Source organism: Lontra canadensis, unplaced genomic scaffold (assembly GCF_010015895.1).
Source record: "Lontra canadensis isolate GAN:19392208 unplaced genomic scaffold, GSC_riverotter_1.0 scaffold26, whole genome shotgun sequence".
Lineage (NCBI taxonomy): Eukaryota > Metazoa > Chordata > Mammalia > Carnivora > Mustelidae > Lontra > Lontra canadensis.
In genome coordinates, this window is record NW_022631020.1 from 14048860 (window position 1) to 14120948 (window position 72089).

Sequence of the window (72089 nt, forward strand, 5' to 3'; positions counted from 1 at the left end):
TTTTATTTCTGATTATATTTACTTTCCTAAAGTTATTTTTTATTTTTTGAATACAATCAATCTGGAATTTTCTTGATTAGCGTCTGAATGACAAATCTTTTCCCCATCCTTTTAAGATCTTTATAACTTTATATTTAAAATGTATTTCTTATAGGTAGCATATAGTAAACAATACATGCCTTTTAATTGGTATGTTTAGACAATTTGTTTCAATGGAATTATTTATATATTTGAGTTTAAATATTTTATTTTACTGGGTTTTTTACTTATACAGTTTATTCTTTGCTCCTTTTGTATTCTTTCCCTACTTTGTTTTGTTTAAATGTATTTATTTCCTGAACCTGGGTTTGTGTGTGTGTACGCACTCATGTGCAAGTATGTATGGAAGTGAATGCTTAGAATTTACAACATGGATCTTTAACTCAGTCTGCTTTTAAATAATATTATTCCCCTTACAATTAATGCAAGAGTTCCATCATTGCACACCAGCATTTTCCACCTCTCAACATCTGTGATTCCTCAAGGACTACTTAATTTAAATAAATGTTCTAAGGAATGTTAATGATTATACATCCTCAGCCATTGAAAAATATAGTTTTGTCATTTTTTGTATTGTTTCTGTTATTACTATTACTAGTAAAATTTGATTCTTTCCCCTCACAGTCCAAACATTTATTAATCTCTGTTAGGAACTGGTAAATGCAGGTATTAAAAACTTAATTCAAAATGAAACAAGATGGGATCGGGAGGGAGACAAACCATAAGAGACTCTTAATCTCACAAAACAAACTGAGGATGGGGGGGGAGTCTGGGGGAGGGTAGGGAGAGCGTGGTTGGGTTATGGACATTGGGGGTAGGTATGTGCTATGGTGAGTGCTGTAAAGTGTAAACTTGGTGATTCACAGACCTGTACCCCTGGGGCTATAATACATTATATGTTAATGAAAAATATAAAAATTAAAACAAAAAAAACTTAGTCCATATCAACTAAAAAAAAGTCATCAAAGAAGTCAAATGCACATCTAGGTCTTTATTTCTCCTGATTTCTTTGACCTTAAAGGCATTATTTTCCTCTTAAATTATTACAAGGTAAAAAGGGTATGTACTCTATGGCAGAAGTATGTTTGAGTTATCTTCTCCAAATCTTTAGAGTTAACGCTGAGTAGCAAGTTAATTAATAAATAAATTTGAGTAATGTCAACCAGTAATTATATACTATTTCATAAAACTCTTCTTTGGCTAATTTCATCAATCACACCTAGACAAAATAATTTTCTCACCTTTAAGGGCTTGACTCTCTCTGTCTACATTAATTTGTTCAATATTACACTATGTTTTAAATTTGCACATAATGTGCATTTCTGAAGACATCAAAATTATCTTTTGGAAGAATTTGCTATACAGTAGATGAAATTTTTTCCTAAAAACTTTTTTATGAGATAGTCCTAAAATTATTATTAAACATTTACTTAAAAACAGCAACATATAACATATAACATAGCACAGAAGTATCATACTGAATGGGAGAAGATATTTGCAAGTGATATATCCAATAAGGAGTTAATATCTAAAATAAGAACTTATACAACTTGATAAGAAAAACAAAAAATAATCTAGCTAAAAAATGGGCAGAGGCCCTGAATAGACATCCTTCCAGATAAAGACATATAGATGGCCAACAGACACATGGGAAGATGCTTAACATTATTAGTCACTAGGGAAATGCAAAGCAAAGCCACCTTACACCTGTCAGAATGGCTAGAATCAAAAAGACATTAAGAATTGTTGGCAAGGATGTGGAGAAAAAGGAACCTTCATATACTGTTGGTGGGAATGTAAACTGATAGAGCCACTGTGGAAAACAGTATGGACTTTCTCAAAAAATTAGAAGTAGAAATACCATATAATCTAGTAATTTCACTATTAAATATTTACCCAAAGAAAACAAAAACACTAATTTGAAGAGATACGTGTGCCTCTATCTTTATTGCAGCATTATTTCAAAAGCCAACATATGGAAGAGGTTCAGGTGCCCACTGATAGATGAAAGTACAAAGAAAATGTGAGTACACACACACAGACATATACGTACGTGTACACACACACACACACACACACATGAATATTACTCAGCCATAAGAAAGATGAGATCTGGCCATTTGTGATCACATGGATGGACCTGAAGTATATTATGCTAAGCAAAATAAGTCAGAGAAAGACAAATACCCTATGTTTTTACTTACATGTGGAATCTAAAAAACAAAAGACAAAACAAAAAAAGCAGAAACACAAAAAAATTAAATATTATCAACATATTATGGGGTTTAGAAAAACAATGACTCTTTCTTGTATTCTTCCTCTTATTTTCACATGGCTGACCTAACTTAACTTGTCTTCATTGAGAATCACACCACTGATTGTGAGAACTTAACTCAGTAAAATCAGTACTCTTGGAGTCAAAAAAGAAAAAACACATTTTTCTCTAAGTGGAATTCATATTTGGAAATTTCGGTGCAGGTGCTGCCAATAAACTCAAAGCGAAGTTTAAAAAAAAAAAAAGCAAAGCAGAAAGGGACCTGTAAGTACAGAGAACAAACTAGAAGTTGCCAGAGAGGAGGGAGATGGGGGGATGGGTGAAAGAGGTGAAGGGGAGTGGGTGGTACTGGCTTCCAGCTGTGGAATGAATAAGTCATGGGGATAAAAGGCACAGCATGGGGATTGTAGTCAGTGGTACTGTGGTACTGTTGTGTGGTGACAGATGGTAGCTGCACTTGTGAGCAGAGCATCTCATATAGAATTGTGGAAACACTGTGTTGTACACCTGAAACCAATATAACATTGTGTGTCAGCTGTACTTCAATTAAAAAAGATAAAAGATAATTCAGGGGAAAAATCACGTCTGCAAGATCCCTTTTGTCACATAAGGTAACATTTATACAGGTTTTAGGGTTTAGATATGGGCATCTTCGAAAGGGCCATTACTCTGCCTATCACAGAAGTCCTTTTACTTTCTATTTGAAGTTCATTTCTTTGGCTGTTTATTTTATTTTCTGAAAGAATTCTTTATCTTACTTTTCCAGATCTCAGAAATCTGCATATATTTTATTTATACAATGATATTTTTAATTTTCAAGAATTCTGATTCATCGTTTTTTTTTTTAACTGCAAGGAGACTCACAATTATTTCTGAAGACACTAATTTTACTTGCTTTAATTTTTTTTTCTGTTTTCTGTATTAACTCATTTTCCCAGGGAATTTGTCTGTTTATTTATCCTATGAATCACTTTCAGACTATTAGTTTTCATTTAATATTAGTGATTAATATTATTCACATTTCCAAATCAGGACCTAGAGGAACAGAATTGATATCCTGAGTTTGGCATTTCCATCACATGCAAAAATCCCTGTTTTTCCAGCAATAGGTACAGATTCTGATGCCAGAAGCCCTGGTTCCACTAGTGGGGGGAGGGGAAACTAGTTATTGGGAGCTTATTTTTAAGGAGGTATGGAGATTTGCCCATTAGTGGCCCACCATGATAACCTAAGTTACTTGAAAGCACAGTGTGGCATCTTTTTGAGCCCCAGTGCCCACTGTGGGGGTCCACCATAGATCATTCACCGTATTCAGGGAGCCACTCCTTCAGCCCTACTCAAATGGGAAATAATGCTGTATCGGCCTTTGGATGGCAACAGTGATTTCAGGGCTCTTCATTCAGTTAAACCTCATTCCTTCCTTGCTTCCTGATCTTGGGGTCCCTCTAGAATTTTGCTGGGAAAATTCATATTTTCTTTGTTCCTTTCTCCATTTTGTGGTGTTTTTTTTTTTTTTTTGAAAGATTTTATTTATTTATGTGACACACAGAGGGAGAAATCACAAGTAGGCAGAGACAGGAAGGGAAGCGGGCTTCCCACTGAGCAGAGAGCCCGATGAAGGACTCGATCCCGGGACCCTGAGATCATGACCTGAGCCAAAGGCAGAGGCTTAACCCACTGAGCCACCCAGGCGCCCTGTTAGTTAGCTTTTAAGTCAATGATATGTGCTACTATCTGCCTTACATTTTTCAGAAAGTCCTAACTATTCCGATCTGCTGATGGCAAGCTCCCTATACTTCCTCAGTGATGTTATCATTTTGTTTATATTTGCATATATAAATAAATAGATTGAAGAAACATAAGTAGATAAGTACTTGTATAGTTGGGAGAACTCTAAATAATAAAGCACAGTGAAAAGTAACTAGTCTAAAAATGGTATGGCTATAATTAATTTTTGAATCCTTGTCAAGGAATACTTAGAAAATTCTAATTAGCAAAAACAAAAATTAGCCAGGCAAACTCTTGATAAAATTATATGTCCTGATAAAGTAAAATTTATCCTATAAAATTATTCAACAGCATAATCCAAAAGTTAAAGCATCACTTTTAAAATAAGTCCTCTGATGAATTAGTCAAACGCATAAGTTTAGAATATTTCATTTAAAATTTAAATATGAGGTTGGCAAATTTAAAAATTATTATTTTTTGCTAGTCTGAAATTCAGCACTTTGTTTTAAATATTTTATATTTCTTGCATGTATATAATTATAAAGAACATTAAGAAGAAATTACATACTGAAAAATCACTGAATTGATTTTAATTCTATCTCATCTTCTAAAAGAAGTCTAATATTTTTTCTAACTTGATTCTAGCATCTGTCAAAAGAAGTTATTTAAAGCTAGAATAAGAAGTAACAATTCTATTTCATGACTGAGTGCTTTTGTGCAATACTTGATGTATACCTCAGTCTCGTACAAAAATGATAACGCATGCTTTTCTCATTAGTCTTTTTGTAGAGCCTGGAACACTGACTTTGTGGAATTGGGTATTTATTTCTAACTAGTAAAAAAAAAATGACAATTTAAATTTATATTTTCTTTGATAACTATTCTAAAATAACCTTCTTGATATAGACATGCAATACTATTTTATTTCTAAATGCACACATGGGATATTAGAATACAATGAGTTCAATTTCACAGTGAAATCTGGTGTCTTTTGGTTCAATAACATATTGGTGCCTAGGGGATAGTAGGTATTCAAAACACATTTACTACTGTTAATTCTTTAATTAATCCTCTAGGACAGTTTGTCTGGTCAAAGTCAAAATTATACTGCAGAATTAAATGAAAAGATGCAGCATAATACTTGTAAAAGAAAAACCACTTCGATTAGTCTGACGTGGTGAAAAAGAAGCCATCTGGACAAAAACTAGAACATATGACACAACCTTTCCTCTAGTAGACCAAGAAGGCCTAGAGAAATGTAATGACTATCTTAAAATAATGTGACCACTTATTGAGAAAATTAGGAGTTCTTAATTAGTTGCCAGATTTTGAAACCGAACCTTCTAAGTTCAAATTTTATTTCTATAGCTGCTAATTTGTGATCATAAATGTATAACTTAACCTCACAATAACTCAGGTTCTTCATTTATAAAACAAAAGTAAACTAATACAGAAGAATGTGGTAAAGATGTGTGTTAGTGTTAAATCATTGTGACAATGTTTGAAACATAGTATTAGGAGTGTTAGTGCTTTCTTTTCAAATTAACATAGGTTTTTTTTTAAGATTTCTTTATTATTTATTTACTTAGCAGAGAGAGAGAGAGAGAGGGAACACAAGCAAGGGGAGTGGGAGAGGGAGAAGCAGGCTTCCTGCTGAGCAGGGAGCCCAATGAGAGATTTGATCCCAGGACCGTGGGATCATGACCTGAGCCTAAGGCAGAAGCTTAACGACTGAGCCACCCAGGTGCCCTATATGCATAGTTTTTGAATGATAAACAGTAGAAATCATTTTTATTGATTAATTGATCATCTATTCATCTGTGGAAAATGCTAGATTATACTTTAAGTTTGTAGTTTAATTTCAGTTAGCTAACATACGGTGTTATATTAGTTTCAGGTATACAATAGAGTGATGCAACAATTCAGTACAACACACAGTGTTCATCACAAGAGCCCTCCTTAATTCCCATCACCCATTTAACCCATCCCAATACCCACCTCCCCTCCAGCAACCCCAAGTCTGTTCTCTGTTAAGAGTCTGTTTCTTGAAACAAATAATGCATATGTTAATTAAAAAAAAAAAAGTCTGTTTCTCGGTTTCCCTCTCTTTCTCTTTTTACCTTTGCTCATTTGTTTCTTAAATTCCACATATGAGTGAAATCATGTACTTCTTTCTCTCACTGACATATTTCCCTTAGCATTATACTCTCTGGATAGACTATACTTTCATTTGAGATGTGTTTGAATATATATTTGGTATTCAAATTGATAAAATTCGTGAAGACATGAAAATTAGTTTATTAAAATGGCTTTATATACAATAATAAAATACATATATTTTGCAAAACTGTGATTCAGAATTTTCAATTTCCGACAGATAGGTATGGTATAAAATGTATGAAAATTTAAGGCAGAGAGAAAATGGAAGAAAAAAGACTAAATGATGACCTACAGTGAATCAGAAAAATACTCCATCCATACATCTGATGTTTGGGGTTAAATTTTAAATTATTCCCACACTGAGACTTTAGCCACAATATTCTTTTCAATGCAATCTACTCTCATACTTAATTTTTGATAATTATGTGCTTTGCAAAGAGATTAAATATTTATTTTAAGCTCTATATTATCTGATATCAGTGTAGCCACTCTGGCTTTCTTATGGTTTCTGTTTGTATGTATCAACCTTAAAAATAAAACTGCCAGTTATTCTACCATAAAAAATGGGCTTATTTAGGAATAGCAGAGAATTGCAAGTCTAGACAAATAAGCTACCACAGAACTATAGAGAAGTCTGAAAAATAAAGAGGACGGACACTCTTAGAAAAAGAAGTTGGAAAGGCAGTTATAAACAGACTCCATTGGAGTAAACTGGGAGTTTAAAGTACTGTGGATTTTCACTGGTCGAATTACGACAGTCCTTGTCGGTTGGGCATCCCTGGGGAGGAAAGCTTTCTTCCTACTACTGGGATGGGAAAGTAGTAGCTGGGTAGTATGGACTTGTAAGGTGCATCTCTTCCTGTTGGGTCGGCAACTGACAATGAGTGGTAGAGTGTGAGAGCTTTCTCTGCTGGTCTCTCTACTCCATTCTAAGTGAGGTTTCCTTTCGTTAGTTTTCACACTTGATACATATTCATATATTTTCACTTTAAACCTAATTGTATATTTGAATTTAAAATTTGTCTCTTGTACACAGCCTATAGTTGGATCTGGTTTGTTTTCTATTAGGTCTGAAAATCTGCCTTTAATTAGAATTTTTCATCCATTCAAAATTTAATTACGATTGATATAGTTGCATTTGTCTGCTATATAGTATAATAGCTATTATTTTATATAATTGTAGGTTAGTTACAAAAGCTCATACAGCAATTACGAGCAGGTACATATTTATGCTTTGTCATATTAACCCACTTATATATAATTTTTGATTCTTTTCATTTGTTTCTGTGGATTCGAGATACCATCTGGTATTATGTCCTCATTCCAATATAGGTTTCCTTCTACCTATGTACTCTGTACTACTGTTGTCAAATATATTATATTCCAGTATATTATAGGTCCAACAATTTAACTATATACAAATTACTGCTTACAATTGCTTTTTAAGTTAGCTAAGAAAAAAAAAAAACAAACATTACGTATTACATTTTATTTTGAATTACTTTTACTGGAGTTCACTGTTTGGTATGGATGTGAATTTCTCTCTGTGCTTATTGTATTCAGCATGAAAAGTTTCCTTTACTGTTTACTCTAAAACACCTCTGGGGCCTTAAAATAATTTGGCTGTTTGCTTGCTCTTTTGTTTAGTGAACTGGCTGAACTATTTTTGTGGTGTCTGTTTCCTCTGTCTTGTAAAGTCTCTGATGCTGCTGCTCAGTGGACACAGGACTGAACATACCCGATGTTCTTTGTGTTGATAGCCCCTCACCTTGCCCCCTGGTTGTGGCATCTCCACCCTATGAATGAGGTGGGTGAGGGCAACTGGAGAAGTATTGTCATCCTTCCTCTCCTGGTGTAGAGTGGAAGGTTTTTGCATTGAGGCAGATTGAAGAAGGAGCCCTCTTCACTGTTCCTGAGCTTTGGCTTAAGCAGCAAGGATGGGAAATGCTGATGAAACACTACCTCAGGGAAGATTATATAACCTTTAATGCAAGTTCAGCATGAAGGAAAGGAACAGACCATGGCTCAAATCCTATGGTGTTCCTTTTTCTTCATGACATTTAGTAAATTTTCTTGAATAATGTTTATTCATTTGCTTTATGCCCTTAGAATAACTTCCAGAGATTTTAATTTTTTAATATAAGTTTCTTCAGTTGTGTTTGTTCTACTGAGATGTGATTCCACAGACCTCCTCATAGAACTATTAAGGAAATGGAATGTAATTTGCATATAACTAATGCCAGCCATCCCATAAAAGCATAACATAAAACAAAGACCAATAAAGAAACGCAGATAATTCTAAGCAAACTCATTATAAAATAAACAGGTAAATAAATAAACTAAAACTTCTTTGTGGCATGCAAGATACATTTCCTGCATAAGTGACAATATAATTTGGAAAATTATTTTTGTGACTCACAATGGCAGTGAGAGGACTGACAGCATCTTCTTCTAAGGTTTTATGCTCTCCATTTTCCCTTATACTACATACAGCATTTAAAATCTTGTTGCCATAGTTACTGATATTAAAGAACACACATACAAAAGAATCAGACCTGGAACTTTGTCTAAGATAAGAAAATATATTATATTCAAAATAAAAGGAAAATCGCTATAATGAAGGACACTTCTATAAAACAGTTTCCCCTTCTGACATTGTACTATACTTCTTCACTGAGAAGATACATCATTGAACTATATAGTGCCCCCAAAAGGTTACAAGAGTTAAAGAAATTTTGAACGTTTTCTTAAAAGAGTCATTTTTAGAAACCAAAAATGTCATGATATTTACAAATGCATTGTGTTTCAGGTAAGTGATGAGGACATGAGAAATATATTGCATGGCAATGAGAAGTTTATTAATCCCAAGAACAAATTATGTTCTTTTTCTCATTAAAATGTAAAGGTAACATTCTGGTGAGCATTTTTATCAGCAATAACATTTATTTGTCCACTCAATGGTATACAATTGACATTTCATCAAAGAAAAATAAAATACAATATATAAACACCATTTTAAAAGCTAGACTACTGTATGTGACTTTGCACAGTATGATAGCCCATTCCATAAGGTCATTTTGAATTAAATGAAAAGGTAATAGCTGACCTGATATGGGATTTGATGCTACTCTTAACAGTACGATGCCACATACTATACGGCAGTAGATGCATCATTTAAAGGGTTTCAAATTGCTTTCTTTTTTTTTTTTTTTTTTGTCAAAAGCGCATAGAGTAAAAATGGTTTTTTAAAAACAACTTGAGTAGGGTATTTTTTTTTTATTACAACCAATTCCGCAGCAATAAGCCACATTGCAGAACACATTAAGACTTTGCAGTTGAAATCAGCCCATTTGATTTTCTTCATTTGAACTCCACACATGAAATATAAAAGCCTTGGGTTTATCATATTTTCTATACACTGGATTCATCAATATCTTTATAAATACAGATACAGATATCCCACACCAACACCCAATACACACAGATATACATAAAAGGGTGGTGCCAAATTTAGGAGACCAGAGAGAATATTTTACCTTTGACTCTCACTCCTCTCTGGTTCCTTTTACACATAACATATATCGTGTGGCTTAAATAAATATTGATTAATTTGTCAAGGGAAATTTGGAAATGTAAGCAATTTAACATGCTTGCATTTAGGACCAAAAATTAATGACTGAAGAAAAAAGAAAAGTGCTTTAAATTTTCAGATTATCTGAAGCTAGCACTGACTTATTTTCTTCAACAATGCTCAGTTTTAGATCTATCCTTCTCTCTCTCTTTTTTTTTAAAGATTTTATTTATTTATTTGACAGAGATCACAAGTAGGCAGAGAGGTAGGCAGAGAGAGAGGGGGAAGCAGGCTCCCTGCTGAGCAGAGAGCTCAATGTGGATCTCATTCCCAAGACCCTGAGATCATGACCTGAGCCAAAAGCAGAGGCTCAACCCATTGAGCCACCCAAGAGCCCTAGATCTATCTTCTTAATCCTTTTCTCAATTCCCTTGGTTATCAGCAGAAATACAAATGCTTCGACTAATTCATGAGACTCCCCTGATTTTCTCTTGCCCATCCTCTGCCACACACACACACACACATACACATATACCTGGAAAATAGTCCAATCTCAGCAAGCATACTCTCCACTCAGGCATTCCTATCAAGAATTTAAGAGTGACATTCTCTTCCTCTCCTCCTCAAAATTAATCACCAAGTGTTTGATCCCATTCTTGAAATATTTCTCAAATCTGCTGTTCATCTAAGGGTCATGACACTAGTAGGAGTCATATTCTCTCACACTTAAACCTCAGCACCATGGAAAACAGTCTGGAGGGTTCTCAAAAAATTAGAACTACCATAAGATCCAGCAATTCCACTTCTAAGTATATACCCAAAGTAAACAGGGTTTCTAAGAGATATCTGCATTCCCATGTTTATTTCAGCTTTATTCACAGTAACCAAAATGCGGAACAACCTTGGTGTCCATCAATGGAAGAATGGATTTAAAAGCTGTGGGATATACACACACACGTATTATATACATACAATATTATCCAGCCATGAGAAAGGACATTCTGCCATTTGTGACAACATGGATGGACCTTGAGGACATTAGGTTCAGTGAGATAATTTAGACAGAAAAAGGCAAATACTGTATGATATCACTTATATGAGAAATGTTAAAAGAAAAAAGGCAAATTCATAAAAACAATAAAGTGGTAGCTACCAGAGGCTGGGGGTGGGGGAACAGAAGAGATGCTGTTGAAGGGTATATTACTTGCTAATAGTAGATGAGTAAGTCCTGCAGATCTAATGAATAGTATAGTGATTATAGATAACAATTTATAAACAAACTTACTAAGGGACTCAATCTTAGTTTTTCCCACCACAAAACAGAATAATTATGTGACCTGAAAGAGGTGCTAGCTAATACTACAACAGCAATCATACTGCAATATAACTGTATCAAATCAACATGCTGCATACCTTCAACTTGTGCCATGGGGGCAGCTGTCTGGCGCAGCTGCGTAAGCATCTGACTCTCGGTTTCAGCTCAGGTCATGATCTCAGGGTTGTGAGATCAAGCCTGGTGTCAGATTCCACATCCAGCGTGAAGTCTACTTGAAATTCTCTCTCTCTGTCCCTCCCATTCATGCTCTCTCTTTAAAATAAATCTAAAAAAATTTAAAAAAAAAAGTTTGTACATGCTGTATATCGATTATATTAAAAAACCACTTCTGCAGTATCCTGGTAACTCATCTGCTCTGTCTGCTCTTGAAACCTTTCATTTCATTCATTGCTAAATACCAGATATGTTTTTTAAAATACTATTTGGATAATGACAATTTCCTGTTTAAAACTTTATAATGGATTTTCTCTTGGACCACAAAACCTTGCATGGACTGGCTTACGGACTTCATCTTCAAATTTATTTCACTGTTCCCACAGCCAGTTACTTTCATTTCCTAACAAATACAGTCTCCCTCACATATGCAGGATTTTGAATATCTGTCAGGCATCCTTTCTCCTCTTCTTTTCATGGGCTAATCCTTCCTACATTTTACTCCTTAAAATCACTTTCCCAGAAAGTTTTCCATTAGCCCCATACTGAAGTATCATCTTGTCATAGCTGAAATCTAATGAAACAACTTCTGACATAAATACTTGTTTGCTTTTTTTATAAGATTTTTTTTTTTTTAATTTATTTGACAGAGAGAGATCACAAGTAGGCAGAGAGGCAGGCAGAGAGAGAGGAGGAAGCAGGTTCCCCACTGAGCAGAAAGCCCAATGCAGGGCTCCATCCCAGGACCCTGAGATCATGACCTGAGCCAAAGGCAGAGGCTTTAACCCACTGAGCCACCCAGGTGCCCCATTGTTTGGCTTTTTTAAAAGACGCCCAGCTTCTGGAAGCCAGGACTAAGTCTCTCCTGTTAATCATTTAATCCCTAGCACTCAAGCTAACTACCTGGCAATGAATAAAATTCAGTAGTGTTTGTAGAATAAATGAGTCAATCAATCAATTAATTAATAGCAAACTAGTCGGAGGTACAAGCGAGATTACAAATGAAATAAAATTTTACATAATGGAAAATATATATAGTTCCTCCAGTGCCCACTCATTAAAGTTATCATTATTTAAAAACTGTATTTTCACTCAATTCTACTCTTGTGAGAGCACTAATGTTGAATACCAGTAACAGGGAACACACAGCTCTTCTGTTTGATTTCACGTGACATGGATGAACCGATAATAGGACAAACAACTTAAAGCAAGGCAAATAACCTTCCTGTCCACCAGTATCAACCTCATTGATATTTCATTCTGAGGAACCTCTAGAGGTTTTGGGATAAAGAAGTAAAAAGCAGTGTTGACAACTTAATTGGAATTTCAAACAGAGCAAATCAATTCAGTGAGCATTTTATTGAACACCTGGATAGGCAAAGCCCTGAGACAGTACGTGTGGAGGTATAAAGGTAAAGAGAGTGCGCACCTGTCAAGGTGGCGATGAGGATGTTCTCTGATTGCATGGAGAGTGCTTCTCAGTGTGGCTCTTTTTTATTGCGTGCTGGTTCTCCGAGAACTTCCTCCATCATTGGTATACTGGACTGTGGCAGTTCATATACACTTCTGAGGGGTCACTATGGAGCGATGGAGGGACTAAACAATAGGAGAGTCCTTTTAGTAGCTAGGACTCTCACATGTAAGGTTTAGGATTTCTAAAATGGATTTTCTTAATGTGCATAATGAAGAATACTACTTACCTTTACGATCACACTCAGCAACTAATCCAAAGTTTTCCAGATGTGGATATTACATACTAAGCCACGTAACAATCTTTGGCTATTCAATCCTAACTACCCTATTCCTAATATTATTCCTAAAATTTAGACAGTTGAGAGAAGAACAGAGTGTAGGCAGCATTGTCTTCTACCCCAAACCCAATTTTCATTAGTACTGAAACTGTGTGGACACTGGAACTATGTGAAGGTCAGATATGACCTCATGAGTAACTGCAAAGGAAATGACATTTTTATTTTAGGAGACATATCTCCATCTTTTTACTTTTTATATTTCACTTTTTTAGAATCTTAAGCAAGGCACATGTTTCACAAGCTTTATTGCCCTGAATAATTCATTTCCAGTTTCCTGTTATACATTCTCATGGTGGCTTTTTGATGAAACTAATTTCAATTAGGTAGCTGAAACAAAATCTTATCTTTTCTATTCTCAAAAATTTTACTATCCTCCTCTCCAAATTTATGGAAATATCTGTGTAGTATATATCTCATCCTTTCAGGTTTTTCTCTAGCTTCCATATTACTTATACTTCATAGTATTTGTCCTATTTTTCTGAGAGGTTGTTTATCCAAGGTTACTTCTCTGATTTTTTTTTTAAAGATTTTATTCATTTATTTGACAGAGAGAGATCACAAGTAGGCAGAGAGGCAGGCAGAGAGAGAGGAGGAAGCAGGCTCCCCACCAAGCAGAGAGCCCAATGTGAGGCTCGATCCCAGGACCCTGAGATCATGACCTGAGCCAAAGGCAGAGGCTTAACCCACTGAGCCCCCAGGCACCCCGCTTCTCTGATTTTTAAAATACTAATAATGCTAACTACGATAGCACCTCCTATTTAAGAAGTGGAGAGAATCTCTCCAGTATAACACTATGTTCTTCACATACATAAACTTGTTGAAAATCACAAATGTTTTTATTAAGTACAAATTCTTATTTTACAAAGGAACAAAATGAGACTCAGGAAAATGAAACAATTTGTCTAAGACTACAGAGCTAGTAAGTTGTAGTGGGTGAAATCCAACAAAATATTATTTCAGGGACTAAGATCTGAATTATGACGCCAGGAGTACATTAGGAACTGTTAGAGAAATTGTTTTTATGATTTTTATACTGACAATACTCTCTTAGATGATGTAGTCAATTAAATTTATGAAGTTTCAGTAATGTGTGTTCAACCAAAATACAATTAAAGTGACTTATTAGCCCTATGAAGTGATTTTGTTAAGAAAACAACAAGCTAAATGATGAGAGCAGACCAAAGGGCAATTACAAATTAAGAAGGCTTGACTAGAACATTTTCCTACCTTCGTTCCAGTGCTCTTCCCCTGACTTCATACAACACAATCTCCCAGGTGCCATAATTGTTTGTTTGTTTTTTCTTCAATATTCACTACTCTCTGCACATAACTAGAGTCTGAAAAACTTCCTCTCTTTTTACTATCCTCATTTTTAAAACTTCCTCTCAGTTCAGAGCCACATTAAAAGATAAAATGATACTAAGGAACATCAGTGTCTTAATGGCAGGCACCGCTTTGTTGTACTACTATATTAATTTTTAACAAAATATGCAATCTTTAAAGGATTAATAATTTCAGGCAATCCTACATATGGTGCAGTCAATAAATTTTTAGTAATTGATTCATTTATGAGAGAATTTCAAGGATTGGCAGTTACAAACACAGATGGATCTTCAACCAAGCCTGACCCCCAAAGCCATCTTGCATCAGTAATTCACACAAGACAATCAACTGCCTTTTTTGGTTATTTCTGTTCATGGTGTCTCTCACATTTCAGGAACACCTGCAAGTAGAGACCCTGACAAATAGAAACACTGACAGCTTTTTAATTTCTTTTTTCCTGGATTACTTTTCAAAAGTGTTGAGTAGTGAATAGCCCTGGAAGACAGCTTCCACAGCTGAAGGCAGAATTGTTTGCTGTTGAGTTTAATAAAGATAAGCTTTCCCTCTGGGGAACAGACTGGCCAGGTATGCTTGCAGTTCATTATAAAAGACTGACGTTTCTTACTCTTGTTGAACTTTCCTCTCCGGGACACAAACCCACCATGTGTACTGCATCCATCTTAACTCACCAGCATGAAGGACTGGGAATGTGCTCTGGGAAATGTGGACAGAAACTGATACGATTGTGAAGTCCGTGCTTCTTGCTGTATCCGAATAAGAGTTGCTTTTCTCTGATACGGTTGTCTCAGACATAAAACCATGGTAGGCTAACTTGTGAGTCTACAACTAGGGCACATCTCAGATACTTCACTATTCTAATTTATTCTATTCATTCATTTATTTTGGAGAGAGACAGAGATAGAGAACACGAGTAGGGGTAGAGGCAGAGAGGGAGAGAATATCCAAGCAGACTCGCCATGGAGCACGGAGCCCAATGCGGGGCTCGATCTCATGACCCATGAGATCAGGACCTGAGCTGAAAACAAGAGTTGTATGCTTAAATAAGTGTGCCCCCCAGGTGCACCTCCTTCACAATTCTTGACATTATTCTGTTTTACCATCAATCTCATCATGATCACAAAGCCTAGAGAATGGCTATACCTATAGCTTCTAACTGCATTTCCTCTAATTCAGTTTTCTGTATATATAAAACTCCAACTAGCATGAAAAGTTACCTATTTTATGACTGTTACATTATGAAGAAATTTAATTAGAAATGGTGGAAAATTAATGAAGTTAATAATTCATTCAATTAAAGAAAACCCTGACAAATTTAAACTGAGAAGTTGATATTACATAATTGATGTATTCCTTTTTTATATTTTGAATGCAGGTGTTTTCCAAATAAATTATCTTAATTTATAGTAATGATTTTCAAATTATCTTCTACATTTGCCAGAACACATCAGTAATACCTACAAGTATATTATTACAAGTATACATTACAGTATAGCCATAATACTTATAGGTACAGATTTTGAAGGTGGAAATCTAAGCAGACTACAGGGGACAAATTAATCTCTACTTATATGCCATTTACTACTATTTTCACAAAAATGGGAGATACATTGGTGGTAGAAATATTTTGCTCCTCTCCATATTCCAAAGGCTTCAAAGCTTCTTCAAATTAGATTCACAAAGGAAGATACTGAAGGAAGAGGAAAACTCTTTGTGCAGTGCATCATAAAAGTAAATGGAGGAGAATGTGGCAGAACCCTATTCCACTCCCGAACCAGGCACAATGGTGATGAAAGCTAATCCAGTGAATGAGTTACTGATTTTTTTTTCTCCTCTTTGAAGAAAAAGCATCTGCAAACACTAATGAATACTAATGCACAGGATTTACTCTTAATCGTGGTGGACACATCACATTCCACTGGTAAAACAAATGCTTCTCTCTGATACAGTGGTTACTTGGAGAGACTGTTAAGAATATCTCTGCCTGACCCTGTGGCCAGTAGCCTGAGACACATGGTCAGACACCACTGCAGCCTCAGTGTGAACATACATTAGACAATACTCTGTCCTCTATTATTTCTAACTCCCTTTTGTTATTTTCATGTATGTGTCTTTCTACTCTCTCGCGCCCCTGTGATTTACTAATGCTCTGAATGCTGACTGTTCTGATAGTGAACCAGTATGATTTTCTGTGGAATATTTCGCTAAAGGTCAAAGACAAGAAATTAATGGGAAAGTTGGGCCTAAAACCCACACATTTTCGTCTTTACAAGTCCATATGTTTAGCAGGTTAAACGTTAGCATAATCCTAACGTTTAAAAAAACGTAATTTGAAATTTGAAAGACTGTTGTCATTCATTTATTCATTCTTTCATGAATTTATTGAAAAGAAACTAAACTGGGCCTGAGGATGAAGAAATACATAAAATGTGAAATACAGAAAAATGTGACTGCTCTCAAGCAGTCTGAGGCTTAAGCCTAAAACAAATACAAATGTGATATGTGAGAGTTAAATAGGGCATTTCTATCAAATCCTTTAAATCCATGTTATAAGTTTGACTTTCACCTGAAGCAGATAGAGGATAAAAAAAAAATAGTAAGCAGATGTTTATTTTTAAAATATTTTCACTGCTATGTCAAAAATGGCTATTCTTCATGCAGCTGGTATAGCAATTCATTTGAAAAGTGACAGCACTTTAAACTCAAGTATAAACAGCAGTTATAAAACAGATTCCAGACATATTTAAAAGTGGAAGAAAATAAATTTAATTTTTAAAAGTCAGATGGTAGATTCATGAGAGAGTAGAAGATGTTCAGAATGACTTAACCTAAAACATTACCATGGGAAACTGGTTTGATTAAAGCGTCATCTCATGAAGCAAGGTTTAAGAGACAGACTGAATTACGGGGGGAAATAATGAGTTCAATTTTGTTTGTATTGGTATTATAGTACCTGAAAGGTGTCAAATGTGGATATAAAATGAAAATTTTGAAATACGGATATGAATTTCAGTAGGCTTCAGTGATGTATAATTTGAATTTTAGTTTATCACTAAATTGATGAGAAATGAATCCATGGGGATGAGTAAGTTAGCCCATAGCCTAAATACGACATATTGATTGCTCTATAACAATTTACCTCAAAGTTTATTGGCTTAAAACATTTACTATTTCACAAGTTTTGTGGATTAGGAATGTGAAGTGGTTTAGCTGATGCATTTGGCTCTGCTTCTCTCACAAACACACATTTTTCTCAAGTCTGCACTGGGAAGGATTGACTTCCTAACTCACTTATGTGGGTGTTGGCAGGATCCAGTTACTTATATGCTGTTGAAACAAATCCTGATTTCTTCAAGAGATACTGACTGTGTCTTTCAGTTGGGTTTTTTTTTTTTTTTTTTTTTTTTTTTTTTATTTGAGAGAGAGAGAGAGAGAGAGAGGGCAAAGGTTGGGGAGAGGGGTAGAGGGAGAGGAAGAAGACTTCCCCTTTGAGGAAGGAACCTGACACAAAGCTCAATCTCAGGACCTAGAGATCATGACCTCAGCTGAAGGCAGACGCTTAACTGACTGAGCCACCTAGGTGCCCCAACGTCTCTCAGTTTTTGACAGATTTTCTTCTATGTGCTGAATCTCACAACAAGGCAGCTTGCTTCATCAGAATTGTCAAATTATGAGAGAGAGAGAATACCAGCAAGAGAGAAAGAGTGCAAGCAAAATGAGAGTCACTGTTATTTATAAACTCATACTAGAAGTGATAACCCATTAATTTATATATTCTGTTCATTAAAACCAAGTCACTAAGTCCAGCTCATAGTAGAAGGAGTTTATACAGTAGTATGAATAGGTATGTGCTATGGTGAGTGCTGTTTGAAGTGTATAAACCTGACAATTCACAGACCTGTACCCCTGGGGCTAATAATACATTATATGTTAATAAAAAATTAAAAATAAAAAAATATAGTATGAATAGTAAGAGGCGTGGTCATTGGGAATGATGTCAGAAGCTGCCTGCCACAGCCCCAAGGAGTGAGAAGGAACAACAGGAGACTCATGGCCGTCTTGAAAAACATATTTAAGGTTACAATTATAAAATTAACTGGTACAAAACTAAAGTAACATCTGAGGAATATAGCAGCATTATTTAACTTCATATTTCAGTTAAGTTATCCCAGATATATGGAAACTGCCAATGTTTTTACCTATAACTTAAATTGAAGATTCCATGTCCTTTATTCAGACCTCATTTTATTGATTAATGTTCAGCAAACATGTGTTTATTAACAGCTTTAAAAAAAATGCTACAATTTATACCCATTCAATTTATATCCAAAATGGGAAATACCACTCTACAACTAACAACAAAAAGTTCTGGTTTTTTTAAGATTTTATTTATTCATTTGACAGACAGAGATCACAAGCAGGCAGAGAGGCAGGCAGAGAGAGAGGAGGAAGCAGGCTCCCTGCTGAGCAGAGAGCCCAATGTGGGGCTCGATCCCAGGACCCTAAGATCATGGTCTGAGCTGAAGGCACAGACTTGTGCCTTAACCCACTGAACCACCCAGGCACCCCAAAAAGTTCTATTTCTGATGACTACTATTAAACCACGCATTTTCTAACTCTTCTCCACCTAAATATTTTGAATACAATTTGATATTTTGATTTTTTGAGTTATTAGCATATAGAGTTATAATATTCCGAAGGCTCTTTCTTTATATTCTATTACATTTTTATTCCAACCTGAACTTGTACAGCTAATACTGATGAATCAAATCCAATGAGATCTAAATCACAAGGCATTGCCAGGTGACTGCCACCATGTTTAAGAAACCTACAAGGGAACCACAGACTAAGAACACAGATTGAAGTGGAAAAAATAACACTTAACTGCAAGAAGTATGTCTAATTATATAAGATGATTTGTGTGATTCACTCAGTCTTATGATTCATTCCTTGTTCATGATTTTGTGGCCTCAAAGCAGCAGCATTCTGCTATAATGTCATGAAATCATAGCAAAAAACTGCCTAGAGCAACACTAATTAACAAATGTTAACAAATCTATTCTTAAGTACACTTAAAACAATTCAGTTTAATTGCTGATTGACTTCTCAGTATTAATGTTATCATATTTTGAAATGATCTCTTAATTTCTTTTTCAGATACTCCATTGTTAGAGAAAAACAAAAGATTTTTTTATGTTGATTTTGGCATCCTGTAACTTTACTGAATTCATTTATGACTACTAACAGTTGTTTTGTGGAAGCTTTTCAGTTTTCTACATATAAAATCATGTCATATGTAAATAGAGAAAAGGTTACTTCTTCCTTTCCAATTTCGATGCATTTATTTCTTTTTCGTGCCTAACTGTTCTAGCTAGTACATCCATTACTACATTGAATAGAATGTTAAGAGTGTGTATTCATGAGTAGCTCTGGATCTCACAGAGAAAAATTTCAGATTTTCGTGGCAGAATATGCTGTTAGCTATGGGCTTATCATATATGGAGGATAATTTTTATTTATTATGTGGAGTTAAATTCCTTCTCCACATGATTTGTTGATAGTTTTTTTTTACCATAAAAGGATGTTGAATTTTCTCAAGTGTCCTTTTCAGCACCCACTGAAACGACCATGTGATTTTTATTATTTCTGTTCATGTGGTGTATCATATTAACTTATTTGCATATATTGAACCATCCCTGCCTCCCAGGAATAAGTCCCACTTAGTCATGGTATATGATCTTTCTTATATGCTGCTAAGTATGATTTGCAAAGATTTTATTAAGGATTTTTGCATCTCTGTTCATTAGGGGCACTGGCCTGTAGTATTCTTTTCTTGTAGCGTCTTTGTCTAGCTTTGGTTTCAAGGTAATGCTGGTATCATAAAATTAAGTTTGGGAGTAGTTCATCTCTGCAGTTTTTTGGAACAGTTGAGAAGTATTGTTATTATTTCTTTAAATGTTTGGTAGAAATCACTCATGAAGCCTTTGAGAAGTGCGAGGTGAATGGTGCACAGACATACCCCTCTTTGCCTTCCTACATGAAGCTCTGCTTGCCCCCAGTGATGATGCCACTGCACTCATGATCGACACCAAGTACATCACCTGGTCTCCAATGTGATGCAATGACATCGCCTGGAACTTGAAGAAGTTTCTGGTGGCCCAGATGATTTGCCTGTATGCAGGTACAGCCACCACTTTCCAACCATTGCCACTGAGCCTGACATTAAAGCCTTGATGTCCCAAGGGCCCACCTCTGCCTAGGGCATCCCTCCCATCCCTGCTGCTTAGCTGTCACAGTAATGTCCTCTGTGAATTTCATCCATGTTGGTGTTTCCTTTCAATGTGCACGGAGGAATGCCTGCTGTCCAGGAAATTCCCCTGAGATGGGCACTTTCTGTCCATCCCAAACCATGGCACCTCTAATAAGGCTAACTAATAAAGTGTTGGAGACAAAAGAAACAAAAAGACACCAAAAGAATATAATACTTAGGAGTAAACATTACCAAGGAGTATTCAAAGAGATGAAAAACCTGTAAATTTAAAACCACAAAGCACCGATTAAAAAAACAAAACAAAAAACCTTAAAAAGACAATAAATGGAAAGATACCCGTATTAATGGATTGGCACATACAATGTTGTTACTATGTCCATATTATCCAAGGCAATATACAGATTCAATTATATGCCTATCAAAATCCCAGTGGCACATTTTTTTACAGAAATAGGAAGACAATCGAAAATTGATACAGAATCACAAAACACCCCAAGGAGCCAAAAAAAAAAAAAAAAAAAAAATCTTGAGGAGATCAGAGCTGGAGACACAACACTCCCTGATTTCAAAATATATTACAAAACTAGAGTAATTTTTTAAAGTGTGGTACTGGCTTAGATAAACATATATACATCAATGGAACAGAACTCAGAGCCCAATAATAACTGACACATATTAAAGAAAGTCACCTGATCTTTGACAAGACTGCCAAAAATACACAACAGTTAACAAGATAGTTTCTTCAACAAATATTCATGGAAAAACTGGACATTCACACACACAAAAAAAATGAAATCAGGCCCTTATTTACACCATAAACAAAAACTAACTCAGACATATAAGATATGAAACTGTAAAACTCCTAGAAGGAAACATAAGGGAAACTCTTCTTGATATTGGTCTCGGCAATGATATCTTGGATATAACACCAAAGTGTCTGATAGAAGCTGGATATGAACAGTGGAAGCAACACCTAAGGGAGATACCCAAGTCCTTGAAGGGTAATGAGATATGAGCTGGAGGCAAGGTTTTTTTTTTTTTTTTTTTTTTTAAGGCTACATATTAGAAGCACAGGAGCTCAACATCCTGACCTTGTGGCTTCCAAAACCTTGGGCCTAACAGATCAAGAGCCAGATACAGAACTTGCACTCTCCTCTTCTACCTCGACTCCAGGGTAATCACTAAATTCATTATAATACAATTACAATGTTGGCACACCCACCCCCATGGGAAAGGCTATCATGATGGTTCCAGTACATCCTCATACGGTCAAAAACTCCTTCTACCAACCTGTAAAAAGAGCTTCTCAAATGATTAGAAGAAGCCTCCATTAGTGACCACCCCACTGTATGACACAGCTCCTCCCAGTCCAGAGAGACCCAATTATATTTATTCCAAAACTATGGTATGGGCACATTCCACCTTGCAGAACCTGTTCCCTCTCCCACCTTGAGTATCCTTTCACTTTAACAAACTGATTTGTGTCTGCTACTCTCCTTCTGATCTGAGAGCAGATCCCCATGTAAATCTTCTTGGGGGAATCCAAGGAAGGACCTCCATTCACAACACAGACATGTCCTTGTTTCTGACTAAAGCACAGGAAACGAAAGCAAAAATAGACAAGTAAAACTACATTGAACTAAAAAGCTTCTGCACCCCAAAGGAAACAATCAACATAATGAAAAAGCATCTTATAGAATGGGAAACAATATTTGTAAACCATACATTGGACTGGGTGCTAATACCCAAAATTTGTATTTAACTTAAATAACTCAATATGAAAAACAAACACATGAACAAAATAAAACCCTTATTGAAAATGGGCAGAGACCTCAATAGATATTTCACCAAAAAAGGCAAACAAGTGGCCAATGGATATATGAGAAGGTGCTCACTTATCATCAGAAAATGTAAATCAAAACCACAATGAGATATGGCCTCACATCTTTCAGGAAGGCTATTATCAAAAAGACAAAAGATAACAAGTGTTGGCAAAGAGGTACAGAAATTGGAACTCTTATGTACTATTGGCAGGAATGTAAACTGGGGCAGCTGCTATGGAAAGCAGTATGGGGTTTCTCAAAAAATTAAAAGTATAACTACCATGTGACCCAGCAATCTCACTTCTGAGTATATATCTAAAGGAAATGAAATCAGGGTTTTGAAGAGATATCTGCACTCCCACTTAAACTGCAGCATTACTCACAATACCAATACAAGGAAACAATCTTAATATCCATCGATAAATGAATGGATTTTAAAAATGTGGTATGTACATACAATGGAATAGTATTCAGTATTGAAAGAGAAGGAATCCTGCCATTTTTGCCAACACAGATGAATCTAGAGGACATTATGCTAAGTAAAACAAGCCAGTTTAAGAAGGAAGGACAAATGCAGCATGATACCACAAATGAGTTCTCTAAATCATCAAATCATCATTATCAAACTCATAAAAGTCAGGGGTGAGAGGAGAGGGAAATGGAGTTGCTGTTCAATGGATACAAAGTTTCAGTTATGGGGCACCTGCCTGGCTCAGTCAGAGAAGCATCTGACTCTTGGTTTCCCCTGGGATTCAGATTTCAGTGCCCTGAGGTCAAGTCCCTGGTTGGGCTCCGCACAAGGCACCCAAGCCTGCTTGAGACTCTTTCTCCCTTTCCCTCTACCCTTTCCCCACTTGTCTGCCCTCTCTAAATAAATAAATAAGTAAAATCTTTAAAAAAATAAAAGTTTCAGTTATGTAAATGGTTAAGTTCTGAAAATCTGCTATAAAGCACAATGCCTATATATAGCTAACAATATTGCATTGTGCACTTAAAAAATGTTGTTAAAAGGGTGGATTTCACAGTGTTTTCAGTACACACTCATATAGAGAATAAAGAAGCACTGGGAAGTAACGGATACATTTATAACCTTTATTACAAAGATTGTCTCAAGGATATATGTGTGTGCTCAGGCTCATTAAATTGTACACATTAAATACATAGAGTTTTTGGTATATCAACGATATCAATTGTAGTACAACAAAACTTTTTTTAAGTAATGATCTCTTAGCAAGTTTTGATGGTATACAGAAAAATTTATAAATTTAAAATACTACTCTAAAATCATGTAGCTCTAAAGATACCAATGACATTTTAAAAACAATCATTACTCATTAAAATTTGTCTTTTTTTTTAAGATCTATTTATTTATTTGAGAGCCAGCTTACATGCGCAAGCGGGGAGGGGCAAAGGGAAAGGGAGAAAGAGAAGCAGACTCCCTGCTGAGCGTGGAGCCAGAGGCCCAGGACTATGAGTTCATGACCTGAGCTGAAATCAAGAAATCAAGAGTTGGACATTTAACCAACTGAGCCACCCAGGTGCCCAAAATTTCTGTCATTTAAATAAACATTTTTATGAAATCTTATATATATTAGGTACAAAATAAACATAAAAATAACTCCATATTTTAGGAAATGAATCTTTTTCAAAGCTATGTTTACCTGTATACTTCTTAAAGAGAAATATACTTTAAAGGGCATAAAATGTAAAGTGATTAGTTCCATACAGACTATAAATGAAAAAACTGGTTATAATGACATTGCTGTTTTAAAGATTTAATATCATATTTTACCGAGTATTTATTGTATTTCAAAAATAAGATGGGGCTTATCAAATTAGATATGATTAAAAAAAATGTGGCAAGAGGACGTCTTTGAGAAACACAAACTAAATATAATGAAAAATAATAAAAATTAAATGCTAAAAAAGAATAAGCCAATACAGGAGCATAATCCAGATTTTTTAAAAATATAAAGATAACATATAGATCTCTTTTATTTAATTCATTAAAAATGCATTGGATAACTATATTTGTGAGTAGTCAAATCCATAGAAAATATGAAAAGGATAGAAAAATAGGCTAATGGAGCATACTCTCAATAAAGCAGCAATCAGGAAGCAATACTTTTATATTAAGTTCCATTTCATTTTAGTTATTTTAAAATCATCAAAATAATTCCAGGAAATAAGGGAAGATAGATATGGATCAACTCGGACAAAAGTCACTCAGTATGGTTATTGCTATAAAATGATTATTCTTTAAAATAATCAATCTAAGATTTGGCATTAAAATTATTTTACTATTATTTGAACTATATTTTAAGGTAATGCATTATGAAGAACATTTTGGTTTAAAATATGTAGTCACTCTTGGATGCCTGAGGCTAATAAGAAAACATTATATTGGCCTTTAATAAACACTAGATCAAAATTTAAGTTTGAAGAAATTGAATCAATTTTCTGCAAAAATATTTGTGAAAGGCTCATAGAATGGTTTTACTTAGGAATAAAATTTAAAAAATACTGAAACAGTTTGAAACATTCTTTAGCCCTTCAGTGCCCCACCCAGAAACTTCAAGCCTTGTCACTTTCTTAGGCTTGCCAACATCACCATCTCTTTGCCTATGGGCATTCTCTAAAGCCCTAAATCCTCTGCCCATATACACTGCAAATTGGTAGTAGTGTTAAGAAATTAACGCCTAAAATAAAATCTTTAAAAAAATAAATAAATAAAATAAAGGGACGCCTGGGTGGCTCAGTCAGTTAAGCCGCTGCCTCTGCTCAGGTCATGATCCCGGGGTCCTGGGATCAAGTCCCGTATCAGGCTCCTTGCTGGGCAGGGAGCCTGCTTCTCTCTCTGCCTCTGCCTGCCCCTCTGCCTGCTTGTGCTCTCGCTTGCTCTCTTTCTCTGACAAATAAATAAAATCTTAAAAAAAAAAAATTAACGCCTTCAAGAGCATCTCTCAAATAATGACTGATAGGAGTTTTTATATACATACACCAGCTCCCTTAAGATAATTTTGAGGCATGTGTTTTACACCATTTTCCAGAATTTCCCCCTTGAAATAAGGGCCAGACACTCACAAGGTGGATAGCATGCCCACTGTTAACCTCTCCTTACTTAACTGCCCCACTGCCATGCTCATGTTCCCTGCGCCTCCCAAATAAACTACTTTCACTCATTTTCTTTGCTCCGGACCTGGTTCTGGGTGAAGCCAAATCCAGATGCAAATATGCTTCTTCTTAGTCACATAACTTTCAATAATACAGAATCTATATTAAGCATCTACGGGTTGTATGTGAATGTATTATGATAAAAGGGGAAAGTTTGATGAATGGGACTAGTGCATGTCACATAACTATGTAGCATAGCACTGATACTGTAAAATAGAAGCCATCAGATAAAAATATCTTCAGTTCCCATGAACAATGTGGCATTTTTCCTTCTGTGTAAGTTTAATCTTCACCCATGCTAGGGAGCCTATTTTCCCTTCTCATCGCTAGAGCCTCCAGGTCCACTTAATTCCACTGCGTTCTCTCTGATTTCTTTTTGTGGCAACAGTGATCACTTACAGGCTTTCAAGTATCTATCGCCAGTTCCTAGATCTAGATGCCCAATATTCAGATCCGCAGAGCAAATTCCTAACTGAACATTCCCAGTTAGATATTCCACAGGCATCTCAAACTCAAAACGTCCGACACTCCAATCATTACAATTCACACCACTGGTCCTGTTTTTTCTCCCGTATCTGACATCGAGTTTGGCCAAACAAGAAACTTAAATTTTATTATTGCTCTGGTTCTGTTCTTTACTTCCATATCCAACTAATTTAAAGGTATGTAATCCTATCTCCTAAGCACTGCTACCTCCACAATTTCCACCTATTACAACATCTTGCTGAGTGTAAGCTATCATCGCCAGTCTATCGACTATAGGCTCAAGACTTTTGTCTGCCTAAAACTCATTTTCCCATTTCTCCACCACAGGCTAATTTATTTTCATATTTCAAATTCTAAATTATATATATACTTATTCATCTGTTGAGTAAAACCATTTTGAATGTCAACATGGTATCAAGATTTATTGTGGACACTAAGAGTAAGTACATCAGTGAATAATACAGACAGAGTTCATGCTCTGCTGGGTCTCAAACAAAAGCATGGGAAGGAGTGACATGAGGTGTTATGGAGGAAAATAAATTAGGGTTGGTGAATAAAACATCCTGGGGAGAATAGAGTGGCCAGGGAAACCACTCTGATGAAATGTATATCTGAGCAGAGACCTGTACGAACTAAGGGAGTGAACTATACAATTATTTACGGGGAGCAGTTTCCAAGATGATAGAACAGCCAGAATAAGGATGCCCTTAGGTAAAAGTAGGTTGTATGATTTAGGAAAAACAGATATCAGTTTTTTATATCTCACTGTCCTGACATTTTTGGTCTGTTTTATATGACTCTCCTCTGAGTTTTTACAGTATACTGTCCCTCTATCCTATAAACTGACACCCTTTATGTAATAATCACCTGCTTGGTGACTTTTTTAGACTCCTAAGCAAACACTTCAAGGACAGAGCAGCTGTCTAACATACTCTCTGTGCCTGGTGTACAGTGTCTATACTAAAAAGCCTCAAAAGTATCAAAGTATCAAAAATAAAAGTATAAGAAGGCATTCATATACAAACATACAAACACATATATGTGTCTGTATATATACATTTTTTTTCAATTTTGCCCCATTTTTAAATATTTGCTTACGTTGTTTCCAACCATGAACTAAAAAAAAAAAAAAAGTAAAAAAATACTCAGAAGGTGGTTACAGAACCCGTGAACTGGACACAAGGCATGGGTGGCTCCCAAGACCCACTCACTTTCCACTTCCCACTCGCGCATTAGACAAGCCCTGCTGCCGCCTGGGTTGGCTCTGCCTACCTGGGCTCCTGGGGCTTCTCACTCTCAGAATCTGGCACAGGCATGGCCGAGCAGGGCGAAGGTGGCTCTGAGAGAGCCCACGGTGGATACAGAGCCAGGTGCCTGCCTTCACTGTCCCCACTGGGGCTCCAGTCGCTTCTCTGACAAATAAGTAAATAAAATCTTTAATAATAATAATTTTAAAATACCATTTTAGGTTCACCTGGGACTTAGTCTGGTAAGTCTAGTAAGCCTGGGACTCTTGGTTTTGGCTCAGGGTCAGAGTCCTGAGATTGATGGGTGTTGGGCTCCACATTCAGGGAGAAATCTGCTTGAGTTTTTCTCTCCCTCTCCTTCTGTTCTCCTCCTCCATGCTTGTTCTCTCTCTCTCTCTCTCTCTCTCTCTCTCAAAATAAATAAATAAATATCTAAAAATACCATTTTAATGAACAATTCTTCAACATCTCTTTTTAGTTTTGGATAAATATGTGCAAATTTAAAACCTTGACTGTCTTCATTGAAATGTCTTTTAAAGTGTTAAAGGCTTAATTATTTTCCATGCGGTAGGATGAGTATTTTCAGTTAATTTTTTATATTGAAGTACAACACACATCCAGAAAAGATGAAAGGCATATATATATATATATATATATATATATATATATATATATATTTAAATTATCAAAAAGTTAGCATACCTATTTAAATATTGCCTAGGCTAACAATAGGACAGCATCTCAAACACCTCCTTTCATGCCCTTTCTGATTACTACTATTTCGTTTCAAGTCATGATCTCAGGGTTGTGAGATCAAGCGTCAGTGTCTGCACTCCCTTTTTAAATTTTAATCTCTTTATAACATAGGTTCAGATAGCTATCTTTCCTGACAGCTCTTTGAATATTTGATAATTACATGTGATACAGAATAATGTATAATATGAAAATTGTACTAAGGTTTTTGAAATAATGATGTTTATTTTTTTAAGGGGCTCCTGTTAAAAACAAATGACAACAACAAAAAATAAAAACAACAGAAACAACCAACGGTTGTTGACAGTAAAAAGAAGAAGCAATGCCAAACAGAAACTTTCTTCACTAAAATATAATAAAAAAGATCATAGTTCACCACATTTGAATGGTCTGATATTGAAGAGATCCAAAGCAGAAGATTCGAGGAGTCATTGTATGTTAATCTGTGTAAAGCTAAGGGTGTGAACAAAGGAAAGTGATTTTTATTTATGTCTCTATGAGTTCACTTATTGATAACTAAATTACATGAAGCTTACAAGTTTAAGAGCTATTGCTTATCTTATTAACTCTGATCAAGTCAATGTTGGTAGGACACTATGTTTCTAAAATTATCACTGTATAAGTTCTAAACACAATGCCACATTGTATTAACTAGGGACATGCAAAAGGCTCACCCACCTTGTTACATCCTTTATTGTCAAAGAGGTAGCTTGAAACAAACAGAAGGTTAAACAATATACTTTTTAAAAAAGTAAAACTTCCAAGTTCTTTCTAAAACATGGAAGCTTGCATATTTAACATTAAACTGATTATGAAATAATCAAAGTAAGATCCTTATTTCATTAAAATATTCAGTAATATGGCAGGATACAAAATCAATTCACAGAAATCAGTTGTTTTCTTATACACTAACAATGAAAATATAGAAAAGGAAATTATTAAAATATTTAAAACATGTTTAAGGTTTTATTGAAGACTAGAAACTACATCTAACTATCTATTCTCATCATATTTTCAGTTCTGACTCAATTATCTTAGCAACTGAAAATATATTAACTTCTATCACTTTGTTTCTGTTAGTTAGAAACTCTAAGTCAGGGTATAAATACTTGAGATCTAGGACAACAAATAAAGTTTCCCTAGAGCCACCCAGAGCACCTATAGCAGGTGGTTATGGACCAGTACTTTAAAAATAAAAAAATAAAATGACCAAATATTTTGACTGATTTACAAACTATCAAATGATTGACTTATGAACCTATTTATAAACATTATAATATTTGGTGGGTACTGTTTAAAAGAAACTTATTTCAGATTTATTTCCCTTGTGGCTTATTAACATTAGGACTAAGTCAGATTGTATCTATGTGTATCTATCTATGTATATATATCTATATACATATATTTAGAGAAAGAAATAGATTTATCTGTAGTGGAAATGTAGACAATGTCAAACTTTAAAAATTTAGTTCATCATAGTAATTCTAATATATTATGAATACTTTGATTGCAATAGAACTAAGTGCAATGCAAAGACTTGATTGATTGATTGATTGATTTGGGTCCAAGTATTTTTTGTTAAATAAAGAACATACTGATTTCATTATCAAAATTTTGTTTGTAGCAGAATTATCTGAGTAGATATCAAGCCAGTAGGTCTCTGATGACCTTGTATACCTATATCTTTGATGCATACCACCTTTTAGTGCTGGTCAGTTATTCCATCATTACCCATGGATGGTTCCTCCAGTGAGATGCTAAGTTTAGGCTCAGATTTTCCTTTTTTTTTTTTTTTTTTTCCTTCCCAAAGTAAGAACTTGAGAAAAATGAGTTACATATGACATCACCAATGATAAAACAATTCCTTAGGAGTAAGTTAGGTTTTTGAATGACACCCAGACACAGAAATGGTCTGTTACTAAACACTTTCCCTAATTTTTATTTTAAAGAATAAGCCTGGAAGAATCCATAGGAGAAGTCAATAAGTTTACATTGCATGAGTCTGTGTGCAAACTCACATCTAAAAGAAACAGCATGCAAAATAAGTAAATAAGTAAATAAATAAATATTTTTTATCAAATAGAAATAAAAGAACTGCATGCCTACTAATGTAACACTAGAAGACCTGAACTAAATGTGTGGTGTGGTGAAAATAATCAATTTAAAAGCTGTGTGGTGAAAATAATTAATTTAAAAGCTGTTTTGACTACCACTTGTCTACATTTATACCTGAAAAATAGAAAACCTTCTGGTCATTCTGTGACATTTTCCTGTAGTGGAAGATGACAATAGAATTATGACTATAATAATTTAGAACTCTAGCCAGATCATGCTCCTTTAAAGATGGTCTTCACATATTAATGGGAAAAGAAGAGAGTTGTTAACAAGTGTACACTTGAGCATTCAGCTGAGTTAGGGCATGCCAATTATTCCTCCTATGTGAATAATCAGATAAATTGAGATTCCTTTTGCAAACCAACTAATCAACAATGAGGAGGATGACTATAACTACAGCAAAACCCTGATTAACCATAAGAATTAATTCCAAGGAGGAAAGCAATAACTACTGCTTCCAAAAGAAAAGCACATAATAGTTATTTTTCAGAAAGAAAGTAAATTATTTCTTAATAATCCCTACTGTCTTTGAATATAGATGTCTCCTCTTTCAAGAGAGTCAGATTTAATGAGTAATGAGGAGAAAGAAAATTTCTAGTTTCTCTGTATTTAAAATGTCTCAGTTAAATATTACAAATCAACAAATGTCTTTTGAAATTCCTAATTTTTATCTATTTTGAGGGACTAATTAAGAGTATAATTAAAGCAAGGGGCATGTATTTTAAAACAAATATCATTATTCAGTACTCAGTTGATAAAGAAAAAATAATAATTTGTTTCACCTTTCAAACATGATTTAATTCAGCAAGCAATCATTGATTTTCTATGCTGTGTAAAGCTTGGTCCTTGGTATTACCAGAGGTACAAAAATGAATAACCTGTAGTCCTTAGCTTCAATGAACTCATAGTCTACTGAATAAAACAGATTCATAAGCTGCCACACAAAATATCAAATAGTAATTTTATTAAAAAGGAGCAAAGATGGGGTGCCTGGGTGGCTCAGTGGGTTAAAGCGTCTGCCTTCGGCTCAGGTCATGATCCCAGGGTCCTTGGATGGAGCCCTGCATTGGAATCTGCTCAGCAGGGAGCCTGCTTCCCCCTCTCTCTCTGCCTGCCTCTCTGCCTGCTTGTGATCTCTGTCTGTCAAATAAATAAATAAAATTTTTAAAAAGGGAGCAAAGCTCTCAACCTTTAGCGGCATCAGAATTACCTGGAGGAATTATTAAAACATAGATTGATTGGCCCACCCACAGAGTTTCTGACTCAGTAGGACCTGGATAATTTGCATTTCTCACATGGTCCCAAATTATACTTATGCTGTTGGGTTTGGAATGATACTTCTAAAATCACTGCTTTAAGACTATGATACACAGAATTATTTATTTTTTCTTTAATCGTTCAACAAAGGAAGAATTCTCAGGAGACATGACCGTGCTGTCTGATAATTCATTTAAATCTGATATGAGGATGAAAAATTAAGCAATATATGGAAAGGAAATAAAGACATAAAATAGAATATTGCCATCATGTGTAGAAGGTGTGGTTAGACTATGCAGGGATGTATTTGACTACTAGAAAGGAGAGATATGCAAAGCAGACTTACTGAAAGTTTATATTTGACAAGCAAAATAAAATCTGTCTATAATAAGATAGTTTACCCCATCAGAATAGCTATAATTAAACAATATCAACTTACGACATGATTGGTTGTACTTGGAACTTTTATTTATTTCTGGTTGTGCAAAATATTATATTATTTTTATAAAATGATTTGTCAGGGGTTTGTTTGTTTTAATATTTTGTTTATTTATTTTTAGAGAGAGAGAGAGAGTGCATGCCTGAGGGCACATGAGGGTAGGAGCAGAGGAAGAGGGAGAGAAGCAGACTCTCTCTGCTGACCACAGAGCCTGACTTGGGGCTTGATCTCACAACCCTGAGATAATGACCTAAGCCCAGATCAAGAGTCGGTAACTTAACCAACTCAGCCATCCAGATGCCCTGCTTTGTTAGTTTTTTATAATGTTAACCATATACTTAGCCTGTGATTCATCCATTTTATTCCTAGATATAGTGCCAGGGGTAATGAAAACATATGTCAACTAAGGAAGTTTTATCTATATTAGTCTAAACCTGTAAATAACACAAAATCTATCAATGAGTGAATGAATAAAGAAAATAATCTGCACATACACATAGGGGTGAATCTCAAAAACATACTGAGTGAAAAAAGTCAGACACAAAAGTTTAAGTTTTAAAAGTAAAGTTAAACAAGATGGGATTGGGAGGGAGACAAACCATAAGTGGCTCTTAATCTCACAAAACAAACTGAGGGTTGCTGGGGGGAGGGGCGTTGGGGGGGTGGGGTTATGGACATTAGGGAGGGTATGTGCTATGGTGAGTGCTGTGAAGTGTGTAAACCTGGCGATTCACAGACCTGTACCCCTGGGGATAAAAATATATTATATGTTTATAAAAAATAAAAAATAAAAAATTACAAAAATAAAAAAAATAAATAAAATAAAAGTTAATCTATGATGATTGAAATCATATCATTGTTTTTCTAGGATTGGGATGAGAATAAGTGAATAGATATATGCATATATCTGTTTATGGAAATACTCTATTACTTGATTGAATGGTCAGGGGAATAATACCACTAAGATGCAACAGATAGGGTTTATCATACAACAGGGTATTGTTGGTAATGGTGGAAAAGAAAAAAATATGGTGACATGTTTTGAGCCTACATAAAAGAATGTATAATGACGTTAATAAGTGAAATAGAAAGACAGCAAAAAAGTAGCATTTATCAGTGTATTCATTTTATGGCTATGTAATAAATTACTATAAATGTAGCAGTTTAAAACACACATTTATTATTTCACAGTTTTTGTAGCTCAGGACTCTAAGGAAGGCTTAGCCGATTATCTTCTTCAGGGCTCATAATGCTGCAATCAAATCATTAGCCACACTGCCTTTTTTTTCAGATGCTCAAATGGTGAGAAATTCACTTCTGAGCTTTCTCAGGTTGTTGGAATAATTAATTTTCCTGTAGCTATAAGACATGTGGCAGCTTGACACTTCAAAACCAGTAATGTAAAGAGACAGGGAGAGGAAGATGGGAAGCAAGAGAGAGAGTGAGAGCAAGAGAGAGAGATGCTAGCCAGATGGGTACTACAGTCTTGGCAATCTTTTGTAAATACAACCACAGACATCTTATCACCTTTGCAATATTTTATTGTTTACATCAAGTCACATGTCTTCCTGCTCTGAAGGGGAAAGATGAATACAAGAGTGTGAACACCAGGAAACAGAGATCATGGAGGTCACCTTAAAGTCTGTCCTCCATTATAAACAAAAGTTATTTTAGATCTGTTGAATTTGTAAATCTTTCCCGTGCCTATGTCAAGAAGGGAGTAGAAACTTTGGCCTCGGCAAGATGGTGGAGTACAACTTGACTATTTCCATCATACACTTTTTGGATTGGCATCTACTCTTTCCACTGCTTGAGTTTTTCTCCATAAAGGGATATATAATGAAAAATAATTATTACAAGGAAAATTGGGTCTTCTTAGTGATACCAACATGGTCAACTTTGCTATGGATGTATAAGAAAACCTTGATATTGATGATACGCCACATGTTTTGAATGAAAAAATACCACAGTTGTTGCAAAACTGAAACAGCTTCAGGCAAATGGAACCAATTGTGAAGACATCTGAAGATCGAGAAACTACAAGGCAGATGCAGTCAACCAGAGATGGCCAGATACTGTTCAACTACCTAACTGCTGGACAGGTGTGGTTTTCGGCAGGAATATTTAGATACGCTCTAAAGGTACGCAGAATTCCAATATGAGGGAATCACTCTGGAGTAGCAGAATCTTTACTTCTTGATTGTGTTGATTCCAACGACAGACAGAAACACTTTGCTTTCACTCAGGAAAACTGGCCTCTGAAATCTTAGCGTAGAACTGGGATGCAGCTATGGAAGAGCTATTATGGTTAAATAGAGAATAAATCTGTGAGTTCTCCACTCCAATCTCTTCAGCAGTAAACGTGTCCTATCCACTGCCTCTGTGTTTTTTTCTTCACCCACCTCAAAGGGCATAATAACATTACTGATCTCTTCCTTTACCAGCCACCATACCATAATGCAATTCCAACGTGTCCACATATTCTGCATTGTTTTGATACATCCATCATTTCAAACAAAGATGTTTGAAAATGCCAGCAGGTACTAAAAGATCCGGTTAAAGTCATTCAACAGAGTCTTACACAGGTAAAGACCCAATTACAAAATGTGGTGAATGCTTATGTGTTAACTTTGACTTCATGTCTTAGAAAAAGCTGAAGGAATGTGAATCAGTTCTTGTGAATGACTTCTTGGTGGCTTGTCCTGAGAATTTCACTGAAAATGCTTATCTTTTCATATATGAGACTTTTTGTCACACCCACCTGTGTATCAGCATTAACACATGGGCAGACAGACCGAACATGACTCTGGAAGAAGCTGAAAGGTGGATTGTCAATTTGATTAGAATGCAAGACTGCATACGAAGACTGATTCTAAGTTAGGCCATGTGGTTATGGGTAACAATGCAGTCTCACCCTATCAGCAAGTGATTGAAAAGACCGAAAGCCTTTTTTTTAAACACCAGATGTTGGTCATGAAAGAGGAAACTTCTTCAGAAAACTGGGTCAGAGGCTTCTAACTGGGCAACTCAGAACTCCGACTTCTACTGAAGAACTGTGCAAAGCCAAGATGAAAAAAATTATAAAATAAAGATGAAATAATAAAACCATTATATAAAGGGTGACATATATTTTAGAAGTACTTAATACACTGAATATAAATTTGAGAAATTTGAATAAAATTTACTGTTACATTAAAAAAAGAAGATAGTAGAACATACAAAATGATTTCTGATTACTTAAGACTACAAATATTTAATATTTGAACAGCATGCTGATAATGGCTCACACTTTCCATTACATTTCTGGGATATAAAAGAAAATAACTTAATGTCAATTTCTTTATTTTAGAATAACATAAGGTGATTTTTTTTTTTTTTAGCATGATGCAGGCAAGGAAAGGAATAAATTTGCCCACCTAGATCAATTGGGCTATGAAGTTCTAAGAATAATTTTCAGGAAACATAATGAGAGATATTTTTAAGGTGCAGAGTTATGTGCTAGCATAAAACAAGAGCAAGGAAGCAAGGATGAATATCAGTTCTGTATCAGGGGAGTCATTGACAATATGTTCTCTTCTCTAGTTCAGGGATAAGATAAATCATCCTCTCAATGCTGATAATCAGTTCTGTCAGTCAATTCTCTAGCAATCTGTCTCAAATCCCTACTAAAGTAACATAGATAAAAGATGATCACTTGGCTCAAGATTAACCAGGCTGAGCTATAACAGTTGGGCAAGAACTTTGCAAACTCCCAAGCAGGTTTAATAAGGGAAAAGACACTTCGTCATGGGCCATTCAATCTGTGGGACTTTGGTGGGGATCTTTTGGGAATGTTGATAGTAAGTTACCAAGTACAAAAAGTAAGGTCAAATAGCAATTATTGATGGAATAATTAGATGTATGGATAAAACAATACTAGACAGATTCTTCAATAGGTGGTAAGTATGAACAAAAATGACACAATGGAGAAAATAATCATAGAAAAGATACTAGAGAATATTTAGAGACCATTTAAAAATGAATTCAGCTGAAGCAGAGATAAAAATCTGCTAAAGATTTTATAGAGCAGTAGTTCCAACAGGAAATCTAACTGAAATGAACAACAGTGAGGACGTTAAATTTCAAGTGTAATTTAACTTACTTTTGGTTGAAAATCTCATTGACTTAGGAAATAGAATATTATAGGTAAAGGATCTCTGAATTTATGGGAGGATTTTTAAGTACTAGAACCAGATTAACATAGAAACACCTTCAGTTACAGAATGAGTTGAGGAATATGAAGCAGTAACAGCAGGGGGAACAGGAGCCAATATTAGGCCAGAGAACAGGTATACTATTCCATTAATTCAGTTTGGAGAGGACTTGCTGGTGGAAGCAGAGTTATATTAGGTAATATGTATCTCCCAGTTGAAGAGTTCCATCAACCCTTGGATATTCAAACATAATGTCAACTGTCTATGTAAAGATGCAGTTTTTGGAGAATAATTATTATGCCTTACATAAAATTCTCATTGGGATACATGACCCCAAAAAACTGTTAAGATGTAAAACCCTGTTAGAACTAAACTATATTTTTAAAAAGAATCCATCTCCCTTTAAGAGTAAAGAGGACCAAGGACATAGTGAGGCTTATGTGCTGAAATCAATAAACTCTAGCCTTGTCATATATTTACCAAGGAGGAAGCCCAGGAAATATATTGTTATATGTAGAATGATGTTTCAGAATACAAGAGCTGAATTTCTTCTGTAGATAGCTTTGTTGTTGTTGTTTAGGCCCTGAAAATAAAAACCAAGGAATAACTAGCTATAGCTGTTAAAGGTAAGATATTTAAATGAGGAACAAAAAAACACTTTTTCGGGCGCCTGGGTGGCTCAGTGGGTTAAAGCCTCTGCCTTCAGCTCAGGTCATGATCTCAGGGTCCTGGGATCAAGTCCCACATCGGGCTCTCTGCTCAGCAGGGAGCCTGCTTCCTCCTCTCTCTGCTTTCCTCTCTGCCTACTTGTGATCTGTCTCTGTCAAAGAAATAAATAAAATCTTTAAAAAAAAAAACAAAAAAAAAAACACTTTTTCTAATTATTAGTAATTGCATAGACATTTAGGAAAGCATCACTTATCACACTCAAATACAGTTCGATTAGGCCATTCTTGAAGTTAAGGAATCTCCCTAGAGATTACTGCCCATCATGATTTTAGAAAAAGACTTGTTAAAGAAAAAAATTCACTGGATGGAATTTAACAGGCAATGAGGACTATGTTCAAGACTACTCCAATAGGGGTCAGGAGTATTGCAACAGGACAGAAAAACTGAGCTCAACTCCACCAACACAAAAGGCAGGAGGACTTTTAACACTGGGATGAACTACTAGAAAAATTCTGGAAGATGTTGGGGGAGAGGGAGCTTGGTCAATTTGGTTAGGTCATCTCTGTTTGCTAACTGGTACTAATCTAAATTTGGCTCCTCAGAGACTGGGAGATAAACACTCTTCCTGGAGGACTATATTTCAAAGGGATGACTCCCAAATCCCTGTGAAAAATATTCCTGGGTTTGTAAAACCGGCAAGAGGCTGGGAGAAGATTCACATCTCAAAAAAGTAGAAAAATAGTTAACAATTACAGTTTCTAATGTAAATAAAAGGAAGGTCAGAGGCTTGGAGTCAGGAAGAAACCTAACTTTTAGTCGGGCTGCCGGTAATATTGGTCAGACTCTTCTGTTTTTCAATACTTTCTTTATATGACAACTATATATACAACCAAAATAGCTGTAGTCCTTATATGGAAATTTGAAATTAGTAGTGTTTTCCCTTAACAAAATCTATGGAAGATCTTTGACTTGGAACTGCCGTACAAAACACCGTTACCTGCAAAACAGAGAGTGCTATGCTTCTACTTGCCACTTTCAATTTACTAAACCATTCAATTTTCTTTGAAGTTAAAAAAAATGTATATGCACACATATTTGAAGGGCTTACTATATAACACATATGCAGCTTGTGAAATGTTTCTTCTAGAGTTTTAAGGCTTTTGCTGAATTGGCTGAATTTTGTACACTGCAGTAAAGCTAACTATTCTTTTGCTTACACTGCTGTAAATTTTGCTTATTGTTATGTATAATGTATGAAGAAGCACAAATGTACAATGTATCTTTTGCAGGAAGATTATGAACTAAATCAAAAGTATTTCCAATATAAATAATAAAAGAGAAAAGACAATTTAAAATAGAACCAGAGAAGCTTAGGCACACAAATAAAATTTCCAGAGCTACTTCAGAAAACAAATTATCTAAGGCAGGTTGTGAGTACGGGGCTTGGCTATTGTTAGAACTCACTGGAGATATTTTTCAGTCGATACGTGCAACTTAATGCCGCAACTTTCTTTAATTTCTGATGAAAGTTAATCACTCAATTTTTTTTAGTTCACTTATATCTGATTGGGGGGTGGGGTGGGGAATAAAGTATTATCCACAAAAGAAAGGAGAGGATATTTGTTAAATGGGGAATTTTCTCTAAAACCTAATTGGTAATACTAAATATTCAAACTACTGGTAGAGAAACTATTGAAAGATGAAAAAAAATAAAGAATTCTTCTTGACACCAAGCCAAAAATAAAGGAAGAAGTATAGTAATTAGGGGTGCCTGTGTGGCTCAGTCATTGAGCATCTGCCTTCGGCTCAGGTCATGATCCCAGGGTCCTGGGATCGAGCCCCACATTGGGCTCCCTGATTGGCGGGAAGCCTGCTTCTCCCTCTTCCACTCCCTCTGCTTGTGTTCCCTCTCTTGCTGTGTCTCTCTCTGTCAAATGTATAAATAAAATCTTTTAAACAAAATAAAGAAAGATGTCTCTAAAAAAGAATCTTCTTAGACACTGGATGAAGTCAATATGACATAACTTAGGCATTTATGGAAAATGACAAGGGAACAAATGACCCAAAACAGGACAGTGTTTTAATGTAACTTCTCTCAATTTAATACATAAGTAAACTTGAAATACAAGCAATTTTGAACCAATAAAACCATTTATTCCTCAGTTTAGTAACATTGTTGGCTGTATCACCTGGACAACAAATATTTAAGGGACAGTCCAAATTGTTCTGTCACATTTCCTAAGTGATGAATAGTGTCCAGATCTCTCTTGGCTAGTATGGATTAGAAATACTGAAAATATATTTAGTAGTCTTTCAGAAAGACAGGATTTGGTCATGAATCTAAATGGTGCTCTTTCAAATTAAGTGTACATAAACCAGTTGTCTTTGAGAAAAGCAATCAGGGTAGTGGCCAAATATAAATTTCATAGAAGAAACAGACCACGATCAAGTTAATATCTTTGGCATATTATACTGTCCTAAGAGAGTGAAAAACTGTGTGTGTGTGTGTGTGTGTAGTCATAGTTTTTCTTTTTTGCCTGTACTAAAATTATTCACTCTGAATATGTGCATTCAAACTCTAATATCATTATTATCATTTCATTGTACTGCCTCTATACTTTACTACTAATTTTATGGTTTTTGAATATTTGAGTCTGCAACACAGATAACCTCAACATTTCTTTTTATGTTTTAGTATCTTGACTTCATCCTAAAATCTCACTTTCATTGAAAAACAATACACGTCCTGAATAGAAAATCTCTGAGAATATTTACATTTGATTTCTCACCTCCAGCTCTAATTTTCTCTTTTCATTAAATTACCAATCTCAACTTGAAGTCTTTTATAACTAATTTCATCTTAAAGAACCATAAGATATTCAATTTCCCTGTTTGCTTAAATAACCATTAACAGAAATCATATATATCAGATTTGTTTAAAGTTTTTGAGTAGGCAGAAGAGAAATGGGATATAATAAGACTTTCAGCAAAAATGCTAAGAAGTTGTTTGTAGTCGTATCTATTTCGTTTCAGATTATCACCAAAATTTCCTCTTTTTTTCCTTCTACATATTTGTAGGTACTTCATTTTCTTTCTGAGTTCACAGGTGCCCCAGTAAGTCAAATTTCATTTGATATTGTTATGTGGAGAAATTCACCTCCATTTAGTCAGTTATGACAATCTGGCTTATCAAGCATTTCCTGGCTTTATCAAAAAGAGGTATCAAAATATATTTTCCTAAATAATCAAATTATATACTTGGATACAATTATACAACTTTAGAGAAAGGGGAAATTATTTTTTGTATTAAAGAGCATCTTGGCACTATTTTTCATATTTTGTGTTATTTTCCTCAAAATTTTCTTATGAATCATATGCATATATTTTATTATTTGTTATTATTTATTTTTAATTTTCATGTGGATTTTTGTGAATATTATTTTGTCCAAAAGAAAACACAATCACAATTATAAATAAAAGGAAACTTTATACATCTAAAGAATTTACTATTTTATTTAAAGCATTTACTACTATTGATGTTACCAGCAAATCAAGGTTGAAATTATTCTCATAGATCCAACAGTATGTGTAAGTTTGGCAAAGAGACTATATTGTTAAGGAAACTAAAGGGAAACTAAACAGGATATATTCTACCAGATTTTTAGATTTTTTTTCTATCTTTTCAGTGTTCCTGGGCATTCAATTGTTCTTATTGCCCGGATACTAAAACTTCTTGGAAATTTTAATTGTACATGACCTTTTAAAAATAGTAAAATTATAATTATGTAGTTATATATAATTTTGACACATATTCCACATATTCTGAAATTAGATCAAGAGAATATTACTTTATCATTTCACTGGAACTAAAATTTCCATCATATTATTTGTTCATTTGAATTAAAGCTGATTAAAATTTTCTTGAAAACTTTGAACCCTTGAACAATTAGCATTACTCATTAACATAATTCTACTTTTTAGTCATGGAGTAGAAAATAGTTTAATATGATGTGAATTCAAAAGGTTTTGCCAAGTTTTAATCTATCAATTGTGAACTTTATTTTTTAAAACTAAAATTTTCACCTATATGTAGGTTATACCACTCAAGACTATGAAAGTTTTTCTGGTAAAACTAGTGTTTTTCCTAATTACATGCTTTTAAACTACCATATGTTATTTGTATCCAGTTGGAATTAAAAATAAATGAAATATATTATTAGAATTGATTATACATAACTGTAATTATATAATTATACTACATAGTTATATAGTTACAATTATAATTAGGAAGCAATATATTAAGAATTTATTTAACTTGGAGAAATTGTGCTTAAATTTTCTTTACTGCTTTTCTGATTCTAAGCATATTATATAATTACAGAGAACTTATAAAATACAGAAATTAAAAACAAAGTATGAAAAAATTCTAAACAAAAACATCATAGTTCACCGTTCGTATGTTCAAACACTTAAGACTCCACATGATGCATATTTTGTGCTATTTACCATAATCAGATAAAAATGCACAAGTATGTCCATATATGTATAAATTTGAGGATAACAGTGAATTTGTATAACAGAATGGATTATTACCCATTGAGCCCACTCTTAACCCAGGAAGTGGGACACAGATACATCAGAATTATCTACCTAATAGAAGTTCAGTAGCCATGGCATGAAACCATTTCTTCCTTATGCCGTAGAGAAGGATATACGGCATGCCTGGTTGGCTTAGTTAGTTGAGTGACTGCCTTCAGCTTAGGTCATGATCCTGGCATCCCAGGATTAAGTTCTGCATTGGGCTCCCTGTTCAGTGGGGAGTCTGCTTCTCCCTCTGACCCTACCCCTTTTTGTGCTCTCTCTTTCTCACTCTCTCAAAGAAATAAATAAAATCTTAGAGAGAGAGAGAAGGATATACTATATCCAGTTTGCTGTCCACAGCCCAGTAAAGTAAAGGGAAATGGTCCACTGAAATCACAGTAAGCTTGAAAGTATCTGCAAGATGTGAGAGAACATTCAAAGCTCTAATAGTAGGATGATGGCTTAAGTAGTGACTGACTGGGCTGATCCTCTGGCCATCTCAAGATCAAACGAATGAATGAATGAATGAATGAACGAACTGTTATATGTGAAGAAAGGAGATTTCAGAGAGATAAAAATGGAACAGACTATACTACTATTTTCAGGCCTGGGGTGGATTTTCTGTGAGTTTATTTTGGGTCAAGAAGAAAATGCTACCAAGACCTAAATATTCGGTAGTTACCCTACGAGAGAGGACTTCTACATTTAGAGGAAACCTTAGCAGCTATGGAAAAATTTGAGCCAGAAGTGAATTCTCACTTCCTGGATCCTGGCAGCAGAAAAGCCTTAGAAGAGACTTGTGAAGGACTCACACCCACACCCCCATAAGTCAGCAAATGCCTGGGCAGAATTTAATTTTAGACAGAAGGGAAGGACAGGGGAAAAAGCAATGGAGCATCTTACTCTCCACACTCCCAAGGCCCTGAAGCCACAAGTTTAGACAATCATGACAGAAATGGAAAAGTATTTGAGTCAGTTGAGGCTGCTGTAACAAATTACCACAGACTAGGTAGCTTAAACAAGAAATATTTATTTCTCATAATTGTGGAGGCTTGAAGCCCAAACTCCAGGTGCCAGCAGGGTCAGGTTTCGGGTGAGGGTCCTTTTCCTGGTTTATAGATGGCCATCTTCTTGCTGTATCCTCACATGGCAGAAAGAGAGTGAGGAGGTTCTCTGGCTTCTTCTTACAAGATTATCTATTTTCTCTTGTCAATTTTAGTAAGTTGTGACTTTCAAGTAATTTCTTCATTTCATATAATTGGCATTAAATTGTTTATAATGTTCCCTTTGTATTATTTTAATATGTGAAAGATCTTGAGTATACCCCCTCTTTAATTTGTAATAATGATATATGATAATGATATATGATAGATGATAGATGATAATGATATATATGATAATCATGATTATTTGTCAATAGAGTGTGAGATATATAACTTAATTGATGTTTTCAAATAACAAAGTTTTGATGTTATTGACTTTTATCTTAGGGTTGTCAGATTTAACAAATAAAAATACAAAAACCCAGTTAAATTTCAATTCATATCAACACTGGATATTTTTGCATGCATAATCATGTTCCATAAGATATTTGTGACATAGTCGGTGCCTGGGTGGCTCCGTCAGTTAAGTGTTCACCTTCGGCGGCTCAGGTCATGATTCCAGGTTGCTGGGATCAAATCCCATATTGGGCTCCCTGCTCAGCAGAGAGTCTGCTTCTCTCTTTCTCTGTCCCTCCACCCTGCTCATGCTCTCTCTGTCTCTCTCAAATAAATAAAGAAAATCTTCAAAAAAAAATTGTGACATGCTAAAAAACATACTCTATCTGAAATATGAATTTAACTGAGTGTTCTGAATTTTGTGAGGCAGTTCTATGTTCTCTATTTTCAGGTTTTCCATTTTGTTGATTTCTGCTCTTAATCTTTATTATATCTGTCCTTCTGCTTACTATATGCTTTGTTGGCTGTTCTTTTACTACTTTCCTGTGGTTTACAGCATTGACTTCAGACATTTCTTCTTTCTTAATATTTGCATTTAATGTTAAAGATTTCCCTTTATGTATTTCTTTAGCAGCTTCACATGAATTTTGATATGCTGATTTTAAATTATTTGACTCAAAATATTGTATAATTCCCCTGTTTTATATAGTGACATACATGCTATTTAGAAAAAAGTTTATCTATAGATATATTATATATTGTATATATATATATTGTGTCTATTCTGTATTATATATATTATATCTATTGGGGACTTTTCTATGTGTGTTCATTTTTTTAATTTCTGGTTTAATTATGTTGTGATCAAAGAACACAGTTTGAAAGAGATCCATTTTTTAATATCTACTGAGATTTGTTTTATGGATCAATAAGTGGTCTGCTTTTGTGAACACTCCATATGTGTTTGGAATAATGTTTATCCTACAGTTGATAAATATGGTGTTCTACAAATATCAATTAGATTATGATGGCTGACATTGTCATTTATATTTTTCTTATTTTCATCTAGTCACTATAAACTAATTTGAGGGATGTGATATATTATCTATTAATGACTGTTTAAATTTTTTTTTAAAGATTTTATTTATTTATTTGACAGAGAGAGATCACAAGTAGGCAGAGAGGCAGGCAGAGAGAGAAAGAGGAGGAAGCAGGCTCCCTGCCAAGCAGAGAGCCCGATGTGGGACTCGATCCCAGGACCCTGAGATCATGACCTGAGCCGAAGGCAGAGGCTTAACCCACTGAGCCACCCGGGCGCCGCTGACTGCTTAAATTTTATGCCAGAATAATTTTGTAGATATTTTTACCACAGTTTTCTGTCTTATTTAGATGATACAGTTTATTTAGATCATAACCTTATTGCTTTTATTTTTTTATTTTTATTTTTTTATTTTTTTGCCTTAGTAAGTGTCAAGTTTGGGACAGCTGGGTGGCACAGTTGGTTAAGCCTCTGGCTCTTGAAGTCTGCTCAGGACTGTTCCCAAATCTCACTGGGCTCAGCACTCAGCATGAAGTCTGCTTGAGGTTTCTTCTCTCCCTCTTCTCTGCCCCTCTCGTTCATGCTGTCTCTCTCTAAAATAAGTATATATTTTTAAAGTGTCAAGGTTTTGGATCAAAACAATTGTATCTGGTGCTTAATAGATGTTTCTTTAATTTAATACATTTCATTATTTTTTAAGATTTTATTTATTTATTTGACAGAGAGAGATCACAGTAGGCAGAGGCAGGCAGAGAGAGAGAGAGGGAAGCAGGCTCCCCGCTGAGCAGAGAGACCGATGCGGGACTCGATCCCAGGATCCTGAGATCATGACCCGAGCCGAAGGCAGAGGCCTAACCCACTGAGCCACCCAGGTGTCCCTCATTATTTTTTAAAAAAAGATTTCATTTATTCATTTGCGAGAGAGAGCGCATGCACACACAAGGGAGCAGATGAAGGGGGAGGGGCAGAGGGAGAAATAGACTCCCCACTGAGCAGAGAGCCTGATGCAGGACTCGATTGCAGGACTCCAGGTTCATAACCTGAGGTGAAGTCAGTCGCTTAACCAACTGAGCCACCCAGGCACCCATTTAATACATTTTAAAATAGGATTCTCATTATATATATTTTCAAGTCTATATTTTTAGTACAGATATTTTGAAATGAGTACTTTCAGTAGGTTTTTTGTTAATTCATTATAGTGTTAGTTTTAAGGACTGTGATTATCAAATTTTGATTAATTTATGATTTATAGATCATATTCATGATTTACTTACTATATTTAATATCACTCAATAGAATCTAAGCCTCCAGTCCACATTCTTAGGATATTTTTCCAGTGTTTGTTTCTGGATCTTTAGCAATTGAGAGGTCATTGAGGTGGTATTAAGATGAGAATTTTTGCTTACTGACAGGCATGAGCTACCACAGCCACTGCATTAATCTTGTTCCAGACTTTCCACTAATATAGAAAAGAACCGTATTATTTATTTATCTGGGTGATTTCTTTGATCTTCTTAGGTTATGTCAATTATTCAAGACACACTGTTGAGACACTATAGGTTCTGTTGATAGTCAAAACCTTGGGATTCTATGCATGTGTATCAGTACACACACTTTATAAAGCCATCAGCAAAGACAGAATATTTTATAGGCTGCAAAAAATAAACATATTTGAATGCTTAATAAACAGGCTACATGTATCCTAGTATCCTAGATGGCATTTGGTCTTTCTGACTTTTTGGAGATAAATATAATTTAGTTTCAAACCCTAAATCCCAAGGATTATGGAAGTCAAGAATGTCTTTAACATTTAAAAAAATATGCCCAGGAACTTAATTTCTCATGTTTCCCAGTGCCCCTCTCATTGACAAGTTATATGGCTATTTCTTCTTCACCTACCACTGCCATCCTTACTCTCTTTAAAATCAAACAAAAAGTTCAGCCAGTTCTTTGCCTGCAGTATAGAACACATAGACATCTCCCATTCATCTTGGTAATACCTGGGTCTCTCCTGCTTTCTCAAGTTACTTCCATCACAGATCCTTTTGTTTAATTTCCTTCCTAGGGGTTCAAATTTTCTCCTGTCATTAGGTAGAGAAATTAAACTTCTTTTCCTCCTTTTCCATATTTCATGACAAAATCACTGGCATTCTAATTAACAACTTTCTTCTACCTGTAAATAACAATGTTCATACATGTTTCAGAATAACCACTATTTAAATAAAATTTTGAAGATAATTTCCAGGAATTTTTTTAAAAAGTTGATATTTGTTTTCTTTTTCACATGGCAAGTATCAATCTCAGTAACAAAATATTTATATTACCTAAGATTTTAATACATAATATATTTGAAGAATATTTAAATAATTTATTGGTCATTCTATTTAGTCAGCTCCGATTGCCATAAAAAATACCACAGACTGAGTGGATTAAATAACAGAAATTTTTTTCTCTCAGTTATAGAGGCTGTAAGTCTGAGATCATGGTGTCTACATGCTCAGGTTCTGTAGCCTTCAGGGGACACAGTTCAGTCCATAGTAGTCATTACTGAGTAGTTACTACAGAAATTATAATGTACTGACCTTTATTGAATATTTTCCCTCTATATATAGTTTACATTTATCGTTACTATTTTCTCATTTGTTATTTTGAAAATTTAAAAAATTGTTGTAACTGCATCCTGTGAATATGGCTTAACACCTCCTTATGAGTATGTCTTTAAAAATTCTATAAAGTATCTAATATCTTAATGAGAAAAAATGATTAGAATTAATTTAATCTTACACTGGTTTGGTATACCCTTTATTTTAAACACATTTGCTAATATCTTTCTATATAAAATAGTAAGTGTCCCAGGCATTCCTATTTTTCAATATTAATAAGTTTTCCTCCATTTATTGACTTCTGAAGCATCTGTCAGTAAATTAACCCAGGCTGTGAAAAGATTGACTGAAGGAAGGAAAGAGGTTAGGCAATGCTAGGATATAGTCACTCGTGGCTCAATCAACAAAGAACATCTGCTAAACCAAATGTGCACACCAACTGCAAAGAGAGCTTTCCCCAGATACTCCCTGGATCAGGCCCATTCTCCTCAGCTTTCACAACAGCCAAAGTCTGCAAAGCCTGATTAATGAAAAGGATTTGATATTTTTATTTGGGACTGAATTGCAATCAGGAGGAGAAATTCAGTGCTTCTAGACTTCTACAAGATTCACGTTGTTTGGTTTTACTAAGGCAAGTGCACATTTGTGAAGAAACTATGTAACCATTCAAGTTAAAAAAGAAAATTTTAAAAACTGAGATAATCATTTCATAGAGAGATTTCCTTATAGAAATTATTCACATATTATAGCATCACTCAGAGGAAAAATGTCTGTCTTTGGTATTTTCAAGGAAAGAAAGCAGGAAGGATTGTGTAGTCAGTAATTCAAAACTGAAGAATTTTCTATTTTCTGATGTTTCCAAGATACACAAATTAGATGAGAAAAAAAAAATTTTCTTCTTGTAAAAATTTATACTCATATGCTAACATTTAATTTCATTTTCTTTTCCTTTCTTTTTTTAAAAGCAAATAACATAAGTATTTTTTCTACTATTTACTCCACTTCAATCTCTTAATTCACTGTATTTCATTTTTTTAACTTTTTTTAAGAAAAGCTACTAATTATTATAGAATTGCTTTTAAAATCCTGATGATATAAAGCATCTATACATTTTTTTTCACACCATGAAGGATTTCTAATTTTGTGAAAGTGTTTTATTCAAATGCCCAAGAAAGAGCCTGCCACAACTGGGGAAAGGAAGAATAGTGATCTCAAAAATTAAGAATTTCTTGGGCGCCTGGGTGGCTTGGTTGGTTGAGCGACTGCCTTTGGCTCAGGTCATGATCCCGGACTTCCGGGATTGAGTCCCGCATCGGGCTCCCAGCTCCTTGGGGATTCTGCTTCTCCCTCTGACCTCCTCCTCTCTCATGCTCTCTCTCACTCATTCTCTCTCAAATAAATAAATGAAATCTTTTAAAAAAAAATTAAGAATTTCTTTTTGAGGAGAGAAGATATTCATGAATTCATTTGCCACTAGAGTTGAAGATAAAATATATGTGACTTATTATAAGTGCTATAATAAATTGTGTGATGCTATTTTAGACTGGCATTATGTAAGTGTCTTTTTTGGAAGAAGTAGAGTATTAAATATATGTTGCCAGATACATAGATAAGTAACATTCGAGATAAATCCAGACCATATAAAGTAACTATGTGATCTACATGAGAATTACTGTATTTCTTGCAATATGCCATTGAGACAAACTTGAATTAGGCAGAACATTTCATTTGAGGTACTGTGTAAATTCAGAGGTTATCCACCCAAGGATTAATCCTTATGTATCAATCAACACTTAGTGATCTAAAGAAAAGCATATTCCTTACATGACCCTCAGTATCCTTATCTGGCATATCCATTTTATTAACCATAATCATCCCATGTAGAGCATTTGAGAATCACAGAATCATATTTAACATTATTTTAGAATAAATGGTGAACATAAAGAAGATGAGAGCATTTATTAAGGGAAATACTATAACTTCTTAAATTGGCAGAACAAGAAGTTTCAGAAAGCTGTGTTGCTATGGTGTCAGCTTAGGCTTAATGCACTCAGCATTTTATAAAGAAAAAGAAACTGAAGAGAATACACACACACACACACACACACATGTGCACGAGTGCACACACACAAACAGCTTCAGTCAGTTCAGTCAGATGCATGGGGAGTGTGAGAATTCTACTGCAAATGCAAATTTTAAAAACATGAAGAAATCCTGAAATCCTATAGAAAAAAAAAGAACATAAAGAAAAAAAATATTGAGAAGGCTGAGAAAAAAGAAAAGACAGATATTGCCGCTCTCCTTGTTGCATCATCAAAAATCTTTACAGGAGACAAAATGAACAAATAAGATACTTTTTATAGAAAAAAATTTTGTTTTAGAACTACATATCCCAAAGATGAATCCAGGTATCATGCCAATGCCTGAATTGTTGGGGCTTAGATTGTCACTGAAAATGAATGCACTTGAGAAATGTTATTTGTCCTAACTTAAATTCAGTAAACACGGAGTTGATGTGATCTTCGAAAGAGATTCTTCATTTTACTGTATATATTTTATGGTATCCCAAAGAGTAACATGAAACAGAAAATTTTGACCCACTTAATCACAGAGAAAAAATCTATAATAATAGCTACTACTTACTGATAACCTACAGTGTATCAAGCAATGTGCCTTATGCATTCTTTATCTAAAGCATGCCTTCCCAATTTGGGTGTCACAGAAAATTCTAGGTATTCTGTGTCACTGTTATTTCCAACCACTGAGGTGACTGGTAGGAACCTGTAGCAACCAGAGTAGGCTTATGTATTTTACTCTTTGGGACATAAATATAGCATGTTCTCTGTGTGCAGCAATGTGAAAGTTAGGACCAATGATAAATTTCTTGCAACGGTCCTATTAAGCAGTTACTATTATCCTCACTTTAAATAAATTTGGACTGAAAGAAGTTAATAATTCTGTTTAAAGAAGTTAAGTAACACTCTCTAGATCACACTAGAGAATCTTGTTCACTCTGAATCTGTCTGACACAATCTTGTGCTTTCAACACCAGCTATATAAGTACATATGATAGAACCTCTCTAAGTTTATATGTATCTCTACTTCCAAGTTTATATGTATCTCCCCCTTCCCCTTTTCTGTCCCTTCTTAGGTGAAGAGAGTCATGCATTTTTTTTATTCCATCCACACCATTTTACTTGCAAATCTTGTTTCATAAATTAAATATAATACAAAGAATATGGATATTGAACTCAAAGAAACCCAAGGTGCAACTCAAATTCTGAATGATTGATTGCTACTGTAAAACTTTTCTCTGTGTTAAATAAGTTACCTCCAAATTCTCTATGTTTACAGTTCAGCTGAACAAATGTAACTATATATGTAGAATTTGCCTAAACCAATGGAACTTGTAGAATCTCTCATTAAGCAGGTTTATTGTGGGTAATCTAGTTTAAACAGATGATGTCAATGAAGACGGCCCACAACAGTTATTAGAAGCCTCTAGTGAAGTGTCCTTTGCTCCTGATCAGCTCAGCAACTCCATTATCTGGCCATCTACTTTTGACTCACTATAATGGAAAAACAGAAGCTTTTCGTTCAATGATCACAAACCTAGTGCTTTCCAAATTGCCCTATTTGCTTGTATATTTCTCTGCATACAATGTTCTCTTCTTACTTGGCTGAGGACCTCTCCTACATTATATAAAGCAAGACCCACTCCATTATTTTCTTCTATGCCTTCTTGTTTCCTTAAAGTTAATTTATCTATGAGTAGTCTTTGTGTTTCTTGCCACCAGATAGTTGAACTTTGTAGGGGAATTCAACTGTTGTTCTCTAATAACGAATAGAAAATAAAACTCATTGTGTTTTCTACATGAAAAAAAAACTACATGAATTAATCAATTTAAAAAAAGTATGCCACGTTGAATGCCTAGAGCTGTATATTCGATAGCCAGTAATTTGGAACACAATATATCAAAAGAACACATGGAAAAATATTTTGCAAAATTCAAACTGGATGAACTCATTGCTGCTGGGTAGTTTGAATGTAATTCTACACCCTGGTAGTAGATTATTCATAATGATCCTTAATTCATTGAAGTGTTGAGGTTGGACATTTTGAATTATGAATACTGTATTTGGATATTTTGAATTATGAATACTGTATCTAGATTATATAGAAAGTTACACATGTACAGGGGAGTGGGAACTATCAAAATCATACTGCTAGTTTCTATGCAAAGTCACAAAGGATGATTTTCTGGATTTACTGAAGAACATGCATTAGAAGAAGAACCAAATGACTTTCCTTCAGATAGCTCCTCCCAGCACTTAGCCCCAGTTAGCGTGTACTTTATATTATTCTCTCATATGAAAGACAGTGTTTGTTAATTCTTACAGAACTTCTCCAGATAATAAGTTGATGAGATTATAGCATACTCTGAAATCTTAGAAAGGTGTGGAGGTAAAATACGTAATATCTACAGGGAGCACCGAAAGGGTCATAATTTCTCCAAATTATGGCAAATCAACAGCAATGTTCTGTTGGTTAAGAATGGTCTACAGCTGGATGTGCAGTTATTGGGACACAATTCTAAGAATAAAATTAAACAATACCCTTGAATCTTATATAGCTCATTCATTTAGGCAGATGTCTTCTTTTTTTTTTTTTTTTTTTTTTTTTTTTTAAAGATTTTATTTATTTATTTGATAGAGAGATCACAAGCAGGCAGAGAGGCAGGCAGAGAGAGAGGAGGAAGCAGGCTCCCTGCTGAGCAGAGAGCCCGACGCGGGGCTAGATCCCAGGACTCTGAGATCATGACCCGAGCCGAAGGCAGCGGCTTAACCCACTGAGCCACCCAGGCGCCCCTAGGCAGATGTCTTCTAAATTCAGATTTAGAAAAGCAGTATACTGAGAAGTTTTTTGATTTTTTTTTGGTGGGGGGTTGGTGATAGTGGATCAATTATAATACATTTTCTTCCAAACATCTATATAATATTAGTGTATGTGTCTCGCTAATATTATCCATAGCAGTTCCTCTTGTTGCACAGTGGTCTTTTCTCTTCTTCTCCTTCCTCCTCCTCTTTCCCCTTCTCCTCTTTATTCCCCTCTTCCTCCTCCTTCTCCATCATCACCACTTTACTTCAAGCAAAATGAGGAGTTAAGCTACATCATTCTGGCTTATTATTGATTTCCCAACAAAACTGGCCATAGTTCCTGCCACATGTTGGTTTTGAATGACAAATGGGTATGTCCCTGGAATTTCTAGAGAGGGAAAAGGACCTCAAGGGAGAAGATGATATATCACTTAGGATTTAATCATGAAATGAAAACCACATAATAATTTGAACATTGAAGCTTAACTTAAAGATTCATTAACTAGTTAATGACAGATTAAATATTAATAAAGAAACCCTAAATATAAAACTGTAGTAGGCATTGAGAAAAAACACTCTCTGTATGGCCAAGGCAGAGCACAAAAGAAGGAACAAGTTGGAAGGCCTCCACTTTCAAGTCTAAAGTTTATATCTTATAAGAAAATATGAGAACTTCCCTTACTACTTGGTAGAAAAGTTATCCATAAAGCTGCAGACCAAGGCTGACAAGCAGCAAATACGTACATGATATCAAAACACTTGCTGAGAAGATGGTTGAGGTGAGAGATAGAACCCACTGGGAAACCTTCCTGGGCTATTTCTTATAATTAGTTTGTTGAAGATTAAAACAAAAACAAAAACAAAATCAAGGGACACCTGGGTGCCTCAGTCGGTTAAGCGACTGCCTTCAGCTCATGTCATGATCCCAGGGTCCTGGGAAGGAGCCCCGTGTTGGGTTCCCTGCTCAGTGGGGAGTCTGCTTCTCCATCTCCCTCTGCCCCTCCCCACTCTCTCTCAAATAAATACAATCTTTAAAAAGACGTTTAAAAAATCAAAAACAAAAATAAAAAAGATCAACATCTCAAGTCTAGTTTACCCATGTGTTTGCATAATATGTTAGTACCATCCAAAAGTGGACAGGTTCAGTACTGCAGTCTCACTTAGGGTCACCCCTAAAGAGTAATGGAAAGAAGTTCTTCCAGTGGGAAGTACTGGACTTAGTAATATATTTAGTGACAGATGGCCAGAAGCACATATTTAAATTATTAAAGACAAGATGCTCATGTTTTAACCGGATGGTCAGGACCTTGAAAGAAAAAGCACTGGAAGGCTGGTAATAAGGAAATCTGGGAAAGAAGTACGTGGACAGACTTTTCAGATTTGGCATAGATTGTGTGACTATATTTGTGCCAGTGTGGAAGTCCACTAAAAGGTGTTCACAATGAGAGGAGGTTCTAAATTAATCATGTGATAAAACAATATGCTCTGTGGATGTCCACAAACATCTTTCCCCAACCCATCCAGTGCTGGCTCAGTAGGCCTGTGGCCAAAATGATTCTGGTGATAGAAATGGAGGCTACGCATGAGCTCAACAATATGGAATTTCCTTTACCAAGGTTGACTTGGCTAAAAATATGGCTGAGGGTCTATTTTGTTAATATGGAGGCCAATGCTGAGGACTACTGTGATGTGGCACAACTGTGGGAAAGGCAAGTCAGCCTGGTGGCTGTTGATTAGACTGGACCTCTTCTGTCATGGAGGGATCAGATATTTGTTCTTACCGGAATATACATTTTCTTCTTTTCATGTAATACACCTGCCAACATCATCATTCATGGACTGCCAGAATGGCTTACCCATATACATAACAATACTTCTGATTTATAAAAAAATAAAACACTATTTCTCAACAAAGAAAGAGTAGCAACTGATTCATGCTCATGGAATTAACTTGTTTTGATACATACCGAAACACACAAGGAATAATTGAGTTAATTTAAAATAAATGGTTTTGTCGAAGATTCAGTTATGGCATCAGTTGAGAAGTAACACCCTAAAAGGTTGCAGTATGTGATTTGTACAGTTTGGATCAGAGCACATTAGCTCCTGCTCTCTTCCCAAAAGTAGCAACACATGACTCTAGAACACAAAGCAGAAGTGAAGTGACTCCTTTCACTCCTATTCCTAAATAACCTTTCTAATTTTTGCTTTCCGTCTTGAAACTGTAAACTCTGCTATTTTGAAAGTCTTAGTCCCTAAGACATGACAAGACTTCAAGACATGTCAAAGGGACACGACACAATTTCAATTCAAATGTAAGATAAGACTGACATAGGCTATTTGGGGTTCCTTTTTACTGCTGAATCAATAGGCAGGAAAAGAGGCTGCTCTCTTTGCTGAAGTGATTGATATCGATTACCATGGAGATATTGTGTTGCTACTGCATACTAGGGTAAAGATGTCTGAAATCTAGGGGATTTTCTGTTCTGCCTTTTAGTACTTCCGACTCAGTAGTATAGGTTGATGGAAAACTATAGCAAAAAGAGAGAGACAGAGTGACTCAGACCTTCAATCTAATCTTTACATCACAATTTTACATCACTACACCATTTTAAAACCCCTATCAGCTGATGTTCTCACTGAGCACAGAAAAATACAGAATGCATTGTGGAAATAGGAAATCACAGCTATCAACTAAATGCACCGTGACCAATTTTAGATAGTAACCATAATAGTCTTACATTGCATATCTCAGATTTTCCTTTTTTTGTTATTTTTGTTTATTCTCTTTTTCTGGAGAGAGAGCTAAAGTGAGTGAAAAAGGGAAGAGAAGAATGAAAGAAAGAAAAGAAAGAAAGGAAGAAAGAAAGAAAAAGAGAGAGAAAGAGAAAAGAAGGGAGGGAGGAAGGAAGGAAGGAAGGAAGGAAAGAGAAAATAAGGGGAAAAGGAAAGAAGGAAGGAAGGAAGGAAATAAAACAGAATAACAGAATATATATATCAATCTCTTCCTCTTTCTAAAATGAGTGTTACAACTATACATGCCCTAATTTTGAGAGGTGAAAACTTCTTCACTTGTAAGAAGATTAGCTGGATCCTTTTAAGTAAAAATATAAGGATGTAGACTCTCAAGCTGTCAACTTATTACCTCTCATATCCAGATATACTCATCTCTGCCTGCTCTGTGATAATGCACATTTGCTTTGCCAGTATTTTCACAACAGTGTGTACTCAATAGAGAGTGATGAAAGGACATTGGAGGAGTAAGAGTTTTTCTTTTCTTCTCTCCATTCTGTCTCCATCTGCCCCCTCCAGTCTCCTTCAGCGCAAAGCTTTCTCCAGTGCTAGAATCCTCTACGGTGTCGTTAATCCTGTGCTAGATGTCTGCTATTGTTGGGTGTGACTTCTTTTAGTCCCAACTCCTGCAGAGGGTGGATTTTCCAGTTCCTGGTTCTAGAGCACTTGGTTTTCCTCAGTGCCTCCAAGACCCTCTCCAATGTCTTCCTAAGAGAATGCCATAAATGGGACCTTTCCCAGTAAATGGCTCCTCCTGTTTTTCTCTGGGGAACTCTGCAGTATGTTTGAAGGTGACAATCTTGCCTGTATAGAGAGGATTCTCCCTGTATTCTCCCACTACCATAGAGTGTATATTTTCAGAAGCATCTCAAAACATCTTCCACCATATAGTGAGCCACAAATGTTGCCCTGATCCCAGCTTTTGGTCCGGGTTGAAGAGGTAGGTACTCTTTAGGTAGCTGTTGCAGCTCTAGGGGTAATATACTACAACATACACTAGCATACTCATACATACAGAATGACTAATATAGTATCTCATACAGGCTGAAGTATGTGTATTCAGTTCTCTTTCTCTCTTTTCTTTGTGTGCAATAAGTACCTAACAAGCTACGCAATTTGAAGAGCTTGAGAGTTGGGAGGCAGGACACTAAGACTCCTTAGTCTTTCTTCATCCCTCATCCAATTTATTACCAAATCCCGGTCATTTATACTCCCATGTTATTTAATACCTATTTGAATTATTCCTACTCCTCCTTTGTTCAGGAGCTAATAAGTTCTATCATAACTAATTACAATTTTCCCCAAGTTATTCCCTATCTCTGATTTCATCCTCTTGAACCCATTTCTTATAGAGCTACCACAGTGATTTTTATTAAAATTACATATGATCATGGTGTTGCTTCATCTGAAATAGTTCAATATCAAAATACTTTTGGGTTGATTAGTCAAGCTTATTACTGAGAAATTAAGAACATTTCTATACTAAATTGTAACTACATTTTAATCACTTATCATTTCATCTTCTAAACCCTGTTCCTACTTATACAATACTCTTCTCTAGTGTCTCAAGTTACGTTTCAGTCATTCTGAACTGTTTGCATAACTCACATAATTGTGTTCTACCTATTCAGCACCCAGCATTATAGGTGGTCAATGAATTTTTATTAGAAAAATAAGAAAATACAGGAATAAAGTAGGTTAGAGAAGAATGGATGAATGAGCAAATAGATCAACAGTTTTTTTTTTCACTTAACTACATGAAAAAAGGTCATCGTTGATATTTAGAGATGATTAATTTCTTATAGTTTTACAAAGTAAAATGTGCATCATGGATTTATTTGATATAGAAAATGACCTTCATGTAAATATAAACTCATGTAAATTTAGTGTGAAATGTCTATGCAAAAATTCAAAAGCATCCATTAAAAAAGAAGTGTAATGAGAATGCTTTAAATTCCTTGAAAAAGAGAAAATAAAAAATTCCATAGGAAAAAAGTTACCAACTCTGACCAAGAGCTTAATAAAGTCTGAAAGAGGTAGAATTACAAGTTGCTGTAGGAAGAAATGGAAAATCTGTAAAAACAGTTAACTTAATAATGTAGCAGAAAGCTAAATAACTAGCTGGGGAATGGACAGAAAGGCACTCTCTTAAAGATAAATTAAAATAGATTTCTTTTTGTTTGTTTGTTTGTTTGCTTTTTAGAAGAGGAGAAACACAAGTAGAATAAGTATGGTGGCCCATTAAACTGAAGATAAAAGGGTATCTTTTGATGCATGAAATAGGACTAGAATCTCAAAGCCTGAAATTCTCATTCATGAATCTGGTATAGTCACAGTTTTGGCAGTTGCTATAGATGAAATGTTTCTGTCCCCCTAAACTTCATATGTTGAGGGATACCTGGGTGGCTCAGTTGGTTAAGTGTCTGACTCTTGATTTCAGCTCAGGTCATGATATCTGGGTCCTGAGATCGAACCCACATAATGCTCCATGCTCAAGGCGGAACAGTCTGCTTCTCTCTTCCCTCTGGCCTTCCCCCTGATTCATGCTCTCCCTCTCTCTTACATGTGCTCTTTTTCTCTCACACACTCTCTCGCTCTCTCAAATAAATAAACAAAATATTTTAAAAACAAACAAAGAATAGGATTAATGTCCTTATAAAAAAGACCCCAGAGAGTCCTTTCCCCTTCCTCAATGTGAAGATATAGCAAAATGACAACTGTCTATGAACCAGGAAGAAGATTTTCACCAGACAATACATCTACCAATACCTTGTTCTTGGACTTCTGGCCTTAAGAACTCTGAGAGGGGTGGCTGGGTGGGTAGTAGGTTAAGCCTCAGACTCTTGATTTTGGCTCAGGTCACGAACTCAAGGCCCTGAGATTGAGCCCATGTTGGGCTCTGTGCTGAATGTGGCACCTGTATGAATTTCTCTCTCTCCCTTTCTCTCTGCACCCTCCCACTCTCTCTTAAAAATAAATAAATAAAAATAAAAAATAAAGTATTTTTTAAATATGTCAATCAAAGAAAGACAATTATCATATGATCTCATTCATTTGTGAAATTAAGAAACAAAACAGAGGATCAGAGGGGAAGAGAGGATCAGAGGGGTTGCTTGAGGGGAAGGGGTGAGGGGATGAGGTAACTGGGGGATGGACATTAGGAAGGGCGTGTGATATAATGAGCACTGGGTGTTATATAAGGCTGATGAATTACAGACCTGTACCTATGAAAGCAATAATACATTAGATGTTAATTAAAAAAAAAAAAAAGACACATATACACTTCAAAAAAAGGAAATCCATATGCCCCAAAACAGGTACTCAACAGAAACAGAAATCAGGAAATATGAATAAAAAACACAGTGAGCTAGGAATATATCCCCACCACAGAAACACAATGTTGGTGAGCTGTGGGCCAACAAGCACATCCATACATGGCCAGGGAGAGTAAAAACTGGCACAACCAACTTAGAAAACCATTACCTAGCAGAATGGAAGATTCTCTTCTCTTTTGGCCCAGCAACCTATTCCCAATTACACACCCAAAAGAATGGTTATCAAGTGTGATTGCCAAACCAACACCATCAGCATCAACTGAGAACTTACTAGAAATACAAATCATTGGACGTGAACCCAGATCTACTGAATCAGAACTTGGATGGTGGAGCCCAGCACTCTGTGTTTACCAAGCCCTCCAGGGCATTCTGATTCAGGCTCGAACTTGAGAGCCTCTCTGTACCACGCTAGCATGAGAGAATATTCATCACATTCAAAAACTGGAAACAGCCCAAATGCCTGTCAACAGAATGGATAGATTGTGTAATATTCTTATAATGTAACATAGAGCAAGGAAAATAAGCAAACTACGACTACAGACAATAACACAAAGGAATCTTAAAACCTTGAAAGAAAGTATCAAGACACAAAAGAAGACATAAAATAGGATTCTTCTTATGTAAAGGCAAAGAGGCAAAACTAAACTATAGTGTCTGGGAATGCATACTTAACTGGTAAACATATAAAGAAATTTGAGAAAGTCATTACTATTAAGGTAGGACAGCGGTTTACTTTAGGGAAGAAGGAGTGGGCGTGATTAGGAAAGGACACATGAAAAGGGACTTTGAGGTGTTGCAACACAGTATTTCTTTACCTATGTGATGGTTAAATGTTTGTTCCAAAATAGTATAATCAACAGTGCATTTTATGCAAAACAAAACCTGTGAGAAATAAATTTCTGTTATTTATAAACAACCTAGTCCATGGGATTTTGTTATAGCAGCATGAAAGGACTAACACAGCATGTTAGGCTGTTGAGGTTATTTAAATTATTCATTCTGAGAGGAAAAAAATAAAAATCAGTGAATGGGCACTATGCTGAGCTTGCAATTTGATTCTAACCCCTAAAAGATGTCTTACTTTGTTGAAATAAAGTAGAAAATCTAGAAGTTTTAACAACATTTTTTACCTATCCTAGGATCACTTTAACCTTTCTAGTAGCTTCTTATCCTGTGTTCCATTATCTTAACATTTTGCCATCGTAAGTGGAGGAAGAAGCTACTTTTGATGCATAAAATTCCATTTTCTTGAACGTATTTCAGAGCAAAGAGAGAAAAGAATTTTGTAAAGAGGAAAAGTCATCTAGCGACACACAGAGGGGTTTTGGGCATTCCACTGACAAAAAGATTTTACCCCTTAGCCCCTTCTTCCAAAAGTTTCAAATAATACTATCATGTTGAAATTTTCTGTCTTGATTCATATCTGGTATTCTCCCTGACACCGAAGCAAGTGGAGAGAGAAAAAGGATGGACTCTTTCAACTATCATTAAATATTAGATTTTTTTTTTGTTTTGTCTTGTTTTTTTTTGCTCAAAGTTTCATACCCAGACCACCTGCATTAACACTACCCATCATGCTTTTTAGAAATGCAGTTTTTACGCAACACTTCAACATATTAAAATAGATGAAAATATCCCTTAAAATAGTCTGAGACAGTTCTCAGGCAGGACAAACACTATGATGATTGCTATAGTGTCTGCTCTACAAGTTTCTTTGTAAATAGAACTGCAAATTAAGGTAGAATACAGGAAAATGAAATAGCATAGAATATTACATTGAGCATAGTAGTATGACTTATTCTGTTCAATGAAATGTGAGCGGAAGTGGCATGTATCGTTTCCACTGGGGTTTTTCAAAGCCTGAGAATAACTCAACACATTTTCTTTCTCCTGCCGAGGTGATCTTGGAAGCAAATGTTAAGATGGAGATACTATCAGCTGGGATCCTGGAATAACTATAATGAGCTAAATATGCTGCCAACTTGAGACACTCAGTGTGAGTGAGAAATAAACTTTTGTCATGCTAAGCCATTAGATTTGACATTATTACTACAGCATAGCCCAAGGCGTACAATGGCCCATAACTCATTAACCCTATTGCACCAACAGTAGGATTGAGATACGTTATTAACTGCCAAGCAACCCATGTTTTCTTCTCCCCTATATATGTTTATCTGTGGTGTGGGGAGGATTCTAGTGTTTCTCATGAATTACCCTTTGAGCATTTTTCTTCTATTAGGCTTCTCTTTCCTCATTTTATTAATTCTTTTAAGATTTATTTATTTATTGGGGGGACAGAGGGAGAGACTCTTCAGGCAAACTCTCTGCTGAACTTGGAGGCTGATGTGGAGCCTGATCTCACCACTCTGAGATCATGACCTGAGCCAAAACTGGTTGCTCAACTGACTGAGCCACCCAGGAACCAGTATTAGCTTGTTTTTATTCTTAGTTTGTCTTGCCTGCCTTATATTTAAAGATTTTTCTCCAAATTACCAGGCAAGTGAATGGAAAATGCCTGCAATGTGAATGTTATTAACCTTTTTTTGCTGTATCACATTGAATATTTAAAATTGTCTTTCAAAATGGGGTAAGTGTTGTCTTTGTGAGTTTATTTTGCTATTTGAATTATAGTCTGTGGTGGCAATTTTTGAAGAATGTTTGTCCTCTGTGTCTTACAAGTTCATTGTCATTCTTTGAAGTTGAATACATTTTCATAGTTGTTTATTATTATGTGTTGATATATTTTTGAATTACAAATGTGTTCTATCCCATGAACATCTACAGAATGTTCTTGCATCACCATATTTTCTAACTCTTGAATATTAATTCCTCTTTTAAACCCTTAGTTGTAGGACAGATTGATATACACAAACTTTATCATAAACCTGAATATTTACTAATACACATCTGTAGCTGCGCAGGTCTGTGTAGGGATCTTTGATTCCAGTGCTTGGTCTTCTTACGTGAAAGCATGTAGTTTATTTTAAATCTTCTAATGGTATTTATAGTTTTACCATTCCTGAGAATGAGCAAATGCAATAACCTTCAGAGTATACTGAGTTTAGTAACTTTCTTGTAATATATGGACATACTCAGTTATGTTACGGAGAACCACTGATTTTTATTTCTATCTCTTACCATATTGTGTCACAGATAGTAATAGTCTATAATGAACATGCAGTAGAAAATAACTATGGAATTAAGATGGGGGTAAAATTACTCTGACTACTTTAGGAAGAAATTGAGAACTAAATGGATGGAGGTGCAGTGGTAACAAGATGAAGCCGTCACCACCTATCTCAGAGGATACACAGTTCTAAATTACAGTCTACCATGTGTGACTTCTGATTATAACCACCTTCCCCCTAGAGATAAAGGAAAAGAGCAATCACATATATGTGGAAAATTTCCTAGAGAATATCATTAATATAGTTATAATTAATACCTCTCAGAAAATAATGTGAACTACAGTAAAGATGTTAAATATGCTTTGGTTTGACCCATTAAATACATTATCCAATTATATAATTTGTATAATTTGGATCAGTCAATATGAAAATGATTAAGCTCTGGCAAGGAGATGAAAATGTTGGAAAAAATACACATTTCCTGCATGTGTGGTCTTTTGTGGCCCAGTTTAATTATAGTAATTGTTCACCTAAGAGAAACAACTGAATACAGAGATCAAGAAACAAGTATAGACCGCATTGGTCATTTCCATTTTATCTGTCAGAAGCCAACCTCATGTAGAGGGAAAACCTCAGACTGTAAATACCTTGTGTTATAGGATGGGTGGCCCGCTGATGACTGAAGCACTTGCTTTTTTGCCTTCTAAGTCCATGACACCTGATGAATAGGTCTCATTTTAAAGTAAAGGTATTCTTTTTAAAGTATCTGGTTATGAGGGTTCATTTTAATAAGATCAATCGGTTAGGGGTGGAGATTCTAGGGAATATATGAAGAAACAATTGTTTAAGTTCCTCTAAAAAGTTTAGAGAATACCTGAAATATAGGGAAACTCGAAGTAGTGCACAGGTGATAATCGATTCTCCTTCCCACCATGATCCCCATATTCTACCAGAGAACTTGTGATCTAAGGAAGGCTGAAATTCCTCAGTGTTTCTGGTCATATTCCAAACTCCCTCCAATGATTTGCATTTTATACTCCTTAATGAATATTAATTAATTTTTATAGAGAAGTTGAAGGAGTTATCAGTTAATCTTTCTGAGCTCGTAAATGCTTAGCCTGGTTTTAATGGAAGAATAAATGGTTGGAGTGGTATTATCATTTATGGAAAAAAAACTGAAATTAACTAAGATTTCACTTATTCAGCTAAAAGGCACAGTGTGGAAGTAGTTATATTAGTTGGAGTTTTCCAGACAAACAGAACCAATAGTATAAGGCCATTGGGAATTCTCTCTTACTGGGAGGAAATCTAGTCCACTGTTCTATTCAGACCTTCAGGTGATTGGGTGAGATCCATCTATATTAGGGAAAACAAAATGTTTTACTCCAGTCTACCTATTTAAATGCCAATCATATCCAAAAATACCATCACAGAAATATTCAGAATAATGTTTAACCAAATATCTGGGGTCCCCGTATAGTCAAGTTGATGCATTAAATTAACATCACCAAGTGTAATCACTTTTTTATCACTAACTTCCTATTTTTGAAAAATATATTTCAGATTCTCTTCTGTATTCATAAGTCAAGTCATATGTCAAATAATACTTGTTTTCCACTATCTCAAAGTGATAATGTAAGATTAATGTGCTAGTTTCATAATACACATTGAGTTCCTTGCAAGAAATAAACAAGGAATTGACATTTTAACACCATCAATATATTATAGATTTTAATATATTCAATAGAGACTCTGTCATTCATTATACGGCATGAATAATGAAAAACACCTAAGGAAAAAAGGAAAAACAGTCTATAAAACCTTTGAAGAATTCATGATTAGATGTGTGCATGCTCTGTATTCTATAATCTACACCAGGTAGAATATTGTGAGATACTATAGGGGAAAACACTGATATAACTAGTTAAATTTTACTTCGATGTTTGTATGGTAAGGGCAATCTTGAAATGCTTTTTCAGTATACTTTATCAATGAACATCAGATATATAAAGATCATTAGAGCTAATTTCTAATCCAGGCACTTTGAAACCACAGTCAAATCAATTTGATTTTAGGATATTCACTTGAAGAACTGTTAGAAGAAAGACATGCTTGCTAACAACACATCCTATTTTAAGATTCTATATTTTATATGATAGGTAGTAAACCAGTGGCCTACAGTTTTAAGAAGAATAAAAGGAACTCATCATTTACAAAACAGAACATTTTACAGAAAAATTAAATGACTATATTTCTCTAAAAAGTAAGAGCTGGCAGTTCCTCTATAAATTTGCACATGATATGTAAGTTTGAACCAATGGTTTGATCTTTCCATTTTGGTTATCATTTTGCTATCATTTAAAGAAATTGGTACCGAGTACCAGACACTCAACATTCCTATATTGTTCAGTGACTTTTTTACCTTTGGTAGGCAAGTGAAATTGCAGCTCATCTTCTAAAAGGAATATATATATATATATATACACACACACACACACACACACAGAAATATATATATGTATGTATATACACAGAAATATATATGTATATATATATATATATACACAGAAATATATATGTATATATATACACATATATATAAATATAAATTTGATTTTTCTTTGTTTTGCCTAACCAAATTGATGAATTAGTCCATGAAGTCATATGAATATCACATTAAGTCTCAGGATGTTACCAAGTAATAAAAACGTCATCCGCTTTTAAAAATAATGTAGGTAGTTACTTGCTTCTTCCTTCCATTGCTAAGCAGCTTGAGTCCAAATGGCTCAATTTTACATGAAAGGAAAAGGAAAAATAGCCTCAGTTCACTCATAATGAAAATGAGTACCGATACCACTTTTTACCAAATAAATAATTTCCCATTACTGATATCAGAATAAAGAGAAACAGGTGAGAAACAGGTTAGCTATTTTAAACTAAGAGACTGTTAACCATAAAAGGTCAACACAAGAAATGCTTTTCACAAGTGAGTCCAAATACTTGATGTATCTCTATTGAAATAACTTAAATCTGGTGTCTTCAATATTAGTATATAAAACAATGAAAAGATATGCAATCACTTAACAGCACTCATCTTGCTACTATACCTCTTACCAAAAGGTGGCAGTACCATATTTTCAACATTCATAAGTTGTTGGGAAATATTTAATATTGATTTAATGTATTATCATTTCTCTTTTGAAAATTAGTAATACAAGTCAGTACTTATGTCTGTTCTCATGAGTATTAATTAATGTGTGATAACTACAGCATATTCTTTGTCAGCCATTATTTATCTTCTTTATAGAAATTAACTATGGGGCACCTGGGTGGCTCAGTGGGTTAAAGCCTCTGCCTTCAGCTCGGGTCATGATCTCAGGGTCCTGGAATCAAGCCCCGCATCAGGCTCTCTGCTCAGCAGAGAGCCTGCTTCCCCTCTCTTTCTCTGCCTGCTTCTCTGCCTACTTATGATCTCTGTCAAATTAGTAAATAAAAAAAAAAAAAAAACTTAAAAGAAAAGAAAGAAATTATCTAGAGGCTTTTTATTATAGGCAGTGTACTCTAATGATTGTCAGCCCATAGACATCAAGCTGCCTCACCCTCATATTCATTTCTTCATGTGCTTAAGAAATGATTAGTAACACAAAAACTAAATAAAAATAAAAAATAAGAAAAAATGACTAGTAATCACAAAACTTAACCAAAAATACAATCTATTGTAATTTAGTGATAGGTGGTAGAGTTGGCCCAAAATATATGTTACAATGTTTACATAAAATGGAACAATTTGATTTAAATAATATATCCCCTTTCTTCTCACAGTGAGAAGAATCCACATTAATCCCCCTGGAGCTAATTATAATTGTAGAGTATCTGTACCTTCCCAGACTTAATCTGAAGGTACATTTTACCGGGATCCCCAAGTGATTTGTATGCACATTAGATGGTGAGAAGCACTCATCTGGACTGTTGATTACAAAAATGAGCACTAATAATCATAATCTGTGTTTCAGCAAACACTGTATATCTGAAGTAGCACTTCCCTGGCTAGCATGAGAGAAAGAAGTGTATCCTAGAGTTAGAAAATTTTACTCTCATTTTCTTTTAATTGTAGCATGAACATTTAACATGAAATTTACCATCTTAACAATTTTTTGAGTGTACAACATAGTATTGTTGACTATAGGTATAATGTTGTACAGCAGATCTTTATTCATTGTGTGGAACTGAAACTTAATACCCATTGATTAGTAATTTCTCATTTCCTGCTCCCTCCAGCTCCTAGAAACCAGTATAAAACTCTTTTGTTCTATGAATTTGACTATTTGAGATACCTCTTAGGTGGAATCATGCAATATTTGTTTTTCTGTGTTTCATATATTTCATTTAGCATAATGTTCTCGAAATTCATCCATTTTGTTGCATATTACAGAATTTCTCCTTGTTTTTAAGGCTGAATAATACTTCCTTGTATGTATATATCATATTTTCTTTATTCATTGGTTGATGGACATTTATGTTGCTTTCATACCTTGGCTATTGTGAATAGCACAGCAGTGAGTACAGGAGCACTAATATCTTTCTGAAAACCTGGTTTAAATCGTCTTAGATAAATACCCAAAAGTGGGATTGCTGGATAACCTAGTAATTATATTTTTAGTATTTTGAGAAATCATCTTAATGTCTTTACTAAAGTTTACAAAACTTTGTGTCCATACCAACAGTGTGTGTGGATGTATACTTGTTTCAGCACTACTTGTAGAAAAGAGTATCTTTGCTCCATTTTATTGCTGTTGACCTTCTGCTGAAGATTATTTGACTATATTTGACTATATTTCTGGATATTCTGTCCCAGTCCATTGATCTATTTTGTTTTGTTTTTTTTTGCCAATACCACACTGTCCTGTTTACTGTAGCTTTATAAATAATGAAGTCATTTAGGGTCAGTCTTCCAACTTTGTTCTTCTGCTTTGGTGTATTACCTATTCTGTTTGTTGTTGTTGTTGTTTGCTTAACTATTCTGTTTGTTGTTGTTTGCCTTTCCACTGAAACTTTAGAAACAATTTGTTTCTATCCACAGGAAACTTAGTGGGATTTTGATTTGACTTGTATTGAATCTATAAGTCAAGTTGGGAAGAACTAACATCCTGATAATATTGACATGCACCTTACTGTCCATGAAACATAGAGTATCTCTCCATTCATTTAGTTTTTTGATTTATCACAGTTCTGTAGTTTTCCTCATATACATCTTAGAGATTATGCTGAGTGAAATAAGTCAAGCAGAGAGAGTCAATTATCATACGGTCTTACTTACTTGTGGAGCATAAGGAATAACATGGAGGACACTGGTAGGTGGAGAGAAGAAATGAATTGGGGGAAATTGGAGGGGGAGACAAACCATGAGAGACTGTGGACTCTGAAAAACAGAGTTTTGGAAGGGTTGGGGATGAGAGGGTCAGGTGATCCTGGTGGTGGGTATTATGAAGGGCACGTATTGCATGGAGCACTGGGTGTGGTGCATAAACAATAAATTTTGGAACACTGAAAAGAAATAAAATAAAATGGAAATAAAAAGAAAATGAAGAATTAAATAAAAATAGTTTTAAATGAACAAAATATGAGTCACATATAATGCCACAGCTCAAAGATAAACCAAAAAATAAAAATATATTTTGTCCCCTTTTTTTTTTTTTTTTTTTAGTCACATGCATTTAAATGCAATTGGGCTCAGGGAATACATGTTCTCCATAAATGGTTATGTGTCATTTCCTCCCACCCCCAAAACTTATGGTATAAGCATCATCTACTTTCTTCAAAAAAATATGCCTTTACTTTTTTTTTTTTTTTAAACAAATTGCTAATCTCACGGTAGTGGAGGGATAGCAACACTGGCATCTGATGAACAAATCCTCTAGACCCCAGCAGATGCTAGAGAGGGAAGCCATTGCTGATACTTTGTCTTATAGAGCCACTCCTATATTTTCCTCTCAAACAAAATTCTATCATAGTTCCCCAGATGTTTTTCAAGAGCCTTATATTTAAAATTAGAGTATGTCATTCAACAATCAGACAGTTTAGATCATGATTTGATAGCCATTTTCTATAACCTTAATATTAATTCTAATAAAAACCATAAGAGATAACCCTAACTCCTGCATCTCTCATGGAAAACACGTATGAATACCTCCAGATAGCTTCCCACCCAACCCCATAGTTATCCAGCGATTCGATGCTATAGATGAACCTGTAATTATTGTCTGAAATGGGTTGTATCCTTTGGTCTACTCAGGATGCTAATTAATATTAGTTGTTACAACAGGGTGGACCTGAGGCTGACTGTCCAATCAGAAAGAACTAATCCCAGAGAAATATTACCAATAATTAGGACACTGTTTGGTCACCTGCCTTTGAACTTACTTCAGTATAGAGTCTGATCTCATTCCAAATTTGTCTACACTTACAGGAAATAAAGCAGAAGACTACTTATTACTCAGTAGACCATAACATTTTGGACAATATATTCACTACCATGAAATTACTTCAAATTCTATTAATCAACCTATAAAATCCTATATTTTTACTTTTCCAGAAAATACGTGTGTGTGTGTGTGTGTGTGTGTGTGTGTGTAATCTCAGCATTCCATTACCACTGCTAAAGTTGTCAAGAACCATGAAAGTTGTGTAATTTTGCTTTACTTACAAGCCACAGTTTTACAGATGCTGGCAGAACATGAGACATGGGTCAGAGACAAAGAACTTTATTGCTCATGGCAGTGCAAGGAGCATGAGCATCAGGGTACTTCTTCAGCCTCCTTTGTCAAAAAAGTCCATGGGAGTAATTCAGATGGGCCCCAAACGATGTGGGCAAATGGAATGGTTTGCATTATATGAAAAGCATCCTTAGTTTAGGACACTCAAATTTTTTTAAAAATAAAAAGTAGTAAGCATGTCTGCTCCAAAGGGAGACAGTTTCTATCTTCCTAGGCTGATCACTAGACAAACAACTTCAAAAACAGTCTAGAACAGAAGTAGTCAATGTTTCTGCAAAATGTCTGGAAACCTGTGTTACCAATAAGCAATGTCTCTCCATATTGGCTTGTCTGCTCTATCTACTTTTCCTCTCTCTCTTTCTGTTTCTTTCTTTTTTTTTTTATTCCTCTCTATTCCATCTTTCCTTCCTTCTGTCATTGGCCTTAATGGACTTCATAAAGACAAGATTAAAATAGTATTAAATATTTTCAGATACAATGATAAATGAACACTAAATAGTTCTGATTTCTTTTGTTGTACAATTAATTTTCTCCTTCAGATTTTATTTTCATTTGTCGTGTGTGCATGTTTACATGGGAATGTGTGTGGTGGGGACACTTAAAGAGTTATATAAGTTAGTTTGTATCAAATTTGTTTTATACAAATTTACACAGAGGGTAAGATTCTCCCATCATTCCTGTGAAAATTATATTCACTAGGCCATGATGAATCTGGATTTTATGATTTTAGGATAGGGCCAACATAAATCTTAAATGGAGCAATTTTGGGAAAAATAAGTATAGACAAGAAAAACATGAGAAAATGATATGTCTTCATTAAGTAAATTTTTACAATTATAAAAAAATTCTCAAATGGTCAAAACATTTTTTTCCTTGTGCACTAATGAGGCAAATGCAAATTTGCTTTGTTTATAACTAATGTCCTTTTTAAAAATTTATCAACAAAGGATAAATTAACTGCAATTTTTTATTATAGCATATGGATGTGGTTTAATATAGCAACTTCATGCAAATTAATTTGGTGCCACACAAAAACACATCTGTAACATTTAACAAATGAGAAAACAAGTAAAACAAAACAAATATGCAAATGTAAAAATTCATTTATCTCATAACACCATTCATCATGTTGAGAGAAAAAAACCCTGAAAATCCTAACTGAATAGTGAATTTTAAAAAAGAAAGGAAATAATTAAGAAATAAAGTTATTTAGATATTCATTCATATTTCAAATAATTTTGAGATTCTATAACATGGTGATATGATATACATAGTCTCAACTTTATGAAACTTAAACTATAAAGGTAGGGAAACATCTAAAAATTATTTAAATATGAGGACAATTCAAATCATATAAAATATAAAAGAAAATAAAGAACTGAATGGGAGATTATAATGGGCGAGCCAATTTAAGATTTAGATTAAAGTGAGAGTTAAAGTGGACCTTCAAAATGAGACTGAAGTATGAATTAATCAGTATAAGAAATATGAGATATAAAATGTTAATGATATATGTGGCAAACTATACACACTTGTAGATATATCTACTGAGGAAATAATGTGCTGCCACTTTATGATCATGAGAAAATATTATTTATTTTATCTCTTACAAACTGGCTCTCTTGTCATAAACCATTTGATGTGAAATCTTATAGACTCTTCCTTAGAATATTGGATATCTTAATTTATGTTTAAGGCACTGCCAAGATGGTTTGAGCTACAAAATTTACTCACTTATGTTATGGTAATATAAAGGCAGATAATTTTTAGTTTTCATAAATGTTGCATGGTTCACATAGTAGAGTAAAATGGTTTTGAAATTAATTATTCCCTTCCAGTGTAAGAGGCTTAATGTAAAAGAATAAATTATTCTTGTGAAAATGTTATTTCAGTTATTACTAGAAAAGAAAATAGAGAAAACATATTAAACTACATCAAACTTGTAGGTAACTCTTTGTAAGCTAGTCAGACCTTTTAATGAACATTTATTGTTAGGAATCAAATAACTCATCTCTGACATTTCTATTACACATAAATATAAAGATACACTGGGCAGATTTTTGCTAAAGTTTTGAGGGATCTTAAGGCTGGTAAGAGGAAAATCCCTAAAATCCTCAAAATTTTTGGAACTTCTTCTTATGTTTCTCCTTCAGCTCCAGTCTTGACTTTTAACATTAAATTATTAAACAATCATTACAGTTTGCTTATGTTGAATATGACACATGGTAAGAGATAAAAGCTGACTACAACAGCATTGTTACCATCAAGATTTATTTTAAGGAAGATAATGAGACAGAGAAAAGTATCTCACTCTAAGAAAATGTTGTGGAGAAATTAATCTTAAGTTGTGATTTAAACAGAAAATAGTCACGTCCTTATCAGAACAACTGTTAGTTATTGGACAAAAATGTGGAACTGATTCCTCTTGTTTCAAAATGCTCGGAGTACATAGTGGTTTAATAAAGGAAGATGTATGTAAGCATACATACTTTTTTTTTTAAATTTTTTTAAATTTATTTGACAGAGATCACAAGTAGGCAGAGAGGCAGGCAGAGAGAGGGAGGGGGAAGCAGGCTCCCTGCTGAGCAGAGAGCCCGATGTGGGGCTCGATCCCAGGACCCCGGGATCATGACCTGAGCCGAAAGCAGAGGCTTTAACCCACTGAGCCACCCAGGCGCCCCAAGCATACAAACTTTTTAAATGTAAATAAATATCAATTTAAAAATAGTATTATTTCTTGCTCAAAAAGGGGGAAATCACCCGAGTTAACAAATCCAACAATCTTAACGGTTGTTAAGTTTCTCAAGTTTCATTGTAAGTGCTTAAAGACAACCGAAGCAAAAATGATTCAGTGTTTTAGTAATTTTTTACCTCTTTAATCAAACGGGAGAGTCTTACAAAAGAGAGGTCTGCCACATGTGACATAGGTCAAGAATGTGTTGGAAATTAGTCTTACGGGTGCGTGACTGGCTCAGTTGATTAAATGTCTAGCTTCAGCTCAGGTCATGATCCCAGGGTCCTGGGATCGAGCCCTGTGTCAGGTTCCTTGCTCAGTGAGGAGCCTGCTTCTACCTCTTCCCCTGCCTGCTGTTCCCCTCCTTGTACTCGTTCTCTCTCTCTCTCTCTCTCTCTCTGTCAAATAAATAAATAAATAAAGTCTTAAAAAATTAGTCTTACAGACTTCAAATAGATAGATTAGAAAATCCAAGCAATTTATTTCATTTCTATTTCCTTATAGTTCAAAGTGAGGCCATTTATAGCATACCATTTATTTTACCTTTAGATCCAGAGAAACTATTACACTAGGTAAGTATTTGTTGTTGTTGTTTTAGATATTTTCTTTTTGACTTTAAACCATGGAAAAAATGTTTTTATTACACAAAGCAGAACTCATAAACATTAGTATATATTAACATTATGTTGAACATGAGGTTGGTTTTGATAAGCATAGAACTGGGTAGAAGACATTATAGTTCAGGAAACAGAATGACCCCATGGCAACATATCTTAGGACCACAGATTGTTTTCAGGTAATTGGTAGAACGCCCAGGAAGATGAGTACAATATGAATACACAGGTAAACTTGGATATAATGCAACAAATCAGGTATTGGCCATATCAGGAGGTGTTTAAATGTGGTGTGTATAGGGTAACTTTATAACCATAATCTATTTTAACATTATCTAAAAATATTACCAATGTATAAACCTTTTCGCACACACATGCACACACACAGAGATACACACAATACACACACAGGTGGTACTTGATTATAGAATTCTCAGAAAACAAGAATTTATTTTGGTTTAGAAAAATATTTTGATATGCCATAGGAGTTAAATAATGGAGGGTATAATGACAAAAGCATCGAAATTCTTTGCATATTATAAAGGTAAACATGCGCATTATTTCACTGGGGAGGGATTGTTGTTGTGGAGGGAGGAGACAGGAAATAAAGTGAGTCCCTGAAAAACTGATGCATAATAAATGGTGTAATAGTTTATGAAGATGTGAGGTAATAGGGTTCTTTAGGTAACTTTTAGGGACACATAATCTTACTATATTTTTAAGCTATTTAAGATGTTACGATATAAACTTCTATGACTACAAAACTTTAGTTATGTCCCATCCCTGGTTCTCTCATGATGCTGTTTTCGGGTTGTTTTCAAAAATTAGACAAAGGGATCTAGCACCTTGTCAGAATATGTTACAGTATGGAGGCAACATACAAGGAATTGAATGATAATTAGGAAATGGACCTAATTTAACAAAAGAAAGATTGCACCAAATATTTATCATGAGAAAATAACCTACTAACCAGATCTTTGAAATTCACAGAAATCTGGGGATGACATTAATAATCTCTAAATTTTTGAATAGGGTTTTAAGATACTTCTACCATGTTTTAAAAAAATATTGCATCATTTCTTGAGTGATAAAACTTTAGTGACTTTTTTTGCATCATTTGATCAATTTGGCTTTGATTTAAAGCACAAATTCATCTTTCTATTATTTTCATTGTTTTGCTTCCCTTAGAATCTAAACTTTAGCCCTAACAGTTGGATTTACTACTTAAACTTGCTTGTTTCCTTCTTTTTAACACATCTGAAGCCACATTTATGTGCATTTGACTGCTATAGAATCAGGATTTCATTCTACTTGTGACTAATTTTCAATTC

At 34.8% G+C, this 72089-nt stretch overlaps 1 pseudogene; it reads left to right on the forward strand.

The window, feature by feature from the left end:
• Positions 1 to 33722: 33722 nt before the first annotated feature.
• Positions 33723 to 35028, forward strand: LOC116871545 (annotated as a pseudogene).
• Positions 35029 to 72089: the final 37061 nt, after the last annotated feature.